The sequence below is a fragment of the Pseudophryne corroboree genome, chromosome 8, assembly GCF_028390025.1.
Source record: "Pseudophryne corroboree isolate aPseCor3 chromosome 8, aPseCor3.hap2, whole genome shotgun sequence".
NCBI lineage: Eukaryota > Metazoa > Chordata > Amphibia > Anura > Myobatrachidae > Pseudophryne > Pseudophryne corroboree.
In genome coordinates, this window is record NC_086451.1 from 341,183,669 (window position 1) to 341,243,017 (window position 59,349).

The 59,349-nt window shown below is 45.8% G+C and overlaps 1 protein-coding gene across 1 annotated transcript; it reads right to left on the reverse strand.

Annotated features, from left to right (window-relative positions):
* Positions 1-577: 577 nt before the first annotated feature.
* LOC134949844 (mucin-2-like) lies at positions 578-45,056 on the reverse strand. Its single transcript, XM_063938554.1, has 8 exons — positions 44,981-45,056; positions 44,761-44,820; positions 43,038-43,550; positions 42,839-42,898; positions 40,548-41,060; positions 16,278-17,096; positions 2,649-2,740; positions 578-1,006 (listed from the first exon to the last, which is right to left on the reverse strand). Exons 1-8 carry the CDS (start codon positions 45,054-45,056, stop codon positions 779-781), a joined length of 2,361 nt encoding a protein of 786 aa, XP_063794624.1. The 3' UTR covers positions 578-778.
* Between the last annotated feature and the right edge of the window lie 14,293 nt (positions 45,057-59,349).

The following is a 59,349-nucleotide window of genomic DNA, read 5'->3' on the forward strand; positions in this document are numbered from 1 at the left end:
CCAAGTAGCTCCCTAGATGCGCAGCCTAGCTGCGCTGGCAGGCGGCTACCTGCCACATTCTGGGTCACAGCGATGCATGTGATGTCATGCAGCCACCACGGCCTGCAATGGTCCGGACACGCCTGCGTTGTCCAGACCGTGCCCCACCAATGACGTTCTAACGCCATTGGCACCCCCCATCCTGCCCCACGACTGCCTCTTCTTGTTAATCACATCTCACTGGATCTCACTGGGTGCGCACACGCACTGTGCACACTGTACGGCTGCACTCACCAGAGAGCATCAGGCTACGATCACTGCCGCTGCAGCGATCGAGTCTGAATTAGGCCCTTAGTTCAACCAATCGTTGCATTAGCATATGAAAGGGAGTACAAAGCTGCGGCTGTAGTGAAATGGAGCGGAAAATGCATGCGCCTCAGAATCAGGCCCAGTGTGTGCGATATATAGACGATATACAGAAATGGCTGCCCTTCATTATCATACTGGACATCTGTCTTTGTGTTCAGCGGTGTTTGGAAATGTGGCCTTGCCCATTTGTCTGTGTTTAAATCTGACAAATTTAAGTACACCCAATTAGTAATATTTTATCATGTTATAGACAGTGTTTTATTAATAAACCTTAATGAAGATGAGTATTTAAAGTGTAATATGCTTTATTACAATACTGTTGAGTGTATATCTAGTGCAGTATGTGACGCTATGGATGCACCTGCATAATAGGAGAGTGTCTATGACCGGACAATAATGCAAAATTGCAAATGCTGAGGATACACCTTCATTATATCATACTCTGGATGGACATGGGGCGCCTATTTTCCATATTCTCTCCCCCATGCCAAAAGCTAGCTATGCCACTGCTTTTGGTATTAAAAGCTTTACTGAGCTCAGAAATTGGGTTAAAGAGATGATCCTGCTTACGTAACACTGTGAACATTACATACCCCAGATCATCAGACACTGTAATCTGCATTAGAGCAAACTCTGAGTTCTTCAGGAGGAAGTCCATCTGAGGAAGAAACACAAGTGAATGTGGATAATCGTATGAACTGAATGACAGTAGAGGTTTATGTTTGTTACCTTACCAAGTGGGACAGTATTTCACAACTCCAGCCCCCAGGGAGCCCTAACAGTGCATATTTTCCAGGTTTCCACACAGAATCACAAGTGGAATAATTAGAACCACCTGTGATCTTCTAAAAATGTGTCAGTTAGTAATGAATAAACCTGTGCTCTAGCAAGGAGATTTGGAAAATATTTAATGTAGGGTTCTATGATGACAGGAGTTAAGAAACACTGACCTAGATTTATTTGAAGTATCCTTAATAACTTCATATTGAGATATGTTCTCACTGAGCGCCAAACTGCATTATCCTGGATATAGCTGCCATTAAACATAGCCTAAACCAGCGGTTCTCAAACTGGGTCTTCAGGACACCAAACAGCTCACATTTTCCAGGTCACCTAGCAGGTACACAGGTGTATTCATTACTCACTGACACATTTTAGGAGATTCACAGGCTTATGAGTCTGTGAGGCGATCTGGAAAACATGAACTGTTTAGGGTCAAAAGACTGAGTTTGAGAACCTATGCCCCAAACATAGCTGTTACATTGGCTGAATAATTAGCTGTTAAACAAAACCCTCTTCACCTGGCATAATAAATTTGGGGAGCAGAGTATTTTGTAATGGGTGGAAGGGGTCATATGCTGGTGTGGTCTGCCTCAGAGCCATAACAGAGCTGCAGTGCACCCTGGGGCTACCAACTTTGGGAAGTGAACTCCAGAAGCAGCATCAAGGGTGGAGCTGCTGACTCTTGGGAAGTGTAGCACCCTAAGATCCCTGCAGGCAGCTTCACAGGCTTGGTGCTGTTACTTGACACACTGTCTGACTATTCCACGCATGTAGGTATATATATATATATATATATATATATATCAACAGGAAGGAATAAAGGTGTTGTATTGCATGCACTACTGCGGGGGGTGAAATGAACTTATATAATGCAAATGTTATTTGTATGGCATTCTACATTCCCATAATACCTAACAGTAGGTCAGAGACCCACTGATAATGATTTAGCATTTTATACTGCTGGCAAAATGTGAGTAAGCCTCATATGAAACGCATTAGTCAGGTATTGGTTACTAGAGTATTTACTAGGGTATTCAGCTCAGTGTGAGATTCCAAAATACCTTTACAGCCTATAAATGCATACTGGTGCTTTTCTGCAGAAGTAGGGGATCCACAGGTTTACTGTAGTACCTCTGTGATAATGATATATCAAATAACACGGCCTGTTTGTGATATTGTTAGGAATATGAGGAACTCAGATTAACATGTAGGACACAATTATCATGGATGATATAAATAGAGTGATACTGGTCAATTCAAGTTTCACGCAAACTCTTTTACTTCCCGATAGTGCTCGGCCAACGATATCCCATTCACAGCATTTCAGTTTTGTTGTCTTAATTCTACCCTTATTACAGATCTAAAACCACCTTTGACGCCAAACTTTTATGCCACTGCAATGATCTGGCTAAAACATCTGACACGTGAAGATAGGTCCTTGATTTACATTATTTGATTTGATTTTGCACATTCAGTTATTGCAGTGTATCTGTTTATAATAAGAGTTCAAGTCTTACCATGTTTTTCATGAGGGTGAAGGCCTGCTCTCCATTAATGCTCCCTTGTGTTCCTGTGACTGTTACGCTCATTTGGACAACATAGAAAGTGACTAAGAAATAATTAGAGGGAATAAAAATAATGGCAGATATGCAATACATAAATAAAACAGACACCAATAGCGGGATTTAATGGAATCCGAGGTGTGGGTTGCCGGCCGATCTTGGTCATTTTTGAAAAAAGGGACAGTCACTTACAAGGCAAAGCCATGCCTTGTAAGTGATTGCCCCTTTAAAAAAAAGTGAGAAATCGTCCGGCATCCCGCATCTCTGGCGATCTCGGACACCATTAAATCCCGCCAACGATTTGAGTATATAGTTATTTTGACCATATTTTATGCACTAATGGTTATGACCGCTAATACAGGTAAAAATTACTTTTTGGTAACAATATTGACTTTGTATGTGAAAATGAACGGAAAGAAATTACAGTAATAATGATAATTTAAAAAACAAAAAACAAAATATGTGGACAGTTAACACATTACTCTGGTGAAAATATGACAATGTCATCAACATGGCAATGACATAGACAGGCAAGTACCTCAATTCTATTTTTGGGAAGTGCCTCATGCAGACATTTTGCTGTCACAGAAGAGTACATAACCACAAAATAATAAATGTGTAGTGTGTATTGCTGTGATAAAGTGTATTTGTATGTACTCAAACTGCCAAAGAGTGATAAACGCAGTGATAAATCAATCAGTGGAAGCTTTTCTGCATCATGTCGCCTAGATTCCAAATTGAGGGTCCTATTCATCATCAGAGGCAATCCGACCCCATGATAATTAACCCTTTCATGCATAGAGGCCACTACAGTGGACAGATGTTTATAAAGACATAGGGGTCTATATACTAAGCCTTGGAGAGAGATAAAGTAGACAGAGATAAATAACCAGCCAATCAGCTCCTGTCATTTTTCAAACACAGCCTGTAACATGGCAGTTAGGAGCTGACTGGCTGGTACTTTATCTCCATCCGCTTTATCTCTCCCCATGGCTTAGTACATAGACCCCTTAATGTCATGTAGAAACTTTCTTTTGAAATCACCAGTGCATGGTGTCCTCTCCTTTGGACATCTACCAAACTTAGAAGGTATGCACCTAGTGGCAAATTTAAATTCCTACAAAAACAAAATGGCTGAGAAAATTTCACAGCACCGACCACTTCGGGATTTTTGTCAAATATTTTTAATCAAAGATATCAGATCAGGTTAAAAAAAATAAAAGGAAAGTAATGTTTAGGGCCTAATATGGTAGATGTTTTAACACTCAAAAAAAAATTTTTCCCATAAATCATATGTCCACTTGAGTGGACATCATGCAATACAAAGATCCATACTCCATGTAAGGCTTATTAATATGCATAAAAAATGTATTGCTTTCAACTTAGAGGATTTTTTTGTTTCTGTAAAAAATTATAAGAACAAATTGGAGCCATACCATACATTTGTTATTGTTTTTGTTTTATTTTACCTTAGTTTTTTGCAAGAACAATAAAAACAAACTTTCATTGTTAAAATACTGTTCCATGATAATAGGGCAATTTTTTATGTTGCAGATGCATAATGTCCACTCAAGTAGACATGTGTGTAACATTTTTACTTTATAGTTAAAAAAAAACCTTTTTGTGTTTTTATAAACCCTGAAGACTAATAGATAAAAAAAATTAAAATCTTGCATTGGGTTATTATAATTCATGCATGAAAGGGTTAACTATCCAACTCACTGTGAGTTGTGGTGGTGGATACAAAAATACTGGAGAAATTCATAATTGCTGCAGCGTGGGAACAGCTTCTTGGAAAAGCAGCTGTCCCTGGGATCCCCTACAAAAGTAGCAGTGGTACTTATCAGAGACAACCTGGCTGAGGTCATGCATGCACACAGCCAAAAATTGGGCAATGTGGAGGTGACAAAGAGTTCCACTCAGATCCCTCTTCACAACCCCAGATCTCCTTTCCATAGAAAGGAGCCAGCTCTGGAAACCAGCAACATCTGCAGTTTTCAGAGTTTGCTGAATACTAGGCAGCCCTATTAGACCCTCAATAATGAATAGGCCCATCACATTAAACATACAGAAACTACAGTAGCGATGATGAAGAGGCTCATAGGCTACAGTCATCTTAAATTGTGACCAGAAAACACTGTGGTGAGCACTGTGCAGGTGTTGTTGAGATTTGAAGGTGATTATCTCAACTATTCAAGGTGAGCAACCTCAGTTCTATTATTCAATATTTCATTTTACAAATGTACACTATTTTGCGTGTTTATGTTTTCATGTTTATGTCTGACAGAGACATATTTTCCTAGGTGTAACATGGAAAATATTCTGAATACCTGAAAGGTGAATTGTTCGCTTTTGAATTGTTAAATAGGTACACAATCTACTAGCAAGATAGGTGCATTCATTTATATGCAGTGGATCCGGGCTAACTGCTATTATCCACTTTGTTAGTTTTCCTTTTGTTGTGAATTACAAGGGAGCAAAAGGTGTCACCCAAATAGTGTAAAAAATAAAATTAAATAGGTTTGCACACTTTTTTCTGAAAGGGTAGATACAATGGCGTTTTAATTTTTCACTAACTCATATGATTGATATATTCTGTGCAATTGGCTTGCTATGGTATGTAATGTACAGTATTTAACTTTAAAAAATATATATAAAATGTAAAATAATTAAACATATATTTTTGCTCGTGTTATAAAGAGTTATAGTTATAGAACAACATGTTCAGTTATAGAATGGATATGATATTCTTACTGAGTAAAATCTCTGAAAATATACGTGTCTACCTTTCTTGGCCAAAGATACATATTTGTCCAATAGGTACCCACGGATGTCCTTGTACTAGGTGTGACATGGAAAATACTATGAATACTTAAAATAGGAGGGAGCACAATTCTCCAATCACTCTCTGCCTCCCACTGTCACTCTCGCATCTCCCAGTAACCCACTGCCTCACCCAGTCATCCACTGCCTCTCCATCATCCACTAGCTCCTACTGTTATCCACTGCCTCTCTCTTGCACCCACTGCCAGCCACTGACTCTTCCTGTCACTTACTGCCTCACCTATCACCCACTGCCTCCTGCTGTCACCCACTACCTCTACCTGTCACTTACTGCCAGCTACTGACTTTCCCTGTCACTCACTGTCTCCTGCTGTCACCCACTTCCTCTCCCTGTCACTTATTGCCTCTGTCACCCATTGACTCCCCCTGTCACTCCCTGCTTCCCCCTGTCTCCTGCTGTCACCCACTGACACCATAAGCCTCCTGCTGTCACTGACTAGCTCCTGCTGTCACTCTCTACCTTTCCCTGTCACCCACTGCTACCTCTCCTTGTCACCCTCTGCCTCTCCCCATCACCCACTGCCCCTGTCTGTCACCCACTGCCATCCCAGGAACCCACTGCCTCTCCCGCTGTTACCCACTGCCTCTCGCGCTGTTACCCACTTCCTCTACTTGTTACCCATTGCCCTATTTCTGTCACCCACTGCCTCTCTCTGTCACCAACTGCCTTCCCAGTAACCCACTGCCTCTCCTGATGCCACCCACTGCCTCTCCCAGTGAGTTCAGTGCCAAATATAACCAGTGCCCATCTTCTACCACCTGTGAGTAAGTGACTCAGAAGTGGATTCAGAAGCGGCTATGACTGCGTCTATTGGCAGTCACATGCCTGCAATTTTATGTAAATGTAATACAAAGTCCATCCCTAGTGTCCATCTATGTATCCGAATGTGCAAGGACTGAGATGTCCACTTTGAGCATCCATGTTTAGATTCATCAGTTAGTTACACCATCGAAACTTGCACCACCCACCTCCCAGTAACCGCCTAGGAATGCCCATCACTTTTCCAAGACATTTCTGATACTGTGTGTCTTGATCACAACAGCACTTTTGTGTGCACACTCTGTGTAACAGATGTGTCAAAGGAGATTTTAGGGATTTTCACACGCGCAGTATCAAAACGTCGCTCAAATACATTAGCATTGGCATTATGTGCAGCTGTGAATCAGACCATTATGTTTAGCTAGAAAATACATTTGGCCCTTTATACCCTCTAAAACTAATTTTAAAATTGTTTCTAACGTTTGTATTTTCCATATCTGCACCTATTCCACGTTCGATAAGGAACTCTGATCCTCCATCTCATTCCTGCAGTAACTCTAAGTTTACTTCTCCACAGTCACCTCACTGCCATCTTGATACACCAAGCCATACAATGGGCCAACATAACATAAGCACATGAAGAAAAGAAAAAGGCCTTTGCATTACTAGTTTGCAACAGTAGGTGACAATGCAAGGAAGTCTGATCACTGAGGAAAGGGAGGTCCATTTCAGTAAGGGATGGCCATGGAAGGTTCCACCATTTATAGTCACCATGAATGGTGCAATCAGTGTTTTACATGGATTGTCAGGAAACAATTGTTTGCACCTTAGATGGTCGTAGCACACAGGGTGCAGGCAGCAGCTCTGACTTAGTGGGAGGTGGGACCCTGGGTTCATGAGGGAAGGATGGTTATGCAGGGCATCTGGGGTGTGTGTATAAAAAAAAACCTTGGCCATGCTCTCTGCATTTATGGCAGGGAGCCATTGGACCTCAGCCATTGATGGCAAAACCGTTGTCCACCAGGACAACCATACCACTGATGGTTACTAACCATCCATGGTCAATGGCCATTCCTAATTTCAGTTTTACTGTTCTAATTTATTATTTTCATCCTGGTAAAAGATCTGCTACACCAATATTCACTCAAATGGCAGATGTTTATTCACTGTGCATGCTTCTGAGCCGCACCGCACATGCATCCTAATTTTCTATGTACAGTTATAGTACATAATTGGAAGCGTCGTAGCAGTAATGTAAGGGGCATTCCTGGATGCTGACTGGGAGGTAACAGGGCCTGGAGTAAAAAGACGCACAGAAAGCAGGCGTGTGGCGGGAATGTTGCAGAAAGTGGTTGTGTACGGAGATTTCAACGACTGCAATAGGGTTAGTGTAAGTTTTGATGGTGCAACAGAAATGCTGCACCAAGGTGCACACAGCGTGTATGGACACTGACAATGGACATCTCAGTCCTTGCACATTCAGATGCATGGATGTACACCGGATGTATACCAGGGAAGGGCTTTGTAGTGACATTAGCATAAAGACGTCAACATGACTGTGGCAAAAGAGGCAGCAACATCTGCATCAGTCCCTCTATGTCTTCTGGTGACTACATCAATGGGATATTTCATATTTCTTATCTTTTTCTGATGACATACTGTACACCCTAAAGCAGCCCTAGGCTCCTGATGCAACAGTGCTTTAATTTAGATGATATGAACAGCATCCGAGACATTATTTATGTACAGTATTACCAGCAGCATGTATTGCCATACACAGTTGCCATAAACAATACAGATGTTTCGTACATAGGTGCAAATTCAATTATGTGCCGGACAAATTCGTCCAGTGAATCCACCCGACACTGCCGCACTTTACGGCGGTGGGGATCTTGCACAAAAGTGCTCACTGCCTCATAGGGTTCCAGCACTTTTGGAAAAAAAGGTGTGTGAATCGGCCAGACAAAGGGAGCCAGTCAGGCTGCCGTTGTCAGCTTTTAAACACCGCGGCAATGACAACTTGCCCCCTTCGCTGGCAATTGAATTCCTCCCATAGTATACCATTACTAGATCATAGTACAGGTTGTTTTTTTTTAAATTAGGCTCTTTGTTTAACTACATTATATTTATGTATTAAATATTACAGTTTGTATATGATCTACATGAAACAATAATAGGCAACACAGAAATAATCTGACCGATTGCTCTCACCCACAACTGTGGAATACAGATTTTGTCTTGTATTTTCTGGCTTTATACAGGAATCTGTAGTTTATTATCCTTTTACAAAATTGTGCAAAAGTTTTGGGCAGGTGTGAAAAAAGTCTTCAAAGTAAGAATGCTTTCAAAAATAGAAGTGTTAATAGTTTATTTTTATCAATTAACAAAATGCAAAGTGAATGAACAGTAGAGAAATGTAAAATAAATCCATATCTGATGGGTTCACCATTTGCCTACAAAACAGCATCAATTCTTCTAGGGGGCTGGGTATGCGTGACTGGCGGTCAGGAAACCACCGGGCAGCATACCTCAACCTGTATCCCAGCAGTGGAATGTCGACAAAGGGGGGAGGGGGGGGGGGGGCGAGCACAAGGTTGTCACAGGTTCTATTCCCACTCTATGGGTGTCGTGGACACCCACAAGTGGGAATAGTCCCTGCTAGTCGGCATGCCGACTGTTGGGATTCTCATGGGGCAGTATGCAGGGGGAGGTGTTGTGACCGGCGGTCTCCTGACAGCCGGTCACATAATTACGTCCCCTGCTAGGCATCCTTGCATAAAGTTTGGGATTTTGTGGAATTATAGTCAGGTGTAACTAACCATACCAACAGGTGATAATGATCATTTTCATATGTAGGTTGAAAAACAGTCATTAACTGAAACAGAAACAGCTGGGTAGGGGGCTTAAACTTGGGTGAGGTACTACAAAGGGGAGGCTGTGGAAGTCAGTTTCATGTCACAGGCCATACACCCTGGTAAGACTGAGCACAGCAAAAAAGACAAGGTAACAAGGTAGTTATACTGCATCAGCAAAGTCTCTCCCAGACAAAGATTTCAAAGCAGACTGGGGTTTCAATATGCGCTGTTCGAGCTCTTTTGAGGAAGCATGAAGAAGCAGGCGACGTTGAGGACCGTAGATGCAGTGGTCGGCCAAGGACACTTAGTGCATCAGATGGAATACACATCATGCTGACTTCTCTTCGAAATTGGAAGATGTTCAGCAGTGCCATCAGCTCAGATCTGGAAGTAACCAGTGGGACCCAGGTACACCTATCTACTGTTCAGAGAAGTCTGGCCAGAAGTGGTCTTCATGGAAGAATTGTGGCCCAAAAGTTATACCTTCGACGTGGAAACAAGACCAAGTGACTCAACTACGCACAAAAACATAGGAACTGGGGTGAAGAAAAATGGCTGCAGGTGCTCTGGACTGATGAGAAAAAATGTGAAATGTTTAGCTGTAACAGATGGCAGTTTGTTTGCCGAAGGGCTGGAGGACGATACAATAATGAGTGTCTGCAGGCAACAGTGAATCATGGTGGAGGTTCCTTGCAAGTTTGGGGCTGCATTTCAGCAAATGGAATTGGGGATTTGGTCAGGATCAATGGTATCCTCAATGCTGAGAAATACGGGCAGGTACTTATCGATCATGCTATATCATCAGGGAGGCATCTGATTAGAGATGTGCACCGGAAATTTTTCGGGTTTTGTGTTTTGGTTTTGGGTTCGGTTCCGTGGCCGTGTTTTGGGTTCGAACGCGTTTTGGCTAAACCTCACCGAATTTTTTTTTGTCGGATTCGGGTGTGTTTTGGATTCGGGTGTTTTTTTCAAAAAACCCTAAAAAACAGCTTAAATCATAGAATTTGGGGGTCATTTTGATCCCAAAGCATTATTAACCTCAATAACCATACTTTCCACTCATTTTCAGTCTATTCTGAACACCTCACACCTCACAATATTATTTTTAGTCCTAAAATTTGCACCGAGGTCGCTGGATGACTAAGCTCAGCGACCCAAGTGGCCGACACAAACACCTGGCCCATCTAGGAGTGGCACTGCAGTGTCACGCAGGATGGCCCTTCCAAAAAACACTCCCCAAACAGCACATGACGCAAAGAAAAAAAGAGGCGCAATGAGGTAGCTGTGTGACTAAGCTCAGCGACCCTAGTGGCCGACACAAACACCGGGCCCATCTAGGAGTGGCACTGCAGTGTCACGCAGGATGGCCCTTCCAAAAAACACTCCCCAAACAGCACATGACGCAAAGAAAAATGAAAGAAAAAAGAGGTGCAAGATGGAATTGTCCTTGGGCCCTCCCACCCACCCTTATGTTGTATAAACAGGACATGCACACTTTAACCAACCCATCATTTCAGTGACAGGGTCTGCCACACGACTGTGACTGAAATGACGGGTTGGTTTGGACCCCCACCAAAAAAGAAGCAATTAATCTCTCCTTGCACAAACTGGCTCTACAGAGGCAAGATGTCCACCTCATCATCATCCTCCGATTCATCACCGTGTACATCCCCCTCCTCACAGATTATCAATTCGTCCCCACTGGAATCCACCATCACAGCTCCCTGTGTACTTTGTGGAGGCAATTGCTGCTGGTGAATGTCTCCATGGAGGAATTGATTATAATTCATTTTAATGAACATCATCTTCTCCACATTTTCTGGAAGTAACCTCGTACGCCGATTGCTGACAAGGTGAGCGGCGGCACTAAACACTCTTTCGGAGTACACACTTGTGGGAGGGCAACTTAGGTAGAATAAAGCCAGTTTGTGCAAGGGCCTCCAAATTGCCTCTTTTTCCTGCCAGTATACGTACGGACTGTCTGACGTGCCTACTTGGATGCGGTCACTCATATAATCCTCCACCATTCTTTCAATGGTGAGAGAATCATATGCAGTGACAGTAGACGACATGTCCGTAATCGTTGTCAGGTCCCTTAGTCCGGACCAGATGTCAGCATCAGCAGTCGCTCCAGACTGCCCTGCATCACCGCCAGCGGGTGGGCTCGTAATTCTGAGCCTTTTCCTCGCACCCCCAGTTGCGGGAGAATGTGAAGGAGGAGATGTTGACAGGTCGCGTTCCGCTTGACTTGACAATTTTGTCACCAGCAGTTCTTTGAACCCCAGCAGACTTGTGTCTGCCGGAAAGAGAGATACAACGTAGGTTTTAAATCTAGGATCGAGCACGGTGGCCAAAATGTAGTGCTCTGATTTCAACAGATTGACCACCCGTGAATCCTTGTTAAGCGAATTAAGGGCTCCATCCACAAGTCCCACATGCCTAGCGGAATCGCTCAGTGTTAGCTCCTCCTTCAATGTCTCCAGCTTCTTCTGCAAAAGCCTGATGAGGGGAATGACCTGACTCAGGCTGGCAGTGTCTGAACTGACTTCACGTGTGGCAAGTTCAAAAGGTTGCAGAACCTTGCACAACGTTGAAATCATTCTCCACTGCGCTTGAGACAGGTGCATTCCACCTCCTATATCGTGCTCAGTTGTATAGGCTTGAATGGCCTTTTGCTGCTCCTCCAACCTCTGAAGCATATAGAGGGTTGAATTCCACCTCGTTACCACTTCTTGCTTCAGATGATGGCAGGGCAGGTTCAGGCGTTTTTGGTGTTGCTCCAGTCTTCTGTACGTGGTGCCTGTACGCCGAAAGTGTCCCGCAATTCTTCTGGCCACCGACAGCATCTCTTGCACGCCCCTCTCGTTTTTTAAATAATTCTGCACCACCAACTTCAAGGTATGTGCAAAACATGGGACGTGCTGGAATTTGCCCATATTTAATGCACACACAATATTGCTGGCGTTGTCCGATGCCACAAATCCACAGGAGAGTCCAATTGGGGTAAGCCATTCTGCGATGATCTTCCTCAGTTGCCGTAAGAGGTTTTTAGCTGTGTGCGTATTCTGGAAAGCGGTGATACAAAGCGTAGCCTGCCTAGGAAAGAGTTGGCGTTTGCGAGATGCTGCTACTGGTGCCGCCGCTGCTGTTCTTGTGGCGGGAGTCAATACATCTACCCAGTGGGCTGTCACAGTCATATAGTCCTCAGTCTGCCCTGCTCCACTTGTCCACATGTCCGTGGTTAAGTGGACATTGGGTACAACTGCATTTTTTAGGACACTGGTGAGTCTTTTTCTGAGGTCTGTGTACATTTTCGGTATCGCCTGCCTAGAGAAATGGAACCTAGATGGTATTTGGTACCGGGGACACAGTACCTCAAACAAATCTATAGTTGGCTCTGCAGTAATGATGGATACCGGAACCACGTTTCTCACCGCCCAGGATGCCAAGGCCTCAGTTATCCGCTTTGCAGCAGGATGACTGCTGTGATATTTCATCTTCCTCGCAAAGGACTGTTGGACAGTCAATTGCTTGGTGGAAGTAGTAAAAGTGGTCTTACGACTTCCCCTCTGGGATGACCATCGACTCCCAGCAGCAACAACAGCAGCGCCAGCAGCAGTAGGCGTTACACGCAAGGATGCATCGGAGGAATCCCAGGCAGGAGAGGACTCGTCAGAATTGCCAGTGACATGGCCTGCAGGACTATTGGCATTCCTGGGGAAGGAGGAAATTGACACTGAGGGAGTTGGTGGGGTGGTTTGCGTGAGCTTGGTTACAAGAGGAAGGGATTTACTGGTCAGTGGACTGCTTCCGCTGTCGCCCAAAGTTTTTGAACTTGTCACTGACTTATGATGAATGCGCTGCAGGTGACGTATAAGGGAGGATGTTCCGAGGTGGTTAACGTCCTTACCCCTACTTATTACAGCTTGACAAAGGCAACACACGGCTTGACAAATGTTGTCCGCATTTCTGTTGAAATACTTCCACACCGAAGAGCTGATTTTTTTGGTATTTTCACCAGGCATGTCAATGGCCATATTCCTCCCACGGACAACAGGTGTCTCCCCGGGTGCCTGACTTAAACAAACCACCTCACCATCAGAATACTCCTTGTCAATTTCCTCCCCAGCGCCAGCAACACCCATATCCTCCTCATCCTGGTGTACTTCAACACTGACATCTTCAATCTGACTATCAGGAACTGGACTGCGGGTGCTCCTTCCAGCACTTGCAGGGGGCGTGCAAATGGTGGAAGGCGCATGCTCTTCACGTCCAGTGTTGGGAAGGTCAGGCATCGCAACCGACACAATTGGACTCTCCTTGTGGATTTGTGATTTCGAAGAACGCACAGTTCTTTGCTGTGCTTTTGCCAGCTTAAGTCTTTTCATTTTTCTAGCAAGAGGCTGAGTGCTTCCATCCTCATGTGAAGCTGAACCACTAGCCTTGAACATAGGCCAGGGCCTCAGCCGTTCCTTGCCACTCCGTGTGGTAAATGGCATATTGGCAAGTTTACGCTTCTCCTCCGACGATTTTATTTTAGATTTTTGAGTCCTTTTTTTACTGATATTTTGTGTTTTGGATTTTACATGCTCTGTACTATGACATTGGGCATCGGCCTTGGCAGACGACGTTGATGGAATTTCATCGTCTCAGCCATGACTAGTGGCAGCAGCTTCAGTACGAGGTGGAAGTGGATCTTGATCTTTCCCTATTTTTGGAACCTCAACATTTTTGTTCTCCATATTTTAATAGGCACAACTAAAAGGCACCTCAGGTAAACAATGGAGATGGATGGATACTAGTATACTTATGGATGACGAGTGACTGACGACACAGAGGTAGCTACAGCCGTGGACTACCGTACTGCGTCTGCTAGTATAGAGATGATAATGATATAAAAAATATATATACATCACTACTGCAGGTATATATAATATAATGACGGACCTGCTGGACACTGTCAGCAGACTCCTAAACTACTAGTATGAAGAAGATAGAAAAAAAAACCCCACCACAGGTAGGTATACAATTATGGACGAGCACTGACGACACAGAGGTAGCTACAGCCGTGGACTATCGTACTGCGTCTGCTAGTATAGAGATGATAATGATATAAAAAATATATATATATCACTACTGCAGGTATATATAATATAATGACGGACCTGCTGGACACTGTCAGCAGACTCCTAAACTACTAGTATGAAGAAGATAGAAAAAAAAAACCCACCACAGGTAGGTATACAATTATGGACGAGCACTGACGACACAGAGGTAGCCACAGCCGTGGACTACCGTACTGCGTCTGCTAATATAGAGATGATAAAGATGATAGAGATGAACAAAAAAAATATAACACTACTGCAGGTAAATATTTATATAATATAATGAATGACGGACCTGCTGGACACTGTCAGCAGAATGCGTTTATAGAATAAAAAAAAAAAACACCACAGGAGTGTTTAACTTTTTCAGGCAGACAATATACTGGTGGTCACTGGTCAGTCACACTGGCAGCAAAAGTGTGCACTGTACTCCTGCTATAACTGCACCCCAGTCTCCCCCACAATTCAGCTGTGTGAGCAGTGAGCACTCAGCACAGTCAGATATACATAGATTAGATATATCATGCAGCACACTGAGGCTGAGCACAGATATGGTATGGAGCGTTTTTTTCAGGCAGAGAACGGATTAAAAAAAACTAGCAAAACTCTGCACTGACTGTACTCCTCCTAACAGCTCTCCCCAATCCTCCCCACAATAAGCTAAGCAGCAATCAGATCAACTAACTACTAACAGTAACTATAAACGGAGAGGACGCCAGCCACGTCCTCTCCCTATCAATCTCAATGCACGTGTGAAAATGGCGGCGACGCGCGGCTCCTTATATAGAATCCGAGTCTCGCGATAGAATACGAGCCTCGCGAGAATCCGACAGCGGGATGATGACGTTCGGGCCCGCTCGGGTTAGCCGAGCAAGGCGGGAAGATCCGAGTCTGCCTCGGACCCGTGTAAAAAGGCTGAAGTTCGGGGGGGGTTCGGATTCCGAGGAACCGAACCCGCTCATCTCTACATCTGATTGGCTCCAAATTTATTCTGCAGCAAGACAGTGACCCCAAACTGTCATTAAGAACTATCTGCAGCGTAAAAAAAAGAACAAAGAGTCCTGGAATTGATCATTGAGTCTGTCTGGGATTACATGAATGGATTTGAGCAAGCCAACATCCACAGAAGATCTGTGGTTAGTTCTCCAAGATGTTTGGAACAACCTCCCTGCTAAGTTCCTTCAAAAACTGTGCAAGTGTACCTAGAAGAATTGAGGCACAGGGTGGTCACACCAAATATTGATTTGATTTAGATTTCTCTTCTGTTCATTCACTTTACATTGTGTTATGTGATAAACATAAACTATTACCACTTCTATATTTAAAAGCATTCTTACTTTGCCACATTTTTTACACACATTCCTGTAACTTTTGCACAGTACTGTACAATGGGGGTCATTCCGAGTTGTTCGCTCGTTATATTTTCTCGCAACGGAGCGATTAGTCGCTAATGCGCATGCGCAATGTCCGCAGTGCGACTGCGCCAAGTAAATTTGCTATGCAGTTAGGAATTTTTTACTCACGGCATTACGAGGTTTTTTCTTCGTTCTGGTGATTGTAATGTGATTGACAGGAAGTGGGTGTTTCTGGGCGGAAACTGGCCGTTTTATGGGAGTGTGTGAAAAAACGCTACAGTTTCTGGGAAAAACGTGGGAGTGGCTGGAGAAACAGAGGAGTGTCTGGGCGAACGCTGGGTGTGTTTGTGACGTCAAACCAGGAACGACAAGCACTGAACTGATCGCACTGTCAGAGTAAGTCTCGAGCTACTCAGAAACTGCACAGAGAAGTCTTTTCGCAATATTGATAATCTTTCGTTCGCAATTTTGATAAGCTAAGATTCACTCCCAGTAGGCGGCGGCTTAGCGTGTGCAAAGCTGCTAAAAGCAGCTTGCGAGCGAACAACTCGGAATGACCCCCAATATGTAAATTCTTTATTTTTAAAGTCAGTTATTGTTGTTAAGGTTTAAAAGAATTTTAAAACTTTATAGGCTAAAAACTTTGGTTCTCCCGAGCACCTTACCTGTGGCTGCTGGTGATGGTTTATTGCTGGATTCAGAAGTAGTGAGGTCTGTGATTCCTGTCTGTGATACTGAAGTTTCCGTCACCATATTGGGAGCAGAGGATGAAATGGATGAGGACTTATCATTATTAGTTGTACTAGTGACAGTAGATGGTGAGCTGGTTTTGACAGCAGTGGTACCACTCAGTGATAGTGAGCTGGATTTGATAGAAGTGGTACCACTCAGTGATGGTGAGCTGGATTTGATAGAAGTGGTACCACTCAGTGATGGTGAGCTGGATTTGACAGAAGTGGTATTAGTCGGTGATGGTGAGCTGGATTGGACAGAAGTGGTAAGATTCAGTGATGGTGAGCTGGATATGACAGAAGTGGTATTAGTCGGTGATGGTGAGCTGGATTTGACAGAAGTAGTATTAGTCAGGGATGGCGAGCTTGATTTGACAGAAGTGGTAAGATTCAGTGATGGTGAGCTGGATATGACAGAAGTGGTATTAGTTAGTGATGGTGAGCTGGATATGACAGAAGTATTAGTTGGTGATGGTGAGCTGGATTGGACAGAAGTTGCACTAGTAAGTGGTGGCAAGTTGGGTAACATAGACAGATTAGTAGCAGTTGGTGCGGTGGAGGAGGCTGGACTAGATGTACTAAAAGCACCATATGTTGTTCCATTAATAGCACTAGTAGAAACAGAAGTTGAAGTCTGTACAGAGGATAAATTACTATCTGGTCCCTTCGTGCTGTTAGATGCTGTACTTTCATTTTCCGGTAGTAGTTGTGCTGTTGACATTTTAGGATTTCTTGTTGATTCAACTGGAGTATCTGGAAAACAAATTCACATTCATTCAGTATTTGTCTTTTAGAGCTCTTACAATCCAGTAGTGACAATGGGCCTAATTCAGCATGAATTGTAGTTATTGGGAAAATTCTCAAAACTACAACTGCTTCCACTAGCATGCTGGGGCCGCCCACGCACAGGGCAAGGCCACCACTCATGCTTGGTTCCCCCTCCCATAAAAATACTTTGCTAAACAGCAAAGCACTCGCATCTTTAGGGTAGCCTCCTGTCTTCTCAGCGTCGCCAGGGCCACCGTGTTTTTGTTAGCAGCGGCTGTGTGCGACGTTACACAGCTGCCGCGGCCCCCCCCTCCACAAACAGTCCGGACACGCCTCTGCTGTCCAGACTGTGCACTCCCAACGCTGCATCGACGCCCACAAAATGCTGCAACGCCGCCCCATCACCACCCCCACCAGCACTTAGACTGCGATAGCAATCCTCAAACATCCGCGCAGCAGCATGCGCGCATGCACAGAAGTGCAGAAATCACCATATAGCGATTTCAACATTTCAGCGTTTCATGCTGAATCAGGGCGAATATTTGTTTGTCCGCTACATCATTCCAAAAGTTTGCCTGTATATGGATATCACAAATTTTACTCTGTATAATAGAATGTATTACTGTATGATTGCTTTGTGCTCTTAGATACTGTACATTTCATTTTAGGGTAGTGGTTGGATTGTGGTTCATTTAGTTCATACATGCCAACCTTTGGGCTACACCCATCGGGCGAGGTTGGCACTGTGGGGGAATGGCACATCAGAAGTGGATGGAACAGAGACATAGTGGGTGTGAATATGTCACTGTGGCCCTGCCTCCTTCTATACAATGCCGTGATTGCCAGGGGCTGGGACACAATGACATGATTCAGAGAGAATCTCATTATCGACTGCCCGGACCACCCACTTCACCCAGGAAGTCGGCAGCTGCGGACAGCTCCTGGAGACTTGTCCACTCTTCTGGGTTGCCAAGAGCGCCATCCGATTTTTGGGAGTCTCCTGGAAGATCCAAATGAGTAAGCAAGTATGTTTTAGTTACAACTGGAGTGTCTGACAATGAAATTCACAGTCAATATTTATCTTTTGGGCAAGTAGCTAGGAAGTACCATAGTCTTTCATTTTCAACTGTAAAAGTACATATAGGTTTCTATGGGGGCTGCTAACATGATGAATATACAAAACTCGGTAATGCAAAGCATTCCGAAACTTGGCCACAGTAACTAATGTTATGTGAAGATGGCATGCAACATTTCTTTTAGATTCCACCCTGGCAGTGGCCATTTGCATGTGTGGTCTGATGAACATGCATGCGCAGGAGCACAACCCGCACCCGAACCAGGAAGAAAATAGTTGCATTAGCGATCACTTTAATTCCTACACATTGCAGGGATGGGCTCTTATTTGTTAGGGAACTCCAGCACTACGTGTGTGAGACCCCTAGAGCCGGTGAGAGTGTCTTCTGCCAATAACAGCCCCTCACTGTTCCCTTAGTGCACAACTAAGTGGGAAACGTAACCAGGTAGAAGTTAACTGATGTAACAATCAGGTGCTGAGTGTGTACTGATTGGAAACAGAGTGCTGCCAGCATTAACTAAGTTGCAGAGAGACTTGCTAGATGAACTGTGTCCAGGCTGCATATTGCAATAACACACAGAGGGTAATATGTAGCTTGAGTACTGGATATGCTGCAGGCTTGTGACTTACAGACACGGCTGGAGTGACTTTATTGCAGAAGACATCCACAGGCACACAGGCTGGATATGCATGGTACTAGGACTGGAAGGATATATTCACAGAGACTTGAGAGGAGCCTGGATCTGAATCAGTTACCAACATGAGGGTAACTGGAGGGTCACGGCAAGACAATGACACAGGATAGCAGGTACAGGGCAGGTTCCAACAGGGCAAAGGTGCAGGATTGGCAGGGACAGCACACAGAGAACTGAGGCAGGATGCAGGAATGCAGATACACAATGGCAGGGCACCATTGTGACAATGGCAGGACACAGGAACAGACTGGGAGACTGGGAACTGTAAAGAGTACTAGGGAATATCACCGGCCACAGGAACTGGTCAGAATCCATAATGAAAGGGAGAAAGACCAATCACAGGAGTCATCAGACTGGAGTCAGTTAATTAGTTATTCCAAACAGGTGGGCTGCTGAACGTGACAGCCAGCATCCTAGATGCTAGGAGACAGCCAGAATACAGACAGAAATGAGCCGCAGCAGCGACTCATAACACTATTACTGTCCCTGGATGTAATTTTTAATACATTTGGGTAATACTTAATTTCTTATTGACACTATGGGGTATATTTACTAAGCTCCCGATTTTGACCGAGATGCCGTTTTTTCTTCAAAGTGTCATCTCGGTTAATCTCGGTCATTTACTAAACACTAATCACGGCAGTGATGAGGGCATTCGTAATTTTTTGCTAGTTCAGGTAAAAAATTACGAATGAATACACCATCGGTCAAATTACGCCTGTTTAGATATGAATCTCGGTCATTTACTAAGAAGTGCAAAGCAAAAAAACACAAAACACTGCCGTGAAAAATTACAACTCGTAAAAAAGTCCTAAAAAAAACAGACCTGCTTTTTTTTTCCGTGATTTGAGATGCATGCAGGGATCCATGAGATCCGTGCATGTATATCAGTGGGAAGGGGTGGGAAAGTGCTTATTTTTGCCAAAAAAATTGCGTGGGGTCCCCCCTCCTAAGCATAACCAGCCTCAGGCTCTTTGAGCCGATCCTGGTTGCAGAAATGTGGGGACAAAAATGACAGGGGTTCCCCCATATTTAAGCAACCAGCATCGGGCTCTGCGCCTGGTCCTGGTCCCAAAAATACGGGGGACAAAAAGAGTAGGGGTCCCCCGTATTTTTAAAACCAGCACCGGGCTCCACTAGCTGGACAGATAATGCCACAGCCGGGGGTCACTTTTATACAGCGCCCTGCGGCCGTGGCATCAAAAATCCAACTAGTCACCCCTGGCCGGGGTACCCTGGGGGAGTGGGGACCCCTTCAATCAAGGGGTCCCCCCCCCCCAGCCACCCAAGGGCCAGGGGTGAAGCCCGAGGCTGTCCCCCCCCATCCAATGGGCTGCGGATGGGGAGGCTGATAGCCATTTGTGATAATGAAAAGATATTGTTTTTAGTAGCAGTACTACAAGTCCCAGCAAGCCTCCCCCGCATGCTGGTACTTGGAGAACCACAAGTACCAGCATGCGGCGGAAAAACGGGCCCGCTGGTACCTGTAGTACTACCACTAAAAAAATACCCAAAAAAACACAAGACACACACACCGTGAAAGTATAATTTTATTACATACATACACACATACATACATACTTACCTTATGTTCTCACGCAGGTCGGTCCTCTTCTCCAGTAGAATCCAAGGGCTACCTGTTGAAGAAATTCTACTCACCAGATCCATGGGTCCAGGCTCCTCGGCAAATCCAGGGTTAATCCACGTACTTGAATAAATAAAAAAAAACGGTGTCCCGACCACGAACTGAAAGGGGACCCATGTTTGCACATGGGTCACCTTCCCACGAATGCCAGAAACCCACTTTGACTTCTGTCTAAGTGGGTTTCTTCAGCCAATCAGGGAGTGCCACGTTGTAGCACTCTCCTGATCAGCTGTGTGCTGCTGTCCTCACTGACAGGCGGCACACGGCAGTGTTACAATGTAGCGCCTATGCGCTCCATTGTAACCAATGCTGGGAACTTTCTGCTCAGCGGTGACGTCACTTTAGGTCAACCGCAGGGCAGAAAGTTCCCATCATTGGTTACAATGTAGCGCATAGGCGCTACATTGTAACACTGCCGTGTGCTGCCTGTCAGTGAGGACAGGAGCACACAGCTGATCAGGAGAGTGCTACAACGTGGCACTCCCTGATTGGCTGAAGAAACCCACTTAGTCAGAAGGCAAAGTGGGTTTCTTGCATTCGTGGAAAGGTGACCCATGTGCAAACATGGGTCACCTTTCAGTTCGAGGTCGGGCAACCGTTTTTTTGTTTTATTCAAGTACGTGGATTATCCCTGGATTTGCCGAGGAGCCTGGACCACTGGATCTGGTGAGTAGAATTTCTTCAACAGGTAGCCCTTGGATTCTACTGGAGAAGAGGACCGACCTGCGTGAGAACATAAGGTAAGTATGTATGTATGTGTGTATGTATGTAATAAAATTATACTTTCACGGTGTGTGTGTCTTGTGTTTTTTTGGGTATTTTTTTAGTGGTAGTACTACAGGTACCAGCGGGCCCGTTTTTCCGCCGCATGCTGGTACTTGTGGTTCTCCAAGTACCAGCATGCGGGGGAGGCTTGCTGGGACTTGTAGTACTGCTACTAAAAACAATATCTTTTCATTATCACAAATGGCTATCAGCCTCCCCATCCGCAGCCCATTGGATGGGGGGGGACAGCCTCGGGCTTCACCCCTGGCCCTTGGGTGGCTGGGGGGGGGGGGACCCCTTGATTGAAGGGGTCCCCACTTCCCCAGGGTACCCCGGCCAGGGGTGACTAGTTGGATTTTTGATGCCACGGCCGCAGGGCACTGTATAAAAGTGACCCCCGGCTGTGGCATTATCTGTCCAGCTAGTGGAGCCCGGTGCTGGTTTTAAAAATACGGGGGACCCCTACTCTTTTTGTCCCCCGTATTTTTGGAACCAGGACCAGGCGCAGAGCCCGATGCTGGTTGCTTAAATATGGGGGAACACCTGTCAATTTTGTCCCCATATTTCTGCAACCAGGATCGGCTCAAAGAGCCCGAGGCTGGTTATGCTTAGGAGGGGGGACCCCACGCATTTTTTTTGGGGGATTTTACATTGTTTAATTAAAAAAAAAAAAAATAAGAACCCCAGCACGGATCACACAGATCCGGCCGAGATTGATTGTAAAAAAAAACGGCAGTGTTTTGCTAATCACTGCCGTAAAAATAGGTAAAAAAAAAACGAATGACATCGACATCGGAAGAAAAGAAAAACCCGAATACGACAGCTTAGTAAATCCATCGTAATCAATTCAAAAAGTTGCAGTTTTACACTGTCGATGTCATTCGTGATTGAACTTTGACCTTTTTTCGGAAATTACGAATCTTAGTAAATTTACCCCTCTAAGTGGAAATAAGAAAATAGTATTTTAATTACCTACCGGTAAATCTTTTTCTCGTAGTCCATAAGGGATATTGGGGAGGCTTAGTACGATGGGGTATAGACGGGATCCAAAGGAGCCAGTGCACTTTAAATTTCTTCACTGGGTATGTTGGCTCCTCCCCTCTATGCCCCCTCCCACAGGCAGTTATAGGTAAAACAGTGCCCCAAGGAGAAAGGACATATATGAGAGAAGGAACATAATAACAATGAGTGGTGAGATTTATATACCAGCACACCACTAACATAAAACAACCAGCAATGGCTGGTAACAATAACAGCAACAGATGAACAGGTAACCACATAAAAGAGAACCTACAGAAAAGTCAACGCACTGAGGTGGGCACCCAATATCCCTTATGCACTATGAGAAAAGGATTTACCGGTAGGTAATTAAAATCCTATTTTCTCTGACGTCCTAGTGGATGCTGGGGACTCCGTAAGGACCATGGGGAATAGCGGCTCCGCAGGAGACTGGGCACAAAAGTAAAGCTATAGAACTACCTGGTGTGCACTGGCTCCTCCCCCTATGACCCTCCTCCAAGCCTCAGTTAGATTTTTGTGCCCGAACGAGAAGGGTGCACACTAGGTGGCTCTCCTGAGCTGCTTAGTGAAAAGTTTAGTTTTAGGTTTTTTATGTTCAGTGAGACCTGCTGGCAACAGGCTCACTGCATCGAGGGACTAAGGGGAGAAGAAGCGAACTCACCTGCGTGCAGAGTGGATTGGGCTTCTTAGGCTACTGGACATTAGCTCCAGAGGGACCGATCACAGGCCCAGCCATGGATAGGTCCCAGAGCCGCGCCGCCGGCCCCCTTACAGAGCCAGAAGACAGAAGAGGTCCGGAAAATCGGCGGCAGAAGACGTCCTGTCTTCAACAAGGTAGCGCACAGCACTGCAGCTGTGCGCCATTGCTCTCAGCACACTTCACACTCCGGTCACTGAGGGTGCAGGGCGCTGGGGGGGGCGCCCTGAGACGCAATAAAAACACCTTGGATGGCAAAAAAATGCATCACATATAGCTCCTGGGCTATATGGATGAATTTAACCCCTGCCAGAATACACAGAAAAACGGGAGATAAGGCCGCCGAGAAGGGGGCGGAGCCTATCTCCTCAGCACACTGGCGCCATTTTCCCTCACAGCTCCGTTGGAGGGAAGCTCCCTGGCTCTCCCCTGCAGTCACTACACTACAGAAAGGGTTAAAAAAGAGAGGGGGGCACTAATTGCGCGAAGTATTAAAAATACAGCAGCTATAAGGGGAAAAACACTTATATAAGGTTATCCCTGTATATATATATAGCGCTCTGGTGTGTGCTGGCAAACTCTCCCTCTGTCTCCCCAAAGGGCTAGTGGGGTCCTGTCCTCTATCAGAGCATTCCCTGTGTGTGTGCTGTGTGTCGGTACGTTTGTGTCGACATGTATGAGGAGAAAAATGATGTGGAGACGGAGCAGATTGCCTGTAATAGTGATGTCACCCCCTAGGGGGTCGACACCTGAGTGGATGAACTGTTGGAAGGAATTACGTGACAGTGTCAGCTCTGTATAAAAGACAGTGGTTGACATGAGACAGCCGGCTACTCAGCTTGTGCCTGTCCAGACGTCTCATAGGCCGTCAGGGGCTCTAAAGCGCCCGTTACCTCAGATGGCAGATATAGACGCCGACACGGATACTGACTCCAGTGTCGACGGTGAAGAGACAAATGTGACTTCCAGTAGGGCCACACGTTACATGATTGAGGCAATGAAAAATGTATTACACATTTCTGATAATACGAGTACCACCAAAAAGGGGTATTATGTTCGGTGAGGAAAAACTACCTGTAGTTTTCCTGAATCTGAGAAATTAAATGAGGTGTGTGATGATGCGTGGGTTTCCCCCGATAACAACTGATAATTTCTAAAATGTTATTGGCATTATATCCTTTCCCGCCAGAGGTTAGGGTGCGTTGGGAAACACCCCCTAGGGTGGATAAAGCGCTCACACGCTTGTAAGAACAAGGGCTCTACCCTCTCCTGAGATGGCCGCCCTTAAGGATCCTGCTGATAGAAAGCAGGAGGGTATCCTAAAATGTATTTACACACATACTGGTGTTATACTGCGACCAGCAATCGCCTCAGCCTGGATGTGCAGTGCTGGGTTGGCGTGGTCGGATTCCCTGACTGAAAATATTGATACCCTAGATAGGGACAGTATATTATTGCCTATAGAGCATTTAAAAGATGCATTTCTATAGATGCGTGATGCACAGCGGAATATTTGCCGACTGGCATCAAGTCTAAGTGCGTTGTCCATTTCTGCCAGTAGAGGGTTATGGACACGACAGTGGTCAGGTGATGCGGATTCCAAACGGCATTTGGAAGTATTGCCTTATTAAGGGGAGGAGTTATTTGGGGTCGGTCTTTCAGACCTGGTGGCCACGGCAACAGCTGGGAAATCCACGTTTGTACCCCAGGTCGCCTCTCAACATAAGAAGACGCCGTATTATCAGGCGCAGTCCTTTCGTGGGCAAGCGGGCAAAAGGTTCCTCATTTCTGCCCCGTGACAGAGGGAGAGGAAAAAGGCTGCAGAAATCAGCCAGTTCCCAGGAACAGAAGCCCTCTCCCGCCTCTGCCAAGCCCTCAGTATGACGCTGGGGCTTTACAAGCAGAATCAGGCACGGTGGGGGCCCGTCTCAAGGAATTTCAGCGCGCAGTGGGCTCACTCGCAATTAGACCCCTGGATCCTTCAGGTGATATCTCAGGGGTACAAATTGGAATTCGAGACGTCTCCCCCTCGCCGTTTCCTAAAGTCGGCTTTACCGATGTCTCCCTCTGACAGGGAGGCAGTTTTGGAAGCCATTCACAAGCTGTATTCCCAGCAGGTGATAATCAAGGTACCACTCCTGCAACAGGGAACGGGGTATTATTCCACACTGTTGTGGTACCGAAGCCGGACGGCTCGGTGAGACCGATTCAAAATCTAAAATCTTGAACACTTACATACGGAGGTTCAAATTCAAGATTGAGTCACTCAGAGCAGTGATTGCGAACCTGGAAGAAGGGGACTACATGATGTCTCGGGACATCAAGGATGCTTACCTTCATGTCCCAATTTACCCTTCTCACCAAGGGTACCTCAGGTTTGTGGTACAGAACTGTCACTATCAGTTTCAGACGCTGCCGTATGGATGGTCCACGGCACCCCGGGTCTTTACCAAGGTAATGGCCGAAATGATGATACTCTTTCGAAGGAAGGGAATTTTAGTTATCCCTTACTTGGACGATTCCCTGATAAGGGTAAGATCCAGGGAACAGTTGGAGGTCGGTGTAGCACTATCTCAGGTAGTGTTGCGGCAGCACGATTGGATTCTCAATATTCCAAAATCGCAGCTGATTCCGACGACTCGTCTTCTGTTCCTAGGGATGATCCTGGACACAGTCCAGAAAAAGGTGTTTCTCCCGGAGGAGAAAGTCAGGGAGTTATCCGAGCTAGTCGGGAACCTCCTATAACCGAGCCAAGTCTCAGTACATCAATGAAAGGGTTCTGGGAAAAATGGTGGCTTCCTACGAAGCAATCCCATTCGGCAGATTCCACGCAAGAACTTTCCAGTGGGACCTGCTGGACAAATGGTCCGGGTCGCATCTTCAGATGCATCAGCGGATAACCCTGTCACCAAGCACAAGGGTGTCTCTCCTGTGGTGGTTGCAGAGTGCTCATCTTCTAGAGGGCCGCAGATTCGACATTCAGGACTGGGTCCTGGTGACCACGGATGCCAGCCTGCGAGGCTGGGGAGCAGTCACACAGGGAAGGAATTTCCAGAGCTTCTGGTCAAGCCTGGAGACATCACTTCACATAAATATCCTGAAGCTAAGGGCCATTTACAATGCTCTAAGCTCAGCAAGACCTCTGCTTCAAGGTCACCCGGAGTTGATCCATTCGGACAACATCACGGCAGTCACGTAAACAGACAGGGTGACACAAGAAGCAGGAGGGCAAGGCAGAAGCTGCAAGGATTCTTCGCTGGGCGGAAAATCATGTGATAGCACTGTCCGCAGTATTCATTCCGGGAGTGGACAACTGGGAAGCAGACTTCCTCAGCAGACACGACCCCCACCCGGGAGAGTGGGGACTTCACCCAGAAGTCTTCCACATGTTTATAAAACTCGACAAGTATTGCGCCAGGTCAAGGGACCCTCAGGCAATAGCTGTAGACGCTCTGGTAACACAGTGGGTGTACCAGTCAGTGTATGTGTTCCCTCCTCTGCCTCTCATACCCAAGGTACTGAGAATTATAAGATGGAGAGGAGTAAGCACTATATTCGTGGCTCCGGATTGGCCAAGAAGGACTTGGTAACCGGAACTTCAAGAGATGTTCACGGAGGATCCGTGGCCTCTACCTCTAAGAAGGGACCTGCTCCAGCAAGGACCCTGTCTGTTCCAAGACTTACCGCGGCTGCGTTTGACGGCATGGTGGTTGAACGCCGGATCCTGAAGGAGAAAGGCATTCCGGATGAAGTCATTCCTATCCTGATCAAAGCCAGGAAAGATATAACCGCAAAACATTATCACCGCATTTGGCGAAAATATGTTGCGTGGTGCGAGGCCAGTAAGGCCCCGACGGAGGAATTTTCAACTAGGTCGATTCCTACATTTCCTGCAAACAGGAGTGTCTATGGGCCTGAAATGGGGGTCCATTAAGGTTCAAATTTCGGCCCTGTCAATTTTCTTCCAAAAAGAACTAGCTTCAGTCCCTGAAGTTCAGACGTTTGTGAAAGGGGTACTGTATATACAGCCTCCTTTTGTGCCTCCAGTGGCACCTTGGGATCTAAATGTAGTTTTTGGGTTCCAAAAGTCACATTGGTTTGAACCACTTAAATATGTGGAGTTAAAATATCTCACATGGAAAGTGGTCATGCTGTTGGCCCTGGCCTGGCCAGGTGCGTGTCAGAATTTGCGGCTTTATCCTGTAAAAGCCCTCATCTGATTTTCCATTCGGACAGGGCGGAATTGAGGACTTGTCCTCAGTTTCTCCCTAAGGTGGTTTTCAGCGTTTCACCTGAATCAACCTATTGTGGTGCCTGCGGCTACTAGGGACTTGGAGGACTCCAAGTTGCTAGACGTTGTCAGGGCCCTGGAAATATAGGTTTCCAGGACGGCTGGAGTCAGAAAATCTGACTCGTTGTTTATTCTGTATGCACCCAACAAGCTGGGTGCTCCTGCTTCTAAGCAGACTATTGCTCGTTGGATTTGTAGTACAATTCAGCTTGCACATTCTGTGGCAGGCCTGCCACAGCCAAAATCTGTAAAAGCCCATTCCACAAGGAAGGTGGGCTCATCTTGGGCGGCTGCCCGAGGGGTCTCGGCTTTACAACTTTGCCGAGCAGCTACTTGGTCAGGAGCAAATACGTTTGTAAAATTCTACAAATTTGATACCCTGGCTGAGGAGGACCTGGAGTTCTCTCATTTGGTGCTGCAGAGTCATCCGCACTCTCCCGCCCGTTTGGGAGCTTTGGTATAATCCCCATGGTTCTTACGGAGTCCCCAGCATCCACTAGGACGTCAGAGAAAATAAGAATTTACTTACCGATAATTCTATTTCTCGTAGTCCGTAGTGGATGCTGGGCGCCCATCCCAAGTGCGGATTGTCTGCAATACTGGTACATAGTTATTGTTACCAAAAAATCGGGTTATTGCTGTAGTGAGCCATCTTTTCTAGAGGCTCCTCTGTTATCATGCTGTTAACTGGGTTTAGATCACAAGTTATATGGTGTGATTGGTGTGGCTGGTATGAGTCTTACCCGGGATTCAAAATCCTTCCTTATTGTGTACGCTCGTCCGGGCACAGTATCCTAACTGAGGCTTGGAGGAGGGTCATAGGGGGAGGAGCCAGTGCACACCAGGTAGTTCTAAAGCTTTACTTTTGTGCTCAGTCTCCTGCGGAGCCGCTATTCCCCATGGTCCTTACGGAGTCCCCAGCATCCACTACGGACTACGAGAAATAGAATTATCGGTAAGTAAATTCTTATTTTCTCTAGCATCCATAAGGGATATTGGGGAGACTTAGTACGATGTGGACGTCCCAAAGCTTCCAGAATGGGTGGGAACGTGCGGAGACTTCTGCAGCACTGCCTGCCCAAACTGGGTATCCTTTTTGGCCAGGGTATTAAGCCTGTAGACCAGGTAGCAGCTTGGCATAGTTGCAAGGCTGAGACTCTACGGGCAGCCACCCAGGAAGAGCCCACAATCTTGTAGAATGGGCCTTCAGAGACTTAGGAACAGGTAAGGCTGCTGACACATAGGCCTGTTGGATAGTAAGCCTAAGCCAACGAGCAATGGACTGCTTTGAAGCAAGACAACCCTTTTTCTGTGCATCATAGAGCACGAACAAGGATTCTGTCTTTGTGATCCGAGCCATCCACTTGACATAGATCATCAAGGCTCGCACAGCATCCAATGCCTCCGGAGGAGCAGAAGCGTCAGAACTGGATGGAACCACAATAGGTTGATTCAGGTGAAACGCTTAGACAACCTTTGGCAGGAGTTTTAAAACTCTCTTTTGTGCTGAATTAGATCACGTCTGCTCTGTCTAGTCTACAGAAGTGCTGATAGAACCCGGAAGAAACAGAAAAAAAAAAAGCTATTTAAAAATCCGTGTGTAAACAGGAAAAAAAAAGTCTATTTAAAAAAACTGTGTAAAATTTTTTGGCGCCAAAAGGCATACACTAAGCGTACTGATACTTTGCATACTCTCTCACATATTGTTGCCATAGGTTACTAGTCATTTTAGACCTGTGTGAAATCGGATACATTTGTTTGCTATATAGATAAATTTGAAATAAGTGTATTAAGGGTGTAATTATAAAACACAAAATGCAGTTCTGGCCTAGTTGTTAAAGTTGTTAAAGGTTTATACAGAATAACTGTGGGGTGTGTTTGTGAGCGATAGTAGCTTTTAATGCTCACATTTATAGAGACTGTGTGGTTTGTTAAATTGCGGACGCACGTTTGTACACGTGGCATGGACAAAGTACAGGAAAGGCACGCAAGGTTGCGTAGGATTGCGGACGCAAAGTACAAATCACACGATAGCTGTTCAATTAAAGGTGGGGTAGTATATATTTAATACAACAGCACATAACTATCCGATTTCAAAAGCAGGTTACCTTAATACTTTGTTTAAACTGTATTACCTCTGGGATAAGACTACTAGTTAAAAGGAGTGATAATTTCTGTACAGAAAAGAAAAACACAGTGTATTTGAGTGAGTGAAAGCAGGAGTGGATGTATTGAACCCCGAGGAGAAATTGGGATCCCGTGGAAACACTGGGTTAGTAGAGGCTCAGTGGCGTAAGGGTTCGCAACCCAACATATTGTCTAGGTGGTCTGAAGTGGTCTAGGTGATCTAGGTGGCCCAAATCTAGGTGGTCTAGAGTGGTCTAGGTGTTTCAGGTAAAGCGATCGTAGGGCGGATAGATAACAAGTATCTATATGCTGTGCGATTGAACTGCACGCCTCTGTGTTCTACACAGCACAACGTGATACTATTGTGTCATATGCGCTGTGAAAAGCATACGCAGGCGTGATTGTGTAAACAAGGGGTTGTTCTTTGATAACGTCGGGAAATTTCCCTGGTGGGCTTCCACTGGAAAGGGTGAGCAATAGTTATTGAAGTTTTCTATTTTTCACCCTACAAAAATTCCAGTGGAAAGATACCGAAAAGGAATTTTTCGCTGCCTCTCTCAGGAAAATATTCCAACAAAACTTCCACCGAAAGAAATTGCAGTGCTGTAAGGTCTGATAGGAGCCCTAAGTTGGGTACATCGCGATCCACTATCAACAGTGTATCGTAGTACTGGCCAGCGTGGGCGAGAGCGGGTGAAAGGCGCTCGAGTAACTTTCACTGTCTGCTTGTATTATGTATTTTGGTGTTTGTGGGAAAAGGCCCGCAAATATGGGAGCCAGTTGCTCAAGCGAGAGACGTTTAGCCAGGGTTCAGGCAGGAAAAGTGCGGCAAAAGGGTCAGCAAGGTTTATTATGTGTGAGAAATATGGTCCACACATGGAGGCTTTTTGCAATGAATGGGTGCGTATGACTGCTGAAGATAGGGCACCATTCCCTGGGATGGGTACTTTTGAACCAGAGGTATTGCAGAACATAAGGATTAGAATATGTCTGATTAAATCTAGAAAACAAAGGATCAGATATACCGATTGTTTAAATCTGTGGCAACAACAGGGGGAGGAGCAAAATGAACTGGCTCGCACAGCAGGTTCCAAACCTGGCAGGAATGTAAGTACGAGCACACCATTACCGACATAGGTCGAAGGGGAGGAAATGGCTACAATCAATGGTACATCTGTAAATGATAGAAAAATGCAGAATCAATGTGTTAACCCTAACCCTTGCAAGTTGTATCCTGTTTTGAATTCTCTTCAAGGTTATAGGTCACAGGAAGATGAAGGATCCAGACTAATCTCAGCTCTCATTCAGGCAGTCACCCTACAGGAAACTCAGGTGGGCCCTGCCCAACCAGTAAGAGCAGTGACGGTGTCCCCTATTGAAAGGGCTGGTGAGATCACAGCCACCGGTAAGTGTGAGACTGTTCATTACACAGAGACAATAACACCTCACAGTGAGCAAATTAGGAATGGAATGGTAGGGTTACATCCTGTCTTGGAAATAGTAACTCCCAATAGGAGGACCTATAGTCAGGGAATAACCCTCACCAGGAAGAATGCAATGTATTGCTCGTGGTCCAGATCAGAGCTGCGGTCAATCATTTCAGAATTCCCCGATCCCCGGAAGCATTTAGCCAGATGTCAGAAGTATATAAAGGATCTGGGTAATGCCCATGAACCTACAAACCGAGATTGGCGGAAACTCTTGAAAGCATGCCTACCCCCTAATATTGACACCCACAAATTTATAACAGAGTGAAAATAGAGTCAGTCGATCTTCTGACTGACGAATCCAATCAGGAGAATGTGGAACGAATTAACATACAACTAGGATTGTATTTCCCCACTGCTAAGTGGAGAAAATGTTTTTCCATAAAGCAGAGAGAAAATGAAATGACATCTGAATATTTTCATAGGGCCTTGCAAATAATGGCTAAATACACTGGGGTATCGGATATAGGGAACAATGCGAATTACAGGGAGGTGGCTGTCTCTGTGCTAATGGACGGGCTCAATAAGGCATTGAGGGACAGGGTGCAAACATCTTTGCCTAATTGGAGAGGGGTCACAGTAGATAATCTCAGAGAGTGCGTTATTGAACATCACAAGAATATAGCTATACGCAGAGAACAACAGGAGGAGAGGTTGAGGACTGTAAGTATACAGGCTCTTACAGCAAAGTCCCATCTGCCTAAACCCCAGACCCTTGATGTTTGGAGAAAACCAAGACTAAGTTACATTTGTAGGAAGGAAGGGCATTTTGCCAGGGATTGTAGGAGTAGTAGGACACATAGTCAATATAGACCCCCTAGACAGAAAACACGAGCCACATTATTAAACACATAGATGGTACCAAGGGACATATAGTAAGGAATCACAAGCCACATAGAAAACACTGATTCGGCTAATGGGAAGAACGAAATATATGCAACATTACCCTTTGACAAAACTTGCTGGGGTTAAGATGGGGCCTCTAAACTTTTGCTTCTTTTTCTAGCAGAAATGGCCCCTGATTAACTTAACAGGAGCTTTGTTAGATATGATATACATATAATGTGCTCCCGCTCAGGAAGTACAAAGTATGTTAGACACCCACGAAGACTAATTTACATTTTACTGTTCTAGATTCATGTCCATCACAGATAGAGGAAATTATCTCACAGATACCGGGTTCCCTATGAACTTAGGATGGACAGGACACTGGATTGACGGCTGGGATAATCCCAATAGCGATACAACAAACACAGAATTTTTTTTAAGGGGAGTAGACCAAGTAGAGAATCACTTCCCCGTAGTGCCCAATCCAGTTGTCAATTTTTTTAAATAAAATCTTCTTTACCTCTCCAAACTTATCTGTCACCAACTTCTATTCTGTTTCGCCACAATTTCCTCTTCATCTTTTTCGTTCACACAGGGTGGTCCAATACATGGACCCGATTACAGTTCAAACACCACATGCCTACTCGGTCCTTCAGAGTTCTGCCCAAACCCAGTATATCTTACCAGCAGGATGACACCAGTATTACTGCAGTGTGCCTTGTCATGCACAAAGGGTGGAGAATAGGAATACTGGTGAAGGGAGATTGTGTACAGACACTGATATGCATGATGGTGTGACGGCCTGTTGGTGAATGGCAAACCTGACATTTTCTTTTTCATTTTCCCTCTCCTCTCTCATCCAGAGATGTTTTTACTTCACACAACTGATAACATGAAATAATTAAATTGAAATTCAAAATTTGTGTTCCCTACAGGAAAAGGCAGTCTGGAAGGCGAAGTGATATGGTCAAGAGTCCTCAGGACTTTGGACAGATGGACACCGTAAGCCATATCTCAAGTCTAGCTGAGGTGGCACACGGTCTGACTCATCTAGGTAAAGAAGGCATGTGCAAGCTGGTAAGAGCCTGTTGGAGTGCACCAGGAATCTCTTCTCATGCAGGTAAGAAAGCAATGACATGTCTTACTTGCTTGAGGAAGAATATCGGTAAGGCAATACCAACAGAGCCATCCCATATCCCTCCTACAGACGGACCTTTTCAGGTAATACAAATCGACTTCATACAGTTACCACCCTGTAGGAATTTGAAATATGTGTTAGTATGTACTGATGTGTTTTCCAACTGGGTAGAAGCATTCCCCGCTGCCACAAATACTGCTGTGTTCACTGCAAAGAAAATCGTGCAGGAATTTGTGTGTAGATATGGTATCCCTAGAATGATTGAAAGTGATAGGAGTACCCATTTTACAGGTGAAGTCTTTCAGGTCATGTGCACACTGATGGGAATTAATAGCAAGCTGCACACTCCGTACCAACCACAGGCGAGTGCAAAGGTGGAGAGAATGAACAGCACTATTAAGAATAAGCTGAGTAAAGTAATGGCTGAAACTGGATTGTCGTGGCCAGAAGCTTTGCCACTAGTGTTGTACAGCATCAGAACAACTTCCAGGTCTCCACTTAACTTATCACCCTTTGAAATTCTTTTTGGTCGACAACCTCATGTAATGATAGACCCCAGGATGATTTGAAATGCAATAACGAAATAACTGTGAAATACTTGGTTAGGATGAGCCAGCAGCTGAGAAATCAACAAAGAAATCTAAAGCTGGTGATTCCTGACCTACCGAACAGTAATTGTCATGACATTGAGCCTGGGATTATGTGATGATTCGAAATTTTTTACACTCAGGTTGCCTCATAGACAGGTGGGAAGGATTGTATCAAGTTTTGTTAACCAGCACGACAGCACTAAAGGTCACCGACAGAGAGACTTGGGTCCACTCGTCCCACTGCAAGAAGGTTGCTGACCCAGAGAAAACTCGTGACAAAGAGCAAGGTGAAGAGAACCTCGTATCACTAGAGTGTTTATTCCGGGAAAGCCGAGAGGCAGGACTGATGAAACGGCACCTGAGCGCGGAGAACAACAAGATCAAAGACGGTTGTCGTACCATTTTTCTTTTTTCACCTCACCCCCACTGCATTTTTCTTTATATTTTGTTTCCCTTCTTATTTATTTCCTCTTTGCTCCTTAACGAAATGGATCTACCTCAGGAGACTGTGTTTTGGGTTTTTCTGGTAATTCTGTTTTTGATCAGGACAATCTGTTTTGGTGAGGGTCCCAGAGACGTCGATCAAAGATCTGGAATGGGTTCTGATGGCGAGTACGGATTTGTAGGATCTCAGGAGCAGCACATAACTCTAGTAAAGGCTGGTATCAGTAAGCACTCTGGTAGTCATGGAGCTCAGAGGCAATGTGAGGGGTTATTGTCTGATGAATATTGTATTTGTAGGTATTGCGAGAACATAGTCGAAGATGGGTGCATCCAGAGATGTCAGTCCAACATTAATATCGACATGGACCGACATCCGTTGAGTGATTACCACTCACTAGTGGGTAAGGTCTTAAACCAGACAGAATGCTGGGTGTGCTCACAGGTACCTCAAGGACAGAGTAAGTCAGGATTAGTGCCGTACCCTTTAACGATAGATGAAGTACTCGAATTACGGGGTGGGAGATCGGTGGACAAGAAATTCAATATATCTAGGCCCCCTAGCTTGAAGCTCCACCAGTATCATGTAGATAGATCACTAGTGTGTTTTAATATTTCCAATTTCCGAAAACCAGGAAATTGGGAAGTGACGTGGAATAACCAGACAATGACCTTTTCGCACAGAGCTGATAGGATACCTGTCAACTCTGAACTTGTACGCAAGATAGCCAACAGTGGGAAGTATTTTTGGTACCGGTATACACGTGGAAGCAAAACCATGTGGGTTGGAAAGGTATCGCAGGGGTATTGTGCCCATGTCATCCAGCCCGATATTTGTACTGAACAAATGAGAGAACTAGGGATTGGTTTCTTTACATGGAAGATTTGCAATATGGTGTTGTTACATTTTGTCCCCTATGTTCTCCCAGATGATGCCTATTTTATATGTGGTAGGAAAGCGTACAAGTAGCTTACTCCGAGCTCTGAGGGATTGTGTTATATTGGGAGAGTACTACCAGAGGTCATGACCATAACCCACGACAAAATGAAAGACGTTCACCGCAACGCTCAGGCTCCTTATACTCATACACATTATGAACACATCATCAAGAGACACCTCATAGATAGGGCAGAGCACGCAGACTCTGATTTAATCCATGAATCCACCGGGATTCAGTTCCTTCTCGCATTAGATATCATCCGTACTGCCAGAGGAACTATAAATTATAGGTACATCCATGCGCTAGCGAACTTGATAGCTAATATCACCGAGATAACACCTTCAGGTATACAGGGAGGGAGTTACAAGCCTACAAGAAGGAACTAATTCAGCACAGGATGGTCCTTAATTACGTTACAGCTGTGACAGGTGGGTACTGTGTTACCCTGGCAACTCAATATGGCGTGAAGTGTTGTACGTATATTACGAATAGCACTGACGACCCCACGGAGATCATCGATCAAAAGATAGATGAGATCTTACAGTTGAAGTGGGAGTTCAGGAGGAAGCACAACCTTACCTTGACGGCTGTGGGTAATGAACTGACCGGCTGGGTCTCATGGTTGAACCCACGCAAATGGTTCTCAGGGTTAGGAGAGTGGGCACAGAATGTTATTATGAGTGTGGGAACGTTTTTCCTTTGTATCCTGGGAGTCATCATAATTATTGGTCTGATATTCAGGTGTGTTCAAATTTTAACGCGGTGCAAGTATAGCACAAATTTGATGAGTCTAAGGAGCGGGGCATTGTTACAGCAGCAGATTTGATTTATGATCCATCTGTAGAAACAGTGTTATGATAAGGATTGCAAATGAATTTCATGGCCTCTTTTCTTTCACCATTTTTCTCTGTTTCCCCCTTTACCCAGAAACATCCAACCGGAAAAGACGTCAACCCTACCCAAATGTTTATGTGAATGTATTTTTATATATGTGTCTTATCTTCATCTCTACAACCTCCAGTTAATGGCACACATAGTCGACAGGTGTTATCCAAATATAGTAGCACTCACATATATTCCCCCTCCTTGTATTATCAACTAAATGTGCTCCCCATTTGTTGGTACTAGAAGCCGAAAAGGTGAGGGTCAAAAGCCCTTACCCGAAAGGAGCTCGGTAGTGTTTGTTTGCCCATTTACAAATCCTTAATACGGGATAAGAAGGATTTAATGTATACTTCGCAATACCTCAAAGCTTACTTAGAACATATGTGGCACGATGATACATGCCCCTCAGACATTGATTCATATATACTTGCTTTTTACTATCCCACTAGGCTATACATTTCCCACCTACAACTCTCCCCCGATCATCCAAACTTTGTATATATATATATATATATATATATATATATTGTATAGATAATATCTTCAGTTTATTAGTTATGCGTGGCAGTTATTGATGACTGCCAAAGGGTGGACTGTTGAAGTCGGAAAATATTATGGTACACACATCACGTACAAACACCATGCAGATGGCCTCCGTGCGCGTACTTGATCTGCCGTGCGTGCGCATATTCGCAAGTTGCGTATGACCGATCACGCGGTAGTGCGTATTAGCGCGTGGTATGAGTAATTACGGTAGCATTTGTATTTGCACGGAAAAGCCACAAAGACATATCTCATATTTAATCCACATAGTGCAAAATGTACATATAGCCCACATGCACCCCACCAGCAAGTTATACCTGTTTAAAAGGTACAATAACAAAGGGATTCACCTTTACAGGATATGAGGGGACAGCATTAGGTTAGGAGGTGGTGTTTGGTATCTAGCTGTAGGGTATTTTAAGGGCAACATTCCGGTAGCAGATTGCAGAAGATAGCACGCTCCTGCGCATAATTATGCGCAGGAACAGAATATCACTATTATACTGTATTTACTGTACTTTGATATTCGTAGGGAACCCAATCGAGACCAACTGCAAGTGCATCTGGACCAGGCATCGCCCACCAATTCAAACCAACCTATGACCCCTCCTGTACTGTAAATGACCAGCCCTTTGACCTATAGGTGAAGAGATTACAGTTTCTATTGTTTTATGTTTTAGCCAAATGTATAAAAAGCCAAGCTGCCTGGCCGGTCTCTCTCTCTCTCTGAAGGTCATCTTGCTTGATTGACTGAGCACTGGGACCATGTGGCGCTAGTGAAACAAATGTATGTACCATTGATTGTAGCCTCTTTTCTCTTATTGTGATTGTATTGTTATTGTAACCCCCTTAAAGCAAATATATGTGTTGGTGGGTCGGATCCCAGCATTCTAAATACAATTGGTGTCGTGCCTCTTTCCTGCTAAGGTTTAAAGTGTATTTCAGCCACTAGCTGCATTGTGCTTTCAGCGTGTCGGTGTGTGTGTACGCTAAGTTAGTAAAAAGTACGTATGTTAAAGATTACATCTAGCAGCCACAGCTGCTCGAATTTCAGTGTAAAAGGTATTGCTTTTTCTGTCCTGTATGTTAATCAACATTAACACGACCATCTTCCCCAACAATCTTATGCAGAGATGGATGGATACTCGAGCAGGTCGGAGCACCATACGGACCATCTCCTGAAGTGTTCTTGCTTTGTCTTCTGGGAGGAACACCTTCTGGACCACAGTATCCAGTAACATCCCCAGGAACAGGAGCTGCTGAGTTTGCTCCAGGTGGGACTTCTGTAAATCGAGAATCCACCTATGGTGTGACAGAAGTTGGATAGTGCGGTTGATATGGAGCAATAAAAGCTCCCTGGATCCTGCTTTTAATTAAGATCGTCCAGGTAAGGGACAACATTGACCCCCTGGATCTGGAGCTTGAACATCATCTCCTCCATTTCCTTTGTGAATACCCTTGGAGCTGTGGACAGGCCGAAAGGCAGTGCCTGGAACTGGTAGTGGTCGCCCAGCAGGGCAAATCCTCAGATAAGCCTGAAGAGGTGGCCAAATAGGAATATGAAGGTAGGCATCCTTGATATCCAATGAAACCATGAATTCCTTTTCTTCCAGGCCCGCAATCCCTGCTCTCAAGTATTCCATTTTGAACTTGAAAATCTTCAGGTAAAGGTTCAAGGACTTTAGATTCAAAATGGGCCTTACCGAACCATCCAGCTTTGGTACCACAAACAGGTTGGAGTAATAACCCCTGCCTCGGTGTGGTATTGGTACTTGAACTATGACGTGGGACTGGACCAACTTTTGAATGGCCTGTTGCAACGTTACTCGCGTAACCTCCAAAGCTTGTAAGCTTGATTTGAAAAAGCATTGGGGAGGAGCACCATCGAACTCCAGCTTGTAGCCCTGAGAAATTAGGTCCCTGACCCAGGCATCTTGGCAGGAAACCTCCCAGATGCAGATGAAGTGACGCAGTCGAGCTCCCACCTCGAGATCCCCTCGGGGTGGGTGGGCACCGTCATGCTGAGGACTTAGTGGAAGCAGAACTGGTGCTCTGTTCCTGAGAACCGGTGTTTGCAGGTCTTTTTGTCTTACCTCTGGTGCCTCTTGTTGCATTGGAGGCACCCCATGCCCTAAATCAAAATCTGTTAGACCGAAAGAATTGAACAGATGGCCCCGAGTAGGAACTCCTAGCCATCGGGGCCCCAGAGGGGAGAGATGTAGATTTCCCTCCAGTGACTTTGGAAATCCACGTATTCAACTCAACCCCAAAGAGCCATTCCCCAGAAAATGGGAGGGATTCCACAATGCACTTGGATTCTGCGTCCGCTATCCACTGACACAACCACAAGGCCCTGCGCACTGACACTGCCATGGTAGACATCCTAGCACTAATATTGCCCATTTCCTTGAGCGAGTAACACAGGACGTGTGCAGTGTCCTGAATATGCTTCAGGAGAGTAACCGTAGTGACCAGAGGCATTCCCCGGAGAGGCCCTCCTGAATCTGAGTAGCCTATGAATGTCATGGGTCATCCAGCAACCCGCTATGACTGGCCTTTGCGATACACCTGCTGTGTAGATAGAATTTAGTGTAGTCTCTATCTTTCTGTCTCAAGGGTCCGTTATGGTACAGGAGCCCGGGGCAGGCAGCACCACCTTTTTTGACAGTCGAGAGACTGAGACGTCAACTGCCGGGGGCTCTTCCCAGAATTTCCTACCTTCAGGAGCAAATGGGAAAGTGTGCAAAAATCTTTTTGACACTTGGTATTTTTGTCTGGATTTTTCCAGGCTAATTTAAATAGGTCATCTAACTCTGCAGAATCAGGGAAAGTGACATTAGGCTTGTTTTGTGTAAAGAAAAATGATGCTGTGACGCAGCGTCCTCTAGAGGGAGCTTTAACACGTATAGCCAGAATGAGAGGTTCAATACCCTGAGCAGAAGCGGAATCCCCACTAACGGAATCCAAGTCATCCCCATCCTCCTGTATTTCCTCATGTGAATCAGAGAGTAGAGCAGGTAAACCACGCTTTTGTGGTCCTGATTTAGAGAGGGGGGGCTGTGTAACATCTGCCCTAGCAGCTAAGTCTGCAACAGCCTGTTGTAGTAACTGAGTTTTCTGAACATTAGCAGTGAGTTGTGATGACATATCAGACATCATAGTCTTAAGGGCCCCTAACCAGGATGGCTCTGGTCCCTCTCCCCCAGCCCCATCACTGAGCTGTGAAGATTTGCTGCATTGTTCATATGAAACAGAATCAGATGATAAAGGAGAGAATCTGGTGTGGCATACACTGCATAGTTTGTTTTTACCCATGTTTACAGTAATCACAATGACATACACATACACACAGACAGTAATACTTAGCAAGTCTGCCCGTACTGTATGTGAGAGGAGACACAGAGAGAGAGAAGACCAGCACACCCCAACTACACTGCCCCAGTGAGGCTGTCAGCTTACTATATCACAGTGAAACAATAATGATTTCTGCCCTGTATAGGGCACAGATTGTGTACAATAGCGGCTCTCCCCCTTTGCTACACCCTATACCAGTTTTCTAGCGTGTCTTGTGAGTCAGGAGGAGCTGTGTTGCTTGCTGCTGTTGCATTAAGCAGATGAAGGCGCCAAAATGCCGCTGGTCCCGCTCTGAGGTAGTTCCGCCCCCCCAATGACGCCGGAGCTACAGAGATTTTTATACTGGCAATGTCTCCTAGTTTGCTTAAAGACATCACACAAGTGTTAGTTTAAGCCACCGCTAGCCAGTTTACATGGGGGGCTCTAGCCCCCGGCTGGTACTCACCACAGTCGTCACCTTCAGGCATTTGCTAGGGGTGTGTGGCATGCTGCGATTGTGACAGCTAAGGTGCTGGGCCTCGCTGAACAAACAACCTCTAAGGACGGAGGTCCTGCAGCGGGGATGTGGCTCTGACACCTCGCAAGGCTGGTGACCACCCAAAAACTCCCACAGTGCAGGTATGCTGTTGCCCAAACAGCATACCGAAAATAGTAAAAGTTTAAAAGAAACTGAAGAAAACTCTCTGGAGCTGCAGAGATGTGCATCCTCTCCTGAGGGCACTTTTTCTAAACTACCTGTGGGAAGAGGCATAGTGGGGAGGAGCCAGCACACCCAGTGAAGAAATGTAAAGTGCACCGGCTCCTTTGGACCCCGTCTATACCACATCGTACTAAGTCTCCCCAATATCCATTATGGATGCTAGAGACATTATACTTAACTGTTCTAAAACAAATGTGCCTGAAAGTGCACTTACCTGTATATGTTGGTAGAGATGGTTTGGGTGAGTTCTTTGTGAAGTCTGTGAAAGTAATTACTGGTAGTACTGAAGATGTCACAGTAGCTAATGAGGAAGCATTCCCTTGTATGCTGTTGGAATCAGTTGACTCTTGCGATGGTACAGTTGTATGGTTTGCCCACGGCACAGAAGATGTAGTTCTGAATGCTGGTGGACCATGACGCGTTGAGGATGTATTGTCGGTTGCAGATGCATTATTTCCAGTTGGTAGTATGATACTGGAATTAGCTATTAGATCATCTCCATTAGAGGTGTTTGATAATTCTGGTTGGATTGTCACCAGAGTATCAGGTGGTTTAGTAGGAGATGTATTATTTGGTATAATAGAACCTGTGGTACCCTTTGTAGCCACTGTTGTAGAGATAATTCCTGGTGTGTTTGCTACAGTAGAAATACTTGTAGTGGCAGCATGTGAAGTCTCAGTGGAGAGTAAAGTACCATCTAGTGTAGTGCTGGTAGATGTTAAGGTATCTGAAAACAAATGATTATACATAATATTAATAATTAATTAATCATATAACATTTCTGCTCATAGTAACTGGTTTCAAATATAACATGAGCATTATATATAGACTATAGGGCTCCTCTAGAGTTGGATGCAATTTGTGTGTAGGGGGTCATTCCGAGTTGATCGCTAGCTAGCTAGTTTTAGCAGCCGCGCAAACGCTATGCCGCCGCACACTGGGGAGTGTATTTTAGCTAAGCAGAAGTGCGAACGCATGTGCAGCCAAGCTCTGCAAAAACAGTTTGTGCAGTTTCAGAGTAGCTCTGAACCTTCTCAGCGCTTGCGATCACTTCAGCCTATTCGTGTCCGGATTGGACGTCATACACCCGCCCAGCGAATGCCCAGCCACGCCTGCGTTTTTTCAGACACGTCTGCGTTTTTGCAAACACTCCCTGAAAACGGTCAGTTGACATCCAGAAACGCTCCCTTTCCTGTCAATCTTCTTGCGGCCGTCAGTGTGACTGAAAACTTCACTAGAATCTGTGCACAACCACAATAGGCTTTGTACCCATACGACGCGCGTGCGTATTGTGGCCCATACGCATGCTCATAAATGCTGATTTTTAGCCTGATCGCTGCACTGTGAACAACGGCAGCTAGCGATCAACTCGGAATGACCCCCATAGTGTCAACCTGGAACCCATTTTGTGCAGACACACCCAGTTTGCCATTTGGCCAAACTTATACAACCTTTCCAATTTCCATCCCATTCTCTTTAGCCCAAAGTGTCGGAAGTGGAGGATGTATTGCTATTGTCATAGCTGTGGATGTGTAAGAATCTGTGGTGCTACAGTAATTCATACAGAAACAGAATGACATTTGTGCATTTTCATAATCTTAACAAACATGTCGGAAGAAACTGCTCCAGGAACCCAGAACTGCCCGGTACTACATAGGACAATTATGCTCCTGCTACATTGCAAAAAATAACATTGTATAATACAAAGTAAGCTATAATATCATATTGTGCTACATAAAATGAGTGTTTGTATCACTCAGTTCCTTTGTGCGGGTTTTGTATATGCCTGATGTAATTCTATTAAAATTCTCTTATAGATGGACAAATAATGGAACAGCAATGGGGAATCTCCGCCAGGGTTTATTGCTATGGTTTGTACGCACATGCAATTTCAATTTTCTAGGTTACTATATGTAAAAACGAGGAACATCAAGGCTAAGGGTTGGTCTATGGCTACGCAGTCTGGACACAGCTATGGCGACTCAGACACCATGTTTTTACACACACAAGCTTGCAGCCGTCAGCAGATACACGTCACAAAACGTCCATGACACGCCTGCATTTTCCCAACCACTCCCTGTTAATACCTCCAAACTTCCTGTCAATAACTTTCCATGAAATCCTCATTGCAAGCGAGATTGCAGCGGTGACTTCGTGCACAGCGATCACAGCACATGCACAGTTTGCCGATAATCGCTCCATTGCGTGATAATCGGTCATTGCATACAAACATGAATTAGGCCCTATGTTTATGCATGGATGGCACCACGCATGTGCATTTTGCAATATAATTTCACCGACAACGTTAGGCTATAAGCAACACAGGAGCGAATGGCTCAGAGGAGGAGATCACCGCTGGACCTCACTAGACAAGTAGGTGATATTAAATACTGACATTATAAAAGTAAGATGCAGTGATACTAGACAAAATATACTGCCAGTAATTAGTTAGAATGTTAAATGGACTCCCAGATGAGTAGAAGGCAATCAGCATACTGTACTTACTGATAGTGGTGGTAGGAGAAGTGGCACTTGTTGTGGAAGTTGGTTTCTTGGTTACTTTTGCTGAAAGAAAAAAAATAAATTGAGTAAACAACACTGAAGACTCTGAAAAATGAACATTTAGAAGTGTCTGTATGTATAAGTGTCAATTAGAAATTATACTTAACTGTTCTAAAACAAATGTGCCTGAAAGTGCACTTACCTGTATATGTTGGTAGAGATGGTTTGGGTGAGTTCTTAGTGACGTCTGTGAAAGTAATTACTGGTAGTACTGAAGATGTCACAGTAGCTAATGAGGACGCATTCCCTTGTGTGCTGTTGGAATCAGTTGACTCTTGCGATGGTACAGTTGTATGGTTTGTCCACGGCACAGAAGACGTAGTTCTGAATGCTGGTGGAACATGACGCATTGAGGATGTATTGCTGGTTGCAGATGCATTATTTCCAGTTGGTAGTATGATACTGGAATTAGCTATTAGATCATCTCCATTAGAAGTGTTTGATAATTCTGGTTGGATTGTCACCAGAGTATCAGGTGGCTTAGTAAGAGATGTATTATTTGGTATAATAGAACCTGTGGTACCCTTTGTAACCACTGTTGTAGAGATAATTTCTGGTGTGTTTGCTACAGTAGAAATACTTGTAGTGGCAGCATGTGAAGTCTCAGTGGAGAGTAAAGTACCATCTAGTGTAGTGCTGGTAGATGTTAAGGTATCTGAAAACAAATGATTAATCATAATATTAATAATTAATTATTAATTAATCATATAATTTTTTTTGCTCATAGTAACTGGTTTCAAATATAACATGAGCATTATATATAGACTATAGGGCTCCTCTAGAGTTGGATGCAATTTGTGTGTATATAGTGTCAACCTGGAACCCATTTCGTGCAGACACACTCAGTTTGCCATTTGGCCAAACTTATACAACCTTTCCAACTTCCATCCCATTCTCTTTAGCCCAAATTGTCGGAAGTGGAAGATGCATTGCAATTGTCATAGCTGTGGATGTGTAAGGATCTGTGGTGCTACAGTAATTCATACAGAAACAGAATGACATTTGTGCATTTTCATAATCTTAACAAATATATAGGAAGAAACTGCTCCAGGAACCCAGAACTGCCCGGTACTACATAGGACAATTACGCTCCTGCTACATTGCAAAAAATAACATTGTATAATACAAAGTAAGCTATAATATCATATTGTGCTACATAAAATGAGTGTTTGTGAGGGTTTTGCATATGCCTGATGTAATTCTCTTAAAATTCTCTTATAGATGGACAAATAATGGAACAGCAATGGGGAATCTCCGCCAGGGTTTATTGCTATGGTTTGTAGGCACATGCAATTTCAATTTTCTAGGTTACTATATGCAAAAACGAGGAACATCAAGGCTAAGGGTTGGTCTATGGCTACGCAGTCTGGACACAGCTATGGCGACTCAGACACCATGTTTTTACACACACAAGCTTGCAGCCTTCAGCAGATACACGCCCCAAAACGTCCCTGACACGCCTGCATTTTCCCAACCACTCCCTGTTAATACCTCCAAACTTCCTGTCAATAACTTTCCATGAAATCCTCATTGCAAGCGAGATTGCAGCGGAGACTTCGCGCATAGCGATCACAGCACATGCACAGTTTGCCGATAATCGCTCCATTGCGTGATAATCGGTCATTGCATACAAACATGAATTAGGCCCTATGTTCATTCACGGATGGCCACAACACATGTGCATTTGGCAATATCATTTCAGGAGGACATCACCGCTGGACCTCACTAGACAGGTAGGTGATATTAAATACTGACATTATAAAAGTAAGATGCAGTGATACTAGACATAATATACTGCCAGCAATTAGTTAGAATGTTAAATGGACTCCCAGATGAGTAGAAAGCAATCAGCATACTGTACTTACTGATAGTAGTGGTAGGAGAAGTGGCACTTGTTGTGGAAGTTGGTTTCTTGGTTACATTTGCTGAAAGAAAAAAATTAATGAGGAAACATTGAAGACTCTGAAAAATGAACATATAGAAGTGTCTGTATGTACAGTATAAGTGTCTGTTTTAAGAAATGAAAGAATAATGGGAAATTAAGAGGTGAGCTGAAAGGAGGAGGACAGAGAGAAAGTAGCTTACTTTCTGATCCACCTGCCAATGGGAAGTATATACCAATTTCGCAACTCCCAGGGTGGCTCTGGCTTTGAAGCACCATACTGCTAACCCAATGTTTACACTAAAGCCCTGGGATATCTGTGGATGCCTTTTATTCACTGCACAACTGTAAAGGGCCCCATACACTGGGACGACCACATGTCGGAGGCGATCGCAGGCGATCACCCCGGCAGCCTCCCGGGGCAGGATCGGCCAAGATATATTGTATGCCTCCCTTTTGCATACAATATATCTTGGGCAATCCTGGGCGATCCCAGCCGTGCCCCCAGGTCGGACCAGATTGAATGTGCAACACATTCAATCTGGAGGATCCGATCAGATGCTCACGGGAACGCGCATCGGATCGGAAACACCTCAAAAATGCCTGATTTCATCCGAAATCGGCTGAAATCGGGCATTATCACTCTAGTGTATGGGGCCCTTAACACATGAACTGCATTATGAAATTTGCACATATGATGAATAAAAGCTACTACCTTGTCTGCCTTGTCTCCTGGCCCCTGGTGAATGTGAATGATATCCAATTAGAATAAAGTGAGATTATTAGCTCCAAAAAATGTGAATTAAGATTATAAAACATTTTCTGGTAGTTCATAGAACCCTATTTGTGCTAAGCTCATACATGGCAATTCTAACAGAAATAAGAGTAAAATCACAGCGCAAGTTGAAAACCAACTAGTTAACTACATGGTATACATATAATATAAAAACATCACAATATCACAACAACAAAGCACAATTAAGTAATTAGGTGTTAGTATTGGGCACTTTTATGGGGGTTAGTGCCCAGTGAGAACAGCAGTATACAGTATGCATCTGGTCGGGAAGCGTTTAGCATCCCGATGGACGGAATGCAGGTGGTCAGGCGTCCGACGCCGGAATCTCAACACCACTTGGGAGACCGGCACCAGAACAGCCGACATGCCGAAGGTAAGTATAAGGGTAACTGTTAGGGTTAGGGCTCGGGGGGGAGGGTTAGGGTTAGGCACTGAAGGGGGGTTAGTACCAGCCACCAATTGCCACAGGATAGCCCTATCCGCCACCCCCAGGCCCTAACAGTCACCCCGTGGCCATAGGGGAGGGATAGTAAAAATGCTTACCACCTCCGATGCCAGGATCTTTAATTGTATACTGAACCCATCTGGTTTACTCCAGGAGGGAACAGTAAATGCCCCTGGTTTACTCCAAGAGAGAACAGTAGTAAATGCATCTTGTTTACGCCAAGAGAAAACAATAGTATATGCGCTTGGTTTATTCCAAGAGAGAACAGTAGTATATTTATTTATTACCAGTTATTTATATAGTGCACACATATTCCGCAGCGCTTTACAGAGAATATTTGGCCATTCACATAAGTCCCTGTCCCAGTGGCGCTTACAATCTATTCCCTACCACATGTACACACATTCACGCTAAGGTTAATTTTGTTGGGATCCAATTAACCTACCAGTATATGCATCTGGTTTACTCCAGGAGAGAATAATATCTTATGTGCCTGGTTTATTCCAAGAGAGAACAGTAGTATATGTGCCTGGTTTACTCCAGGAAAGAATAAACGTATATGCACCTGGATTACTCCAAGAGAGAACAGTAGTATATGTGCCTTGTCAGGACACGTGGCCAGCGCTGGCGACCTAATTGCTTACCACTGACACTGTGGGACCGGCGGGGGGTAGGCAGGTCCTGTGAAAGCAGGGCTCCAGCATCTGGCAGCCAGCGGCAATCTCCCTGCATGGTTCACGATGTCTAATGTTTGGTTGTGCTAGGCTGGTGTCCCCTCTGTCTCCTGCATGGGTGCCACCATCTTTCCTCTGGTCACACGACGGCAGGAACCAATGAGAGACTATACTCACTGACACTCCCTGCTGCTTCCTGCTCAGGTATAAAAGGAGGTCCTTTGCGAGCATTCAGAGCCTGTGCAACTAGTTACATTATTAGTGTGACAAGTGAACCTGCATGTTGTCTCCTGTGCAGCACTACGAGGTCCAGCATTAACTCTTCAGTCGGTAACCAGTCCAGTGTAGCCTTAATCCTTCAGCCGGTAATCAGTCTGGTCCAGCTTTAACCTTTCAGCCAGTAACCAGTGCGGTCCACCTTTAACCCTTCAGCTAGTAACCAGTCCAGCCCAGCTTTAACCCTTCAGCCGCTATCAAGTCCGGTCCAGCTTTAACCCATCATCTGATAACCAGTCCGGTCCAGTTTTAACCCTTCAGCCAGTAACCAGTCCAGTCTAGCTTTAACCCTTCAGCTGGTAACAAGTCCAATCCAGCTTTAACCTTTCAGCCGGTAATCAGTGCGGTCTAGATTTAACCATTCAGCCAGTAACTAGTTTGGTACAGCTTTAACCCTTCAGCGGGTAACCAGTCCGGTCCAGCTTTAACCTTTGTGCATAAAACCGTGACATGCCTGGTGTACACCAAGAGAGAACAGTAGCATATTCGCCTGGGTTATTTCAAGAGAGAACAGTGGTATATGCTCTTGGTTTACTCCAGGAGAGAAAAATAGTATATGTGCCTGGCATATTCCAAGAGAGAACAGTAGTATGTATATGCACTTGATTTACTTCAAGAGAAAACAGTAGTATATGCGCCAGGTTTATTCCAAGAGAAAACAGTAGTATATGCGCTATGTTTATTCCAAGAGAGAACAGCATTATATGCTTGTGGTTTACTCCAGGGGAGAATCTCCTATATAATAGCCCAGATCTGTGACTTTGTGCCTCATTTGCTAACGCTGGGCGGAGTTACAACACTGGGCGGAGTTAGTCAAATGAGTCACAGATCTGGGCAAATCTATAGGAGACTAGGAGCAGAAGCAGATGGTATGGGCATGGCACAGGCAGGGGTTCATACCTCCCAGCTTTCTTCAGGCAGACAGGGGAGCATACCTCCCAGCTTTCTTCAGGCAGAAGGAGGGACACACGTGCGGTGAAAAGGGGGCGTGGTCACCGAAAATGGGGGCATGGCTTAGCGGGAGGACCCACGATTGCGAGCCACGCCCGTTTTCGTCAGTGAGGGGGGCATGCCAAGCGCTCTGTGAGCTGCTGGCATGCTCCCAGGGGCGGATTATGAGTCCGGGGGGCCCAGGGCACTTGAGACAGGGGGGCCCTATCTCATTGCTCTGCCTGCTGTGGGTTTGGGGCGTGGCCTAATTGCGTCCCGTGTGGCCACGCCCCTTATGCAAATTTCAGGAATTGTTGTTGTTTTTTTATGGGATTTCTGCTCCTCAGCTAGGGGTAAATCCAGAGGGGGTGGTCGCTCCCCCCTACACACCCACACAGGCAGAAGAAAGCAGGGAGGCTGCTGACTCCCTGCAACACCACAGACCTGCCAACACGCAGCAGCGTGTGCTGACTGTAGCACAATGCTGCTGCTGTTGCCGGCAGGACGGGGGAGCTTCAGAGCAGGGACAGAGCTACACCAGCCGGGGGGCCCCCTAAAACTGTGGGGCCCACGGTACGTACCCCCCGGCCCCCCCCCTTAATCAGGCTCTGCTGCCTGACCTCCACCCCCCTTAATCTGTACCCCCTGATGCTCCCTCTCCCTCTGTCTCCATTCTCTATTCACTGCTGCTCTGCTAAGCAGAACAGCGAGTACAGGAGCTTCCCAACTGCTCCCCCCCCCCACCTCGGGACACTACGGCCTGCGGGTGGGACAGCGGGACAGACCCCAAAAAATGGGACTGTCCCGCGAAAATTGGGACAGTTGGGAGGTATGGGGGTGTGTGAGGGGGTGTGCCGTACAGACAGACGGGCACCGGCTCACTGTGTGCTTGACCCCCCACATAAGCAAACTCAGCAGGGTCTCTCTGGCGCGGAGGAGCGTCACTTTCTGGCACACTCCACGCTTCTTAGCTGCAGTTTTGTGGGGCACCTGCCGCTGTGCAGGTTCCGTACTGCCTCTATCTCCAGCCTCGGCAACCCCACCACTAGCTGCAGCGCTGCCGCCCGCAGTGAGGTGCGCCCAGCTCCTCCACACACTTGAGTTGGCGGGCAGCGCTGCAGAAGTATGCGCTGCTTGCAGGATCCGACCCCCTCTTCCCTCCATCTGCAGCATCTCCTGGGGGCTAACCAGTCACTCCCAGTCTCCCCTTACCACAGTGCCTGGCAGCCGCGCGAGGTCCGCGGTGTGTGACTGAGTAGTGGGGGGGAGGGATGTGGACGGGCAGAGGAAGCAGGACTCCAGCCTGAGAGAGTCAGCCATGCCAAGTCTCCACCAGCAGCAGATCCCAACAGGTTGGAGTGGAACACCCCTGTACTGGCCCCGTCACCCCTGTACTGGCCCCGTTACCCGTTCTGACCCTGTCACCCCTGTCCTGGCCCCCTCACCCCTGTTCTGACCCTGTCACCCCTGTCCTGGCCCTGTTACTGCATACCCTCCAACTACCTTTTTGGCAGGTACATTACCCGCAGAGCCTCCAGACCCCTCCCCAATGCATCACACCTCCGCACCTTTCCCTCCACCACATGCGGCACTCCACCCCTCCCCCACACGCTGTGCCTCCAGACCCCCTACACCACTTTTGGCTCCCACTCCCCCGCCCCTCCACCACCCACAGCACCTCCAGACCCCCTCCACCATCCACCCCCCATATATGTCTCCCCCCACACCTGCCCCCCCCTCCACCTGCAGCATCTGCAGACTCCCTCCTCCATCCGCGGTCCCCCCCTCCCCCACCCCTCTCCCACCCACGGCATCCCCGCACCTGCCCCTCCACCACCTGCATCGCCTCCGGACCCCCTTCCCCATCCGCCGCACCACCTGCACCTGCCCCTCCCCCACCCGCGGCACCTCCGGACCCCTTACCCCAACCCCGGCACCCCCGCCCCTTCCCATCCCACAGCACCTCCGGAACCCTTCACCCATCCGCAACATCCCCGCACCTGCCCCTCCCCCATCCGTGGCACCCCTGCCCCTCCTCCACCTGCAGTGCCTCCGGACCCCTCCCCCATCTGCAGCAACTCCCGACCCTTCCCCATATGCCCCCCCCCTCGCATCCGACCTCCCTCCACCCGCAGCATCTACAGACACCCTCCCCCATCCGCAGTCCCCCCCTGCACTCGCTACATTCTGTACATCGTGCCCTGCAGGTGCTGTTCCCACCATCGTAAGGGGCTGTGCCTCCTTCACCATCGCACGCCCTTTCATTGTGCAATATTTAACCACTAACAAAGGAATTCAGGTAATACTCCATATAATACAAATATTGAACCCCAGATATGCATGCAAGGGTTAAGGGGGCGTAGCCCCTTGCGACCGTGTGAACAGCGCCCTTAGGGCGCGATGAAGCACCTAGTAATAGTATATGCGCCTAGTTTACTCTAGGAAAGAATAATAGCATATGCACCTGGTTTACGCCAGTAGACAATAACATTATATGTTCTTTGTTTACTCTAAGAGAGAACAATGTTATATGCGACTGACTTACTTTAGGAGAAAACTATAGTATGAATTTGAGTGGGTTTACACTAGGAGAGAATAATAGTATTTACGCATGATTCACTATGGGTGAGAACTATAGTATATGCACCTGGTTTACACTAGGAGAGAATAATAGTATATACACCTGGGCAGGGCCGCCATCAAGGGGGTACTGTGGGTACACTTGTCCCAGGCTCGGCCACTCTGACAGAGAGTGGAGGGCCTGGGCCGCTTATACTGCAATACCGCTGAGCTGCTATTGCTGCCACTGGCCGTTCTCCGTCTAATGCTGTGCCGCGGCCTGCCGCTCACCGCTTACCGCCCACCCGCTGCCTCCCACCTCTCGACGCCCACGCAGCGGTTCCTGCTGGAGCTGCGGGAGAAAGATCGTTGCTGGCTCAAGCTCTTCTGTACAATAAAGCTTATTGGGGCAGGTGTATTAACCTGGAGAAGGCATAAGGAAGTGATAAACCAGTGATATGTACAAGGTGATAACGCACCAGCCAATCAGCTCCTAACTGTTAATTTACATATTGGAGCTGATTTGCTGGTGCATTTATCACCTTGCACATATCACTGGTTTATCGCTTCCTTATGCCTTCTCCAGGTTAATACATCTGCCCCTTTGTTTGGTGTGGCGTGACATCATGATGTCACATCGCGCCAGTGAAGAAAAGAGGAGCCGCCAGAATGAAGAGCAGAGGAGTGTGATGGCCTGCGTGATGGACGGTGATGAGAAGAGGAGCCGCCGGACTGTGGAGCAGAAGAGTGGGACACGGACCGTTTGATGGACAGACGGACAGAAGACACATCAAGACCACATAACAGAATGCAAGGTACGTACTACTTTAGGGTGCATATTATACGCCACAATTATGCTGTATAAGACAACATCCATAAGTACTGTGTTATTAGTGTCCTATAATAACACATCTGCCTCTGTACTGGATGTTGTTTTCAAAAGTATATTTAAATTCTGTTGTTAAACTTTTTAGGTATTGAGAAAAGACTACCCCTAGGGACTAATCTCTCAAAGAAATTAGCTGAACGTGATGCCCTTTTAGAAATTACTGTAAGCCACTTATGTCATGTGTTCATTTGCTAATAAAGTATTATTTATTTATTTTTACTTAACCAAAGGCAGGGCCTTTATCAAGATTATAAACAAATAGTATTTAAGATAACAATACTATAAAACAATATATGGTATAAAACAGGTAAATCAATAAAACATGGGTTGAGAAGTGCAGTTTCTCAGAGCTTTGTTTTAGCTTATAATTGATAGCTAGATGACAATAGCAGGTGATAAGAAATGCATCTAACACACAGGTTCTCAAACTCGGTCCTCAGGACCCCACACGGTGCATGTTTTGCAGGTCTCCTCACAGAATCACAAGTGACATAATTAGCTCCACCTGTGGACCTTTTAAAATGTGTCAGTGAGTAATTAATACACCTGTGCACCTGCTGGGTTACCTGCAAAACATGCACTGTGTGGGGTCCTGAGGACCGAGTTTGAGAACCACTGATCTAACACATCACCACCTGCGGCTCCTCTTCAACAGAACTAGTAGGATCCATGTCCATTTTGTAACAGCTTTTCTTGTCACCTGCTATTGCGATTTAGCGGTCTATCAATTATAAGCTAAAACAAAGCTTTTTGAATGATGTGCTACCTGGCAGAGACTGTTTAATATTAATATTAATTTATCCTCACCGAGAGACTGCACATCCCCCCATGTTTTATTGATTTACCTGTTTTATACCAATAATTATTTTATTCCATTGTTTTCTTTAATAATATTTAAGTTTTTAATAAAATTGTCTATATTTTTAGTACATAATCTGTGCTATTTATGGACCTGCCTGTCTTTTCACTGACTGAGTAGAGCATCAGGGACACACATATATCATATTCACCAGTTTTGATTGGGGGTTCAATAGGGGAACTCTGCTGTTATTCTGGGCTTGCTAATAATCAGTTTCTGCGCATAGACCTATCCTCAAACCCAATTATAGGTAATAATTACCGCCCAGGTGCTGACTAGTGGTTGCTTTGGATTTAAGCAGCCACCATGTAGAGGTTAGTCAAGGCCACACCACATGTATCAAGGCAGAGGTTCTCAAACTCGGTCCTCGGGGGCCCACACAGTGCATGTTTTGCAGGTCTCCTCACAGAATCACAAGTGAAATAATTAGCTCCACCTGTGGACCTTTTAAAATGTGTCAGTGAGTAATTAATACACCTGTGCACCTGCTGGGTTACCTGCAAAACATGCACTGTGTGGGCTCCCGAGGACCGAGTTTGAGAACCTCTGTATCAAGGAATACATACCATATCCTGGCTGTCAGGATGCCGGTTGTCAAAATCCTGATGGTTAAAATCTGACACCTAACTAAATTGAAAGCTATCCTGATCCCTAGCCCTCCTAACCCTAACCCTCCTTTCCTGAAACCTGAACCTAATCCTCTGCCCCGTAGCCGAACTATTTTGCCAGTCCCCGGGCCCCACAATTTCTGATGGCAGCCCTGCACCTGGGTTACACTAGGAGAGAATAATAGTATATGCACCTGGTTTACTCCAGGAGAGTATGATAGTATATGTGCCTGAGTTACTCCAGGAGAGAATAATCGTATATGTACCTGGGTTGCGCTAGGAGAGAATAATAATATAGCACTCATGGAAGCGTGCTTAGGCCTCTTGCTATGCTCCTAAACAAGTACAATTCTCACATAAAACTTTGCAGACTTACAATTACCCTGATTGGGGCAATTCAATAACCTTTTCTCAGATTTGCATTGACTGTTTGAATTTCATGATAAAGCTCTCCAATGATACTGCTATGAAATGGGGCTGTTTCTTGCAAACGCATGGTCACTGCCAAGTTACTGCCCAGGAAATGCCCATTTCATAGAAAGTGTGGTCCATAAACAGACAGATCAGTCCATTTCTGTCACTTAGTACAGGGCCGGCTCCAGGCCTACTAGCACCCTGAGCGAGAAAATGTAAAATCGCACCCCTCCCCCCTTCCTTAACCCCTATGCGCGTGCTGAAGGCGCGCGTGCTCCGGGAAAAGTGGGCGTGGCCTCCTGGAAAAGTGGGCGTGGTCTCATAACTTCATATGATCAGACTATAAATAAATATATTTTCACACCCCCTCTACGCACACAATTAGCAGCCTTACACATAACAGCCACAGTAGTGTTCCTTACACACAATGTTTCCAGTATAGTGTCAGATACACATAATGTCTCCAGTATAGTGCCAGATACACATAATGTGCAGTGCCAGATAGACATGATATGCCGCCCAGCAGTGCCAGCTACACATGACATGCCCCGCAGCAGTGCCAGCTACACATGACATGCCCCGCAGCCGTGCCAGCTACACATGACATGCCCCCCAGCAGTGCCAGCTACACACAATATGCCCCTCAGCAGTGCCAGCTACACATGATAGTGTTCACTTTTTAGGGCAGGGTGCTGATCACAGAGAGGGCACATTTTTAAGTTAGGAGGGCAAAATGATGTACACACTGTAATGCTTGGTGCTCCCCTACCTACATGCCAAAGCATGGACAGTGCGCGCCGAAGGAGCGCAGCAAAAATTTTGGGGCGTTGCTTCGTGGGGAAGGTGCGTGGCCACATAATAGTGGCAATTTGCATTACACCACACAGTAGTGCAGCTAATACACACTGCACCAGGTAGAACCTCCTATACACTTTGTGCCAGGCAGAGCACATTAGACACTTTGTGCCAGGCAGAGCACGTTAGACACTTTGCGCCAGGCAGAGCACGTTAGACACTTTGCGCCAGGCAGAGCACATTAGACACTTTGCGCCAGGCAGAGCACGTTAGACACTTTGCGCCAGGCAGAGCACGTTAGACACTTTGCGCCAGGCAGAGCACGTTAGACACATTGCGCCAGGCAGAGCACGTTTGACACATTACGCCAGGTAGAGCACTGAGACACATTGCGCCAGGTAGAGCACTGAGACACATTGCGCCAGGTACAGCACTGAGACACATTGCTCCAGGTAGAGCACTGAGACACATTGCGCCAGGTAGAGCACTGAGACACATTGCCTAGCCACAGACGCCTAGCGGGAACATTACATGATATGCTCCCGAGCCATGCCAGCTACACATGACATGCCCCCCAGCAGTGCCAGCAACACGTGACATGCCCCCCAGCAGTGCCAGCAACGCATGACATGCCCCCCAGCAGTGCCAGATACACGACATGCCCCCCAGCAATGCCAGTTACATAAATGGCCACACAGTGCCAGATATGTCCCCACATTTCCAGATACATAAATGCCCCCACAGTGCCAGATACATAAATGCCCCCACAGTGTCAGATATGCCCCCACAGTGCCAGATACATAAATGCCCCCAGTGCCAGATACATAAATGCCCCCACAGTGCCAGATAAATAAATGCCCCCACAGTGCAGATATGCCCCCACAGTGCCAGATACATAAATGCCCCCAGTGCCAGATAAATAAATGCCCCCACAGTGCCAGATATATAAATGCCCCCACAGTGCCAGAAAAATAACTGCCCCCACAGTGACAGATAAATAAATGCCCCCACAGTGCCAGATAAATAAATGCCCCCACAGTGCAGATATGCCCCCACAGTGCCAGATACATAAATGCCCCCACAGTGCCAGATATGCCCCCACAGTGCCAGATACATAAATGCCCCTAGTGCCAGATACATAAATGCTCCCACAGTGCCAGATAAATAAATGCCCCCACAGTGCCAGATAAATAAATGCCCCCACAGTGCAGATATGCCCCCACAGTGCCAGATACATAAATGCCCCCACAGTGCAGATATGCCCCCACAGTGCCAGATACATAAATGCCCCCAGTGCCAGATACATAAATGCCCCCACAGTGCCAGATACATAAATGCCCCCACAGTGCAGATATGCCCCCACATGCCAGATACATAGATGCCCCCACAGTGCAGATATGCCCCCACACTGCCAGATACATAAATGCCCCCACAGTGCAGATATGACCCCACATGCCAGATATGCCCCCACACAGTGCTCGATCCATAAATGCCCCCCACAACACCTGCGGCTCTGGGAGGGGGAGTGCTGCTGTCTGAGGGCACGGGCGAACTCTTCCAAAACGGTTGTGTGCGCTATGCGTGCTGCGCGGCGCCAGCGTCTGACGCCGGCACTGCACAGCATGCATAGCGCGAAAACAACAGTTTAAGGCCGGGTAGCGCTGCAGGCTGGCTCCAGGCACGAATATGGCGGCGCCCATTAAGGGTGGCGCCCCGCACAGCCGCTCTATTCGAACATGCCTGGGGCCGACCTTGACTTAGGGGGTAATTCCAAGTTGATCGCAGCAGGAAATTTTTTAGCAGTTGGGCAAAACCATGTGCACTGCGGGTGAGGCAGATATAACATGTGCAGAGAGAGTTAGATTTGGGTGTGTTATTTTGTTTCTGTGCAGGGTAAATACTGGCTGCTTTATTTTTACACTGCAATTTAGATTGCAGATTGAACTCACCACACCCAAATCTATCTCTCTCTGCACATGTTATATTTGCCCCCCTGCAGTGCACATGGTTTTGCCCAACTGCTAAAAAATGTCCTGCTGCGATCAACTTGGAATTACCCCCTTAGTGTAAGTCTTTTCTTGTACATACAGCTGGGGGTGTGCTCTGCGCTCCCTTGTATAAATGTTGCCTGTGTATCTAAATATCTGTGCAGCCCAGGTTAGAGTAGGAATTCTTTTCGGGTATTTCCTTTGATTTGGTAATATCTGGGAAAGGAATACAAACCTCTGGCGCTACTGGAGAGTGTTAATAAAAATAAACTAAAGTTTTTCTTTCTGTGCAAAAAAGTGTCTTTCATTCGCTCATGCATATTGGCCCTCATTCCGAGTTGTTCGCTCGCAAGGCGAATGTAGCAGAGTTACACACGCTAAGCCGCCGCCTACTGGGAGTGAATCTTAGCTTCTTAAAATTGCGACCGACGTACGCGCAATATTGCGATTACAAACGAGTTAGCAGTTTCTGAGTAGCTTCAGACTTACTCTGCCTGTGCGATCAGTTCAGTGCTTTTCGTTCCTGGCTGACGTCATAAACACACCCAGCGTTCGCCCAGGCACTCCTACCGTTTCTCCGGCCACTCCTGCGTTTTTTCCGGAAACGGTAGCGTTTCCAGCCACACGCCCCTAAAACGCCGTGCATCCGCCCAGTAACACCCATTTCCTGTCAATCACAATGCGAACGTCGGAGCGATGAAAATGCCGTGAGTAAACTTACTTTCTTCATAGTAAAGTTACTTGGCGCAGTCGCAGTGCGAACATTGCGCATGCGCACTAAGAGAATTCTCACTGCGATGCGATGAAAAACTCCGAGCGAACAACTCGGAATGAGGGCCCTTGTGTTGAAATCCACGAGATCCGTCCATGTTGCAGATATGTCCGATTCAGGCCCCTTGACTCTAGTCAATTCATTTTGTGACCACATAAGTGATTGCACAAGGCTTTATTTAGGTGTATTATAGCTAAAAGAATGAATATGTATGTAATTGGTTATTGCAAGGTCTAGTAGTTTGAATTATGTATGGATAAGTGATAACAATTCCCAGATAAATAAATCCATTCTGATGACATGTCTTAAGAAAATACATTATGAATCATGCTGAAGGGGGTGAATGTAAGACCCCGAGGTTGGCATGAATGTCTTTGTGGTTGGAAGAGTTTATCACAGATGTTTGGTGGCTATGTGACAGACCTTTTCCCTCTGGATTAAAGATGGTGATTAGTTATTTGGCCAAAAATAGACAATCACAAGAATAAGATGGCATCAAAGAAGATTAGCAAATCACACTTGACTATAGCTTACAAATATGGTGAAACATTTAGTACAATCAATCTAATCACAGATATACTGTATGCATATTCCAATAACACAACAATAATGAGAGTAATGAGAAAAACACTATTCTCACTGACAGTTTCTATATTCCTAACTTTCCCTAATAATAATGTTTCAATCTTCACGGGCAAATTACGTTGGAGCTCTCTTTTTATCCTGAAGTGCCACAGTTTTGCAATGGAGTGGTAACAGCACTTGTAAAGCAGATTAGTCCTGGGTTTTAATAGAAATGTCACTGTGCGTCAGTTATGCAAAAAGGATGTAAGGATGTAAAGGTATCCTAGTGTCTCGAACAAAAGCAGCTTACTCTGTAGTAAGGGTTCCTTGAATAAATTAACTCAGTCTTTCCTTCTCAAGTAACTCAATATTCCTTGTATAAACAACTCTGTCTTTTTACTCCTTAAAATGGCAAAAATGTCTCTCAAGCTCTAGTTAGAAAGTGTGTGTCTGTCTTGACAACTGTATTCAAATAAGAGGCTGGTTTGTACCTTTCAATAGACCTGGCAGTATCCGGTCCCCGGCTGCAACATTTCATGCCCGCTCTCCGGTTCTCTGCATTCCAGTAGCACCCTGCTTCTTCAGCTCTGCAATGCTACTCTCCACCACCCAATGTAACCACCCTGTTTGCTCCATCTTGTCAGCACCCGCTCCGCTCCTCTCAATGTGTCCAACACTACAATGGTTTTATCTGAACTCCACTTTCTTCTCCCCAAAAGACTCCTCTGCTCCCAGACTCCCTAGTCAAATCAGCGCTCACCAGCTAGAACATGTGACTTGGTTCTGGTCCGATCTTAACCCCTGCTGTACCAGCATGACACTGTAAGTCACTTTTAAAGGGGGGCACACACACACAACTTTTCAGGGTGCCACATGAAAACTTTTTTATAGCTACTGTATGTGGTTATTAGATTTGGTTTAAACTGGAACTAATATTGCTGGGGAAGAGAGATCTAATCTGTGCCACCCACATCTAATGCAGTTCTATTATTTGTTATATAATGGCAGCATCGCTGCTATTTCCCACATTTCTTGTAAAAGTGCTTATTGTTTCCTCATTATGAGCATACTAATTGCTCTAAACCTCATTTAAGGCAGACACTAAATGTGCCGCACAAAGGGCCTAATTCAGATTTGGTTGGAGGTGCTATCACTGCTGCTTTCTTGGAAACAGTGATAGCGCTGTATGGTGATGCCGCAGGAGGTGATTAGTATAAGCAGAGGCCTCCTGCTGCAGTAGTGATCCGACCTGTGTCTTAGAACGCAGCATCGGATCACTCAGTCACCATCGGGCGGCTTATGGCACCCAAGGTGCCACGCAACCTGCCCGTCGCAGAGGCGAGGAAATCTCCATACTAAGACAAGCTGGTTTCTTCCCTCCCCCTAAACAGCTCAAGCATACCTCCATTTTGGGAAATAGGGGCCATCGCTGCCCCCTCTCTGTCCACCAAGTGGCATCAGACTATCATTCACCGACAGTCTTCTGCTGCTCTGCGTCTTACATCATAAATACCACAAATCGGTATTTTGCAATGATGGGCAAAGCTCAAACCACGGCTAAATCAGGCCTAAAGTGCTTTAAGGAACTATTTATCAATCTGCTTTTTTCCAAAACCATATGAAAAATATTTTTTTGTTTGCAAGGAAACAGAAAATTCTGCATAGTTCTCTAGTGTTCTGCATAGTGTGGGTGGGCTGGAAAGTGTAGTCATTACCTTTCCCTGATTTTTTTACTCTCTTTCTCTGTATAGCCTTGTATACCATATATTCGATGATGGGCACAGGGCTGGTATATTGAATTGGGTGCCCAGTACTAGTATACTAAATCAGGAAATGTACTGGTATATTGTGTGGGACACAGTATCAGTATGATACATGGGGGCCTATGTGGGCAAACAGTACTGGTATAATATGTGGGGACACTGTACGGGTATAATATGGGAAGGCTCAGTAGCATAATATGTGGGGACCAGTGGCAAATTTCCCATTAGGCACATGCCTAG

Coding starts and splice junctions, on each gene's coding strand:
- LOC134949844 (XM_063938554.1), bottom strand. CDS start 45,056: ATGGTGCTTCAAAGCCAGAGCCACCCTGGGAGTTGCGAAATTGGTATA. Junction 43,551..44,760: donor TTCTCCTACCACTACTATCA/GTAAGTACAGTA, acceptor ATTTGTTTTCAG/ATACCTTAACATCTACCAGC. Junction 17,097..40,547: donor ATCTCTACCAACATATACAG/GTAAGTGCACTT, acceptor TTTGTTTTCCAG/ATACTCCAGTTGAATCAACA.